Below are 72,089 nucleotides of genomic sequence, written 5' to 3'. Positions count from 1 at the left end.
AACTATTCAACACCATTAAAATATGTCGAAAGAAACAGCAAGGTCAATATCCACTTCATCCCACATTAAGTCCTGATTATACAGCACTGGAGTATACATAGCTACATTGCATAGCTGCATGGTTTCAATTCTTAATGATTCCAGCAATTATTGGGTTTTCTTAAATCACAAAAGTACTGCATGTACATTAATTTTGGGAATCATAATTGCTTGGGTTTATAGATCATCCATTGATCTCAGTTCTTTTTCTTGAAAGAGACACAAAAATGTATTTCAGTGTATGCAAACTAGAATTTCATTTGTCCCACTCCTCATCCAAAAGTCTGTAAATGGAAAGGAATTATAATAGAAACAGATTGTAATTAATTAATGCTATTCAAATAGAATTGACATATATATTTATTCAATTTATCTTTTTATTCTGTATACTTACCAATTGTTAAATGTCCACATCATTATTTCAATAATTCTAAAGCTAATTCTCAGACCAGCAGGCTCCCTCTTCAATGGTTTATAGCCTTTGTTCAACAATACAACATTGCACCCAGAATTCAATTTTGGCGGGCAGTTGTTGGGTTCCTGTTGTTTATATTTGTTGGAACATTGAGCCCAACATTAAAATTTCTCTTGAACCCAATCAAATTATACAAGGGAACTGCCTATATACTGCTTACAAAACTGTTTAGGAAAACTGTCTTGTCCTCAAGCATGTGCAGCTAAGATATAACTGTTAGGGACACTAATTACTGCTTAACGTAGGTCGCGGGTTTACAGGGCTTTTAAAAGTGTTCGAAAACATACCATGAAAATTGCCTATATGATTTCTCCACCTTTGATTTCCATTCTCTGAAAATTTTATAAAATTCGTCTGCACCGTTTTTGTGTAATTGAATTCCAAAGATGTCATTGTTGTAGTAACATTTTCAACGGTATTCCATTGAATTGTATAGGAAAAACGTCGTTTTTGGCTTGTATTCAGACAAGGTTTTGATTAAAAAAATATCAATAACTTTTAAATCGTTCAGACAAATTTGTTTATCCTTTGGTATTTAAAAATAGAATTGATTTGAAATAAATCTATATGAAAAAATTAATATGTCTTCGGGTTCATTTTTTCGTAATTTAATTGTAGATAATTGCTTTTATATTGAAAAATGTGGCATTTTTAATAACGTCATAAAATATCGCGACGTCACGCTTGACGTTGTGAATATCGATCCTGTATACAGAGCAAAAATAAAATTATACGGATTTTAAGAATCAGTCCTTTAGTTTCTTTTATATATATATATATATATATATATATATATATATATATATATATATAAATATATATATTTATATATATAATTATAAAAGAAAAAGAAAATGAAGTTTCCAAATTTCATTTAACACAAGCGCTTTCTGGATTTCATAATCCGTCTTCAGGTGTACATAAATTGAACTGATTGTTTTGCTTAGTAACGTTAACTATGACGTCATGACGTCATGAGAGTCTTTGCAGGGAAGGAAGTAATCTATGACGTCATAGTATGGCTACGTTACGTAAAAGTTAGGGAAAATCAAATTGGACAATAATGGACAATAAATCACATATTTTTCAGTCTCAATAAACAAAGCAAACAGAAATTCTAATTGATGATATATAAAATTAGGTAATTTCTCAATGTTAATGTTTGTTCAGTTTTGGTGAAAAAAGATTTATGAAGTAGTTTTCTTTTGCTAATCTCATTGCAGTGGAATCGTTCCTAAGTTTATAAAAGGGGAACACACAATAGTTTCCTTGTGAGCAAATATCGAAATGTTCACTGCATGGCGTGTTTCTGAGGCTCGGATTGTTAATTTGTTGGCGATGTACGCGCATGCGGGCGGTTAATTGGGTCCCGGTCTGGCCGATGTATTCCTCTCCGCAGTTGTTACACGTAATACAATAAAGGAGGTTTTTGCTCTTACAGGTCATATTTTCATTCACAAGAAATGTTTTTCCACACTTGAAAATAATAGAGGATCCTGTTCGTAGGTTAGGACAGGTACCGCATCTCGGATCACCGCATCTTGTTACGGAATATTGTTCTGGAGTGGTGTTGAATTTAGCTCTGGTCAATAGTCTTTTTAAATTTGGCGGTTGTCTTTGGCTGCGAATCAAATCCGATTTTGGTATAAGTTGATGAAGATCATTATCCCTTTCAATGATGGTAAAATTCTTTCTTGCCTCTTGAAATATATTAATGTGTTTCGGATTGAATGTTGTTACAAAAGGGATTAAGAATGGATCTTTGTCCTTTTTTCTGGTTGTTCTTAAAATATGCTGCGGAATTTTCTTGGATTCTTCTATGGCAGAAAGGATAAGATTTTCTGGATAATGTTGTGCTAGAAGAAATGTTTTTAGTTCGGTCAACCTTTTATTTCTAGTTTCTGTATCTTTCACAATCATACAAATCCTTCTGGCTAAGTTGTAAGGGATATTTCTTTTGGTGTGAGTAGGATGACACGAAGTGAAGTTTAGATATTGGTGCGTATCCGTGGTTTTATAAAAAATATCCGTTAAAATAAGTGAGTTTTGCTTTGTGACCATGACGTCAAGGAAAGGAATAGAGGAATCACTGTGCTCCATTGTGAATTGAAGATTTGGGTTTATTGAATTTAGTAGCGTGTAGAGTGTTTGTAAATCCTCTTCTGATTTGTTCCAAAATAGGAAACAGTCATCTAAAAATCGTTTCCAATAATCCCTTAAATGTTTTCCAATTTCTTGGCCTAATTCATCGGAAACTTTTTGATACAATGTTTCTTCAAAGAATCCCATAACAAGGATGCTGTATGTTGGTGCCATTTTAGTCCCCATGGCGGTTCCTTTGATCTGTTTATAAAAATCTCCATCAAAATGAAATGTGTTGTTTTCCAGTATAAATCTAACTGAGTCTAGGATAAATTCTGAAGAAATGTTTCTTGGAATTAACTCTGGGTACTTTTCAATCCAATATTTTATGGCTTCTAGTCCAAGATCATGTGGAATATTAGTATATAAACTCTTCACATCAAAGGTTACAAGTAGTGTATCTGGCTCCACGTTTTCGGGAATTTTGTTTAAAAAATCCATGCTATCTCGTATGTAGCTCGGGACTTTTTCACACAAATCCTTCAAGAGTATATCTATAAAATTACTCAGTCTATGAGTGGGACACGCAGGACCAGCCACAATTGGTCGAAGTTTCAGATCTGTTGGTTCTTCAGTAGCAATGTATGTTCCGTTCTGTTCCTCTATGGCCGTTTTAATATCACTGCTTTTATGTATTTTAGGTAGTCCATAAAAGTTGCTTGTTTTCATTTCAAAGTTTATTAAATAGTCAAGCTCATCCTTTTTTAATAAATTTTGATGTTTTTTGCATAATTGTTTGAGCTGCCTCATGATTGTTTTGTCAGGATTATCAGGCAATTTGATGTAGAAATTATCATCACTCAGTTGTTGAAGAACTAGGGATTTATAGAAAGGTTTGTCCATACAAACTATTGCTCCTCCTTTGTCCGCTTCTTTGAAGATAATTTCCGTTTCTTTTTGTAATTCCTGTAGAGCGTTTTTATGTTTTACACTCAAATTGTTTTTCACAGGATTTTTGTTTAGCAAAGATGATTTTGTGGACTTCAGAACATCTATATAGTCATCTAAATCCTTGTTACGTCCTTTTTGTATTGTCGTCCCTTTTTTATTTCTCACAATACAATCGTCATCTTTATTTACCCGTCCAAAAAATTCTCTTAAACGCAGTTTTCTACAGAATTCATCTATATCCTTTTCTAGGTTTTGATTGTCGGGGTTGGGTGTTGGTGTAAATTTAAAGCCCTTTTCTAACAATTCTTTTTCCTCTTGAGTAAACGTTTTACTTGAAATATTAATGATTTTTGGGTCCACTTTTTTTACGCCCAGCTTTTCCATCGATATTTCTGAATTTTGCCCTTCCACAAAAAAGGCTTACCTTGGTTTTTCTTTTTGTTGCTGTTGTTATTGTTGTTGTTCTTGGGTTTGTAGTTTGCCTTATTGTTGTGGGGAAATTCTTGCTGAAATCTCGGTTCCTGTAGTCCTTGGTCCCTTTGATTTTGATTGAAATTAGAATTCTGATGGTAACTTTTGACATCAGATGTTGGGGACGGTCTCCATTTTTGCTTGAAAAATTTTCCATGTTGAATGGTGTTATTACTTACGCTTTCGGCATAAGTTTTACAGTATGTCTGTTCCTGACTCTGGTTTGATTTCAATGGTTTGCTTTTTTTCGGTTTCTGGTTTCTGTCCAAGTCAACGGTTCCATAGTTTTCTTCATAATGATCATAAAATGCCTTTTTCTTGGTCCAAATTTGTGTAGACTTTTCTTCTTCCTCGTGCGTATCTTTTTTCCACTTTTCCAGTAATTGGTTTTGGTCACAAAGCAAAACTCACTTATTTTAACGGATATTTTTTATAAAACCACGGATACGCACCAATATCTAAACTTCACTTCGTGTCATCCTACTCACACCAAAAGAAATATCCCTTACAACTTAGCCAGAAGGATTTGTATGATTGTGAAAGATACAGAAACTAGAAATAAAAGGTTGACCGAACTAAAAACATTTCTTCTAGCACAACATTATCCAGAAAATCTTATCCTTTCTGCCATAGAAGAACCCAAGAAAATTCCGCAGTATATTTTAAGAACAACCAGAAAAAAGGACAAAGATCCATTCTTAATCCCTTTTGTAACAACATTCAATCCGAAACACATTAATATATTTCAAGAGGCAAGAAAGAATTTTACCATCATTGAAAGGGATAATGATCTTCATCAACTTATACCAAAATCGGATTTGATTCGCAGCCAAAGACAACCGCCAAATTTAAAAAGACTATTGACCAGAGCTAAATTCAACACCACTCCAGAACAATATTCCGTAACAAGATGCGGTGATCCGAGATGCGGTACCTGTCCTAACCTACGAACAGGATCCTCTATTATTTTCAAGTGTGGAAAAACATTTCTTGTGAATGAAAATATGACCTGTAAGAGCAAAAACCTCCTTTATTGTATTACGTGTAACAACTGCGGAGAGGAATACATCGGCCAGACCGGGACCCAATTAACCGCCCGCATGCGCGTACATCGCCAACAAATTAACAATCCGAGCCTCAGAAACACGCCATGCAGTGAACATTTCGATATTTGCTCACAAGGAAACTATTGTGTGTTCCCCTTTTATAAACTTAGGAACGATTCCACTGCAATGAGATTAGCAAAAGAAAACTACTTCATAAATCTTTTTTCACCAAAACTGAACAAACATTAACATTGAGAAATTACCTAATTTTATATATCATCAATTAGAATTTCTGTTTGCTTTGTTTATTGAGACTGAAAAATATGTGATTTATTGTCCATTATTGTCCAATTTGATTTTCCCTAACTTTTACGTAACGTAGCCATACTATGACGTCATAGATTACTTCCTTCCCTGCAAAGACTCTCATGACGTCATGACGTCATAGTTAACGTTACTAAGCAAAACAATCAGTTCAATTTATGTACACCTGAAGACGGATTATGAAATCCAGAAAGCGCTTGTGTTAAATGAAATTTGGAAACTTCATTTTCTTTTTCTTTTATAATTATTTTCACCTGTGTGACATCGACTGTGAACTATTTTCAACTATATATATATATATATATATTATTTTTTTTTTGATGTGTTTATTTCTTACCGTTTCTTTTTTTTTTATTCATGCGCGGATTCTCGCCGGAATTTGCAAAATAAAAGTGATCTTGTAGCCCTATTCCCCTCTGGAAAAGTAAGACTCCCCATCCCCGTTGAAATCGCAAATCTGTGATCTAAGTTTGTTTGAAAAGTCGTAGGTATGAAGATAATTTAGAAGTCAAGGACTACTGACACCCCAAACCCCCACCCCTGAAATATGTTTTTCACGCTTTGTATATATCCTTTTTCTTTAGAAAATTCAGCAAGGCTATCAAATCAACAATAACTTCTTCTGAATTAATGTCCGCCAAATATCCTTCCAAGTATAAGTATTAATGCATTACGTGTTTATATTGAAAATGTTTTTAAGTTTACAACGAGGCAGTGAATAGCTAAAATAAATCACAACTTGATTTTATTTTATGCTTACACGTATAAGGATAGAAAAAAGCGTTTTTATTTCGTTCTTAGACTTTCAATGTATACATATAACATTCATTCTACTGAATGAACATGGAAAGCAACGCGGCGAATAAATTATGTACATGTAACTAACAACAACGCGTGCTGTTACTTAAACAGGCAATCGGAGTATCGAGCCCCCCCCCCCTTTCTGTTTTTCTAAGGGGTTTAACAATTTTGGATTTTTGTATTGCAAGTTAGTAATACCGTTACCCTTTTATCTCTTTACGCTGTTTTTAAATACATGATTTTTGTTTTCGACTGATACATAAAACACCGTGTATATCCCAACATGCCAGTACTATGTTGTGCGCGGGGTGTATGCTTCCGAAGCGAGGAAAAGTGGGTCAATGTATGTTCTTCGTCCATTTTCTCAACTTACTGATATTTTTCGCCACAAAGCATATGCCTACGGAAGAAAGCATTAACTAAGGAGTATATGGATACCTATGAAACCACTGGACACCTTCTACTTTTATCAAACACCTCAACACAATTCCGAGGATCGGAGCAAGATTGACGCTACACTGTGTTTGTGATCAAATATCAGAACAAAGCTTTGCTTTATCATCACTTTTATATTATTGTTAAATACATGTTTACAATATAAACGTTAGTACAAAATGTCTGTAAATAAAACAGTTCGTATATAAAGATATTGACGAAAAATCAATGTTGTGTCCGGGGTGTATGCAACATGTTGTACACGGGGTGTATACCCCTCTTTTTACTCCATAGTATCATTGTCTGAAATATCATTAAGAAGCATACACCCCGCGTACAACATAGTATACACCCCGCATGTAGGGATATACACGGTGTAAAAAGAGACGGCCTGCAATTTGTTTTTATTCTCGACGTCTGCCTCACTTAATCTTCACTTGCATTATCACTATCTAAAGCGTGGAGAATCATGGAATAAGCAGACATCGATAAATTTGAAACACGTTCTTCTTCCTTTTCAGATTTCCATTTTTATTAAATTAATTCTTTATGTGCCTCTGATTAGTAAATATTTCGATTAAATCAACATGCACATATAGGGTGTAGCACATACCGTTTCATAATTGAGTTCGACTTTCCATAGGCGAGCAGAGGTTTGACGCTGTTTACGGAGATAAAATTAATGAAAACAAAGACATGCATCCCATATATGGTTGTGTAGATACATGTAACAATAGTAATAAACAGTTTGTTATTGCATTTCCACTGAAAGTGTACACTAAAATGAGTGCGTTTCTGAGGAGGGGGAATCGAGTGTAATTCGGAGTGTTTTATAATTATACACATTTAATACATGTATTCAATATTTATAAATCATACATGATACAAGGGTTAAAATTTATTTCCGAATCAAGTACACGTGCTTTCAGAATAGACCCGAGAATATACGTTTGAAAACACATAATGTGATTGATAACACATAATGAAACGCTATCTAACACTTTCAATGATGGTCATTCGAATCAAAATAGGCCTTCATCATTTTTTATAACTTCAGCATGTTCTTTGTATACGGTTACACTAAACAACCAATTTCAATAAAAGGTATAGCTAGATAATGTACTGAATTTTTCCCTTTCTCACCGTGACGTCATAATCAGATGTGCACAAGAAAGTCGCCCAAATCATATAAATTGCGTACCCAGTTTTAATGACGACAGCAAACCCGCGACCTACGTTAAAAACTGCTAAGGAAAACTGTTTACTCTCAAAGCCCTAGCAGTTACTGAAGAGCAGTAAAAACCAAACTGCATGAAACTGTTTGAAAACTGCTAAAAATTTGTAAAACTGCTAAAGAACTGCCTAATAACTGCCTATATAGGCAGTTCACTTTTCCATGGGAAATTACCGTAAAGAAAATAGATATGCATATTTTAAAGTGAATTTGTGATTCTTTGATAACCAATCAACTTATTAACATTTAAGGTAAACCATATGTGGAGACCAGTCTTTATATCCATAATTTACTTAGTCACATCTGAAGTGCTATTAAAATGACTAATATTCAAAAGAATTTCATTCTTACCCTTATTTATTTTCATTCTCTTTTAGGACAGGACAGAGTTTTAATGAAGAAGTTTGATATTTTAAAGATGTGTTGCTTGTTTAGGCAAGAATCATTACCGCAGCTTCCAATTCCATTGTCAAGAACATCACATATAGAAAAGCCGAAGAACTTCTATACCCAGTGAAATAGCAGTTTTATGTTTTGATTGACTGAGTTAACAAATTTGTTTTGCTCTTCATCAGTAACTGTATAAATTATATATTTTACAAGTTTGCTATTGGTATATGGTTTACAGGTATATTTATACCTCTGCTCCAAAGGAGAGGGGGGTATACTGTTTTACCCTTGTGTGCCTGTCTGTGTGTCTGTTGGTAACAAATTTTCGTCGCAGTTTTCTCACCAATTCCTCTTCTTGGATGCTTGAAATGTTAACACAATCTTCTCTGAGGCATGCCATATAGTGGGATACATTTTTAGCTCTACTGGTCAGAGACCAGAAGAGCTTATGCGATAGTAAGGTGTCCGTCGTCCGTCCGTCTGTCTGTCTGTCCGTCTGTAAACAATTTTTCAAAACGCTACTCCTCCTACAGCTTTGGTCTGATTTTAATATAATTTGGCACACAAGTAGACTACACTAAGATACATAAAATAGTGCATCGGTTTTTGATTTCGATGAACGGTTTTGCCATGGTTACTAAAAATAGAATTTTCTGTGAAATTCCTTTAAAATGCTTCTTCTTCTACAGTTTTGATCTGATTTCAATGTTACTTGGCACACAGGTAGACTACACTAAGATACATAAAATAGTGCATCAATTTTTTTATTTCGATGAACGGTATTTCCTTGTTACTAAAAATAGAATTTTCTGTGAAATTCCTCTAAAACGCTACTCCTTCTACAGTTTTGGTCTGATTTCAATATTACTTGGCACACAAGTAGACGACACTAAGATACATAAAATAGTGCATCGGTTTTTTATTTCCGTGAACGGTATTTCCTTGGTTACTAAAAATAGAATTTTCTGTGAAATTCCTTTAAAACGCTACTCCTTCTACAGTCTTGGTCTGATTTCAATATTACTTGGCACACAAGTAGATGACACTAAGATACATAAAATAGTGCATCGGTTTTTGATTTCGATGAACGGTGTTGCCATGGTTACTAAAAATAGAATATTCTGTGAAATTCCTTTAAAACGCTACTCCTTCTACAGTCTTGGTCTGATTTCAGTATTACTCGGCACACAAGAAGACGACACTAAGATACATAAAATAGTGCATCGGTGTTTTATTTCAATGAACGGTATTTCCTTGGTTACTAAAAATAGAATTTTCTGTGAAATTCCTCTAAAACGCTACTCCTTCTACAGTTTTGGTCTGATTTCAATATTATTTGGCACACAAGTAGACGACACTAAGATACATAAAATAGTGCATCGGTTTTTGATTTCGACGAACGGTGTTGCCATGGTTACTAAAAATAGAATTTTCTGTGAAATTCCTCTAAAACGCTACTCCTTCTACAGTTTTGGTCTGATTTCAATATTAATTGGCACACAAGTAGACTACACTAAGATACATAAAATAGTGCATCGGTTTTTGATTTCGATGAACAGTGTTGCCATGGTTACTAAAAATAGAATTTTCTGTGAAATTTCTTTAAAAGCTACTACAGTTTTGGTCTGATTGCAATGGCTTCTTTTCTCATCCTTTGTTTTAAGTACAAACCAGTAGAGCTACAGTCTCGACAGAGACTTCTGGTTATTCAAATTCGATGTCAATTTCCTGCATCCATCGGTTTCATACATAACAAATTTTCTCATTAACTATATATAGCAGATGTTTGAAATTGTACTACACTCTTTGTTTAAGCATGCCATATGGTGGAATTAATTTTTATATGAATCTGATGTCAACTTCATATTTTTCTGTGGATCTGCCTGTAAGTGTATATTAATATGATAGTGCTTATTTACATCAGAGTGGGGGTATTACTAGTGAGCATTGGCTCACAGATTTCTTGTTTGATCAGTATCTGATGAAATTTAATTGTTATGACATACAAATGGACTCTATCAGAGCTGATCCAGTGTGTCTGCTTAATGTAGATAAACTCATAAACCCTGTAAATTTTGAGTTCAGTCAAATTAAATGCACTCCAGATCGCTTTACTTGTAATTCTTATTTGAACCATAGTTTACATATTGGTATATGAGTACCAATCTAATTAAAATTAGATGTTAGATCCGCGCACATACTCTCTACACTAACATCTAACAACAACCCATTGAGGGTCACGTCAGAGGTCAAATTCTATCAACCAATCAAATCGTTGCTGGCAAAACTATCGTATATTGTTGGAGCGAGTAAGTTTAGAGTTGTTCCGAATTTGACCTCTGACGTGACCCTCAATGGGATGTTGTTAGATGTTAGTGTAGCGAGTATGCGAGCGGATCTAACATCTAATTTTAATTAGATTGTATGAGTACTTGATGTTATTAAACGATGAAAACGAAGTCAAATGAGCTTATGCTATAGCCTCGGCTTTGGCGTTAGCATCGGCGTCCCAGGTTAAAGTTTTAGGAGCAAGTCCATTCCCAAGTAACTATTAGCCCTTCCTGGACCAAACTTGCATGGATGATGCATCTAGAGATGGACACTACCAGACTTCCTTCGGATGCTGGATCTGACCTACATTTTCCACATGAGTGATCAGGTTAAAGTTTTTGGAGCATGGTCATTCTCTATTGAACTTCTAGACTTATTTAAGCAGAACATGCTTGAATTTTGTTGTCAGAATAATTACAAAGTGTTAAGAAAATATGATGTGAGATTTGCATTACTTAAACCAATAACATTCCTCGAGGTTAGCTTCGTAATCTTTGATTACCTATGTTTTAACTTTGCATTTCTAGTATACCCTCAGTAGAGCATTCATGTCCTATGGACATATTTCTTGTTATCTTGATGACTCTCATTGACTGGACCCAATTGCTGCAGATACTGGTTAATCCCGAAATGATAAAGCGGTATGATTAGATTGAATACAAGTATTTTGGTTTAGTTTAGTAACAATGCTCGCAAATTAAGCTTTTTAATTGCATGTAACTGTGGCGATCAGCCAGGCTCGATAACCCATGGCCAGATTGCTCAGTTGGTAGAGCACCTAACAAGAGTTTCAGGGGGCCCGGGTTGAATCCCGGTCTGGTCCGCAGCATTTTCTCCTCTACCTTTACATTTGGAGCCATGCCCTGGAATTGACGTGAAAGACCTGCTAAGATGAGTCTGGGTTTGGGTCTTTGGAGAGTAAAAGACTTTAAAGTAGGGAGGAATGTGGCTCGGTCTAGTCCGCTGCATTTTCTTCTCTACTTTACAGATTTGGTGTCGTTGACCACTCCTAGGCTTGCAGGTGAAATTCCTGCCAGAGGCTACAAAGAACTTGGGTTATGTCAAGGGTGAAGACCTTTTAAGAAAGAAGGAATGTAACAGACTGGACCTTGGATAACACTTGAACCATGACTGGGTTAGGTAGTTTAGAAACTTGTTTATTTTGAACCGTGACTGGGTTAGGTAGTTTGTAGACTTGGTTAGGTTGAACCGTGACTGAGTAAGGTAGTTAAGAGACTTGGTTATGTTGAACCGTGACTGGGTTAGGTAGTTTAAAGACTTGGTGATGTTGAACCGTGACTGGGTTAGGTTGTTTAGTGACTTGGTCATGTCGAACCGTGACTGGGTTAGGTAGTTTATAGACTTGGTTATGTTGAACCGTCACTGGGTTAGGTAGTTTACAGACTTAGTGATGTTGAACCGTGACTGGGTTAGGTAGTTTATAGACTTGTTTATGTAGAACCGTGACTGGGTTATGTAGTTTAGAGACTTGTTTATGTAGAACCGTGACTGGGGTATGTAGTTTAGAGACTTGTTTATGTAGAACCGTGACTGGGATATGTAGTTAAGAGACTTGTTTATATTGAACTGTGACTAGGTTATGTAGTTTAGAGACTTCTTTATGTAGAACCGTGACTGGGTAATGTAGTTTAGAGAATTCTTTATGTAGAACCATGACTGGGTTATGTAGTTTAGAGACTTGTTTATGTAGAACCGTGACTGGGTTATGTAGTTTAGAGACTTCTTTATGTAGAGCCTTGACTGGGTTATGTAGTTTAGAGACTTGTTTATGTAAAACTGTGACTGGGTTAGGTAGTTAAGAGACTTGTTTATATTGAACCGTGACTAGTTTATGTAGTTTAGAGACTTCTTTATGTAGAACTGTGACTGGGTTATGTTGTTTAGAGACTTGTTTATGTAGAACCGTGACTGGGATAGGTACTTTAGAGGCTTGTTTATGTAGAACCGTGACTGGGTTAGGTAGTTAAGAGACTTGTTTATATTAAACCGTGACTAGGTTATGTAGTTTAGAGACTTCTTTATGTAGAACCGTGACTGGGTTATGTGGTTTAGAGACTTGTTTACCGTGACTGGGTTATGTAGTTTAGAGACTTGTTTATGTAGAACCGTGACTAGGTTATGTAGTTTACAGACTTGTTTATGTAAAACCGTGACTGGGTTATGTAGTTTAGAGACTTGTTTATGTAGAACCGTGACTGGGTTATGTAGTTTAGAGACTTCTTTATGTAGAACCGTGACTGGGTTATGTAGTTTAGAGACTTGTTTATGTAGAACCGTGACTGGGTTATGTAGTTAAGAGACTTCTTTATGTAGAACCGTGACTGGGTTATGTAGTTTAGAGACTTCTTTATGTAGAACCGTGACTGGGTTAGGTAGTTAAGAGACTTGTTTATGTAGAACCGTGACTAGGTTCTGTAGTTTAGAGACTTCTTTATGTAGAGCCATGACTTTATGTAGTTTAGAGACTTGTTTATGTAGAACCATAACTGGATTATGTGGTTTAGAGACTTCTTTATGTAGAACCGTGACTGGGTTATGTAGTTTAGAGACTTGTTTATGTAGAACAGAGTCTGGGTTATGTAGTTTAGAGACTTGTTTATGTAGAACCGTGACTGGGTGATGTAGTTTAGAGACTTGTTTATGTAGAACCGTGACTAGGTTCTGTAGTTTAGAGACTTCTTTTTGTAGAGCCGTGACTTGGTTATGTAGTTTAGAGACTTGTTTATGTAGAACCGTGACTGGGTTATGTAGTTTAGAGACTTCTTTATGTAGAACCGTGACAGGGTTATGTAATTTAGAGACTTTGTCATGTAAAACCATGACTGGGTTATGTAGTTTAGAGACTTCTTTATGTAGAGCCGTGACTGGGTTATGTAGTTTAGAGACTTGTTTATGTAGAACCGTGACTGGGTTATGTAGTTAAGAGACTTCTTTATGTAGAACCGTGACTGGGTTATGTAGTTTAGAGACTTGTTTATGTAGAACCGTGACTGGGTTAGGTAGTTAAGAGACTTGTTTATGTAGAACCGTGACTAGGTTCTGTAGTTTAGAGACTTCTTTATGTAGAGCCGTGACTGGGTTATGTAGTTTAGAGACTTGTTTATGTAGAACCGTGACTGGGTTATGTAGTTTAGAGACTTGTTTATGTAGAACCGTGACTGGGTTATGTAGTTTAGAGACTTTGTCATGTAGAACCATGACTGGGTTATGTAGTTTAGAGACTTGTTTATGTAGAACAGAGTCTGGGTTATGTAGTTTAGAGACTTGTTTATGTAGAACCGTGACTGGGTTATGTAGTTTAGAGACTTTGTAATGTAAGAGACTTCTTTATGTAGAGCCGTGACTGGGTTATGTAGTTTAGAGACTTGTTTATGTAGAACCGTGACTGGGTTATGTAGTTTAGAGACTTCTTTATGTAGAACCGTGACTGGGTTATGTAGTTTAGAGACTTTGTCATGTAGAACCATGACTGGGTTATGTAGTTTAGAGACTTGTTTATGTATAACAGAATCTGGGTTATGTAGTTTAGAGACTTGTTTATGTAGAACCGTGACTGGGTTATGTAGTTTAGAGACTTGTTTATATAGAACCGTGACTGGGATAGGTACTTTAGAGACTTGTTTATGTAGAACCGTGACTGGGTTATGTAGTTTAGAGACTTGTTTATATTGAACCGTGACTAGTTTATGTAGTTTAGAGACTTCTTTATGTAGAACTGTGACTGGGTTATGTTGTTTAGAGACTTGTTTATGTAGAACCGTGACTGGGATAGGTACTTTAGAGGCTTGTTTATGTAGAACCGTGACTGGGTTAGGTTGTTAAGAGACTTATTTATGTGGAACTGTTACTGGATTTAGGTAGCTTAGAGACTTGTTTATTTTCAACCATGACTGTGTTATGTTGAATAGTGACTGGGATATGTAGTTCAGTGGCTGGGTTACACTGTTCGGTGACTGGGATCTGTTAAACCATGACTGGATTACTAGGTTTCCCTGTGTATCGGATTTTAGTTTCCGATGATTTTTTTTTCATGAGATATGTGAGTAATGGCACAGTTGAAGATTTTATTAGGTTATGTTGAACACCTATATCATCATATATTGCTCGTTGAACGTTATTTTACTTCTAGGACCTAATTCCTTTTATCCAGGTTCACATTTAGAGACTAATTACCTAGCTTTTTATGGGCTGGATTCCTTATAACAATCTTCTTTTTGTCTCGGTAGATTAACATACTTAATCAATTTAATTAATATTCTGCAGTACGTGCACATGCTAAGTACTGAAGTAGGTCACTAGTTCTACCTTGGCATGCTTGTGTATAGAACTGTAGAAGTGATACTATTAGGTCATGAAATTTATTATGTTTACTATTAAATACCACAAACTTAGTGAAATCGTACTTTCGCTTGGATGTCATAATATTAGGTCTCCGATTAAAAATCGAATTAGTTGCCACACATAAAGTATATTGCATCGGGATCGAATATGTGTTCTATTACAAAAAACCATACCGGAAATAATATTCCCGGAATCCAGGACTAGGTTATGTTATAGACTCTACCGGCTTGGACCATTGGAATGAAGGTTAGAATATTTTTATTACTTAAAATTTACACTACTGATTACATGACAGTGACATACATTGATGTTATTAGAAATACACAGACACACCGATATATTATCTGTTTTACAGTTCAGACGCTCTCTGTTTGCCTTGTAAATCCCTACAGCTTTATATTTTATTTTTTAAATTTGAGGATGTAATTTCAACAGCCCTACTATCTATCATAGTATTCATACTCTATAATTCAAACTGCACTTAATGTTTCAGAATATATTCAACTAATTATATATTGACAGTGTGACTGTAAGGGTGAGGGCAGATACTTATTTAGTTTTAATTTAGATTGTGCTTGTCAAGCCGCATTTGACATTTGGTGCATCCATGCTCAGTGTTCACACTGAGAGTTTATTCAAATGTTTAATACGAATGAATTCACTGCTCGTTAAATTACTTCCCATTAGCTCCATGGGAACATGAGTAAGGATAGCTAATTCAAATTCAATAGACATGAATTTTGAATGTAGCTTAAACATTATAAAGAAGCTAAGCACTGTGGGTCCAAAGTATACTGCGGAAAAATTGTGTGTAGCAATGTGCAAGTCACAATCTTCTTTTGCCAAGGTGTTATCATAAGAGCTCGCATTATGGGCAGGGATTTGTGCTGCTGTCTGGACTCGCTATAAATAGATGTTCTCAAAAAGTCTTAATTATTTAATATCATACTTTACTGACAAAAAGGACAAATATTGCTCAGTTAAATTGCAAAAGAAATTTGTTTAAAAAAATTGTAATAATAGAAAGTTTGCTTTTTTGTTTGATAAGACTGCTGTAATGGTTTAATGTTTGTTTATTTGCCTTAATCATACATTTTTCAGTCATTTCATGGTGCCACCACTTGGGATGGTATTAGCTGCAAATATAGACTTGTACTCAGCACTTATTGCCTTTAAGAAGTATGAGATCCATTTTGTGCTAACACCTACCGTGACACAGAATCTTGGTTTATGCAGTCTCATAGGAGTAACCTGTCTAAAGCATTTAGCAATGGGATTGGAACCTGCGACGTAAGGTTCAGCTTCTTATTGACCCATACCGAAAAAAGTTATAACTTAGTTATAACTTTTGTAACTAAAAAAAGTTACAAAAAAGTTATAACTAAGTTATCGGAGTTTGGAATGGCATGTTTTAAGTGAGGTATAATTTAGTTATAACTTAGTTACAAAAAAGTTATAACTTTTGTATAACTTTTCACCCTTTATTCAACATAAATACAGCAAGTACATAAAAGTTACAAAAAAGTTATAACTACAAAAAGTTATACTTATTAAAAGTTACACAAAAAGTTATAAAAAAGTTACAAAGTTATACTTTAGTTATACCCAAATAAACAGTGGAAAAGTTACAAAAAAGTTATACCCAAAAAAAGTTATGAAAAAGTTACAAAAAAGTTATACCCGGAAAAAGTTATACCCAGGAAAAGTTATAACTAAAAAAAGTTATACCTTTTATAAAGTTATGAAAAAGTTACAAAAAAGTTATACCCATTGAAAAGTTATAACTAAAAAAAGTTATACCTATTATAAAGTTATGAAAAAGTTACAAAAAAGTTATACCCCAAGAAAGTTATAAAAAAGTTATAGAAAAGTTATACCTAAAAAAGTTATAACTATAAAAAGTTATACCTATTAATAAAAACTTTTGTAAGAGTTCCAGTGAAATTATACACTGTATGTTAACCCGTTGTGGATTTACTCAGTTATAAGCTTTTAAAAAGCTTCTCATTAAAATTAAAAAAAAAAAAGATTTTTGAAATTTATACAAAAAAGATTATTTAAAATATATTAAAGGCAATAACAATTTTACTTAACAAACACGATAAAGATAACTTGGTTTATTGTCAAATACAAATAAATGAATGCACATGCAATTGTTTTCAAAATTCAAGTCTACCTTATTTTTCATCATGTCATCTTCAACAGATTGAAATTTCTCTGGTTGTTTTAAAGAATACATTTTTAGCATATAGCAATTATGGTCTTTGTAAAATTACCTAGCACACTGCATTCTACTCTTCCTAATTGTATAAACAGACATCACTTTTTAAATATTAACACCCTATCTATTTATGATCTAGCTCAGTAGCTGTATTTCAAAAAAAAGAAAGGTTCTAAACAGTGATTTCAGTTACAGTTCCTAGCTGCATACCATCCTCCTTGCACACATATCCTTGCAGGTGTACAGTTGTAGTTTTTATCTTTATTATTCGAAGATAGACTGCACTAGAAGTAGGCTGAGTTAGCTGACAGACTTAACCATCCCTTGACGTGCCGCACTGGTAGTAGACCAAGTTAGTTGAAGGACTTGGCCATCGTTTGACAGGCCGCACTGGTAGTAGACCAAGTTAGTTGAAGAACTTGGCCATCGTTTGACAGGCCGCACTGGTAGTCGGTAACATTAGTTGACGGACTTAACCATCCCTTAGTTGGTCAAGTTAGTTGACGGACTTAACCGTCCTCTGACAAGCGGCACTGGTAGTAAGACAAGCTAGTTGACGAACTTGGCCATCTCTTGACATGCCACACTGGTAGTAGGTTAAGTTAGTTGATGGACTTAACCATCCCTTGAAAAGCTGCTCTGGTAGTAAGCCAATCTAGTTGATGGACTTGGTCGTTCAATGACAGGCCACACTGGTAATAGGCCAAGTAAGTTGACAAAGGACTTGACAGGCTGCACTGGTAGTCAGCCGAGCTAGTTGATGGACTTGGTCATTTCTTGACAGGCTGCACTGGTAGTCAGCCGAGCTAGTTGATGGACTTGGTCATCTCTTGACAGGCTGCACTGGTAGTCAGCCGAGCTAGTTGATGGACTTGGTCATCTCTTGACAGGCCGCACTGGTAGTCAGCCGTGCTGGCCGAGGGACTTGGCTGGTGGTCTGCCTCCATCATTTTAGCTGGTCAGACGTCTTGGCTGGCGGGCAGTGTGACTGGTAGTCGGCTAAGTTTTCGTTGAAATATGCTTGCAATTTTAACCTTTTCTTCAATTCTGCAAAAAATTGTAAAGGTTAAAAATTTAGATTATAGATATTTAGATAGTATATTTCCAGCACTCATTTGCATATCAAATTGAAAACACTCTTCCATTTCAATTCATTCAAATTCATTAATTCATTCATAACATGGAAAATACAAGAATAATTTAAGATCTATACTTACAGGAATTAGTTTTAGATTGAAAGATTTATTGAATTTTGAAATGAAAAAAAAAATTACTTTACCTTAAACATGTAATATTTTGAAGAATTTCATGTACTCCAGGTCAGGAAAGATTCAGCTCATGGAAACATCATGTACCAATATTCTGCTTTATATATATAAAAAAAAATTAATGTTATATTACTCATTTCATTGCATTAATTAACGTTGCAGGTAGATCATGTTATGATCATGCTGATGTGTATAAGGCTTCAAAATATTTTAACAGTTCAGGGAATCTATAAACAATTTTGGGAATAAATATGACAAAGGACAACATATTTTATTAATATACTAAATGCTGAAAAATATATTTTGCGTTTCAAATACTTTCAATTTGTATACTTCACTCTTTTACATTGAACATTCGACATACCAATCAAAACAAACAAGAAATCTAAGATTCACACGCCTAGAATTTTGTTCATTCCCAATATTTCTTCTTTTTGGAATGTTATTCCAGAGGTACTAAGTATACTTTACCAACATCAATAAAATGTAAGCATAAATATCGCCTTACCAACTGGTTTTATCTCCTTTTTTCTATCAACACTTTCAACATCCAAACATTCAAATCGTCCATGGAAAAATCCGCGCTCAGTTGTTGGCCAATCATAGAACTTAAAAACGTCACGTGATCAAAAAAAAAATAAATAATTCATAATTTTTTTTATTTTAAATACAAATAAACCTTATTGTGTAATTTTAAACTTAAATTAAAAATATAAATACAAGTTGGTGTTTAAATTTTTAATTTATCTTAGTACCAACAAAACGGACATCGGAGGCCGCCATATTTTTGTTGCCGCCATTTTGAATTTAATATTTGTTTATTTGTGAAAATAACTATTATAGCTGGGTTATTTAATTATGCAAACAATAAAATCTACACATACTAGTCTCCTGCTTAAATCTTAATATAACTGGCAATCTTTATTCACAACATCGTAATATCTGTTCAAGATGAACATGCACATACTCTATGCTGTTGTTTATCTTTTTAGCCACCCATAGTACGACTGATTTTCTTCAGATTTCAAACAAACTGTGTAGAATTGAACCATTCAGAGATTGTGTAATACCCAAGCTGAAATATTTACGATGTGTTGGCCACAAAGGTCACCTAGTACAAACACCTGTCTCACAGAAAACAATAGGGAAATTTACACAGTTTAGCACACGAAGAATCCGTGCAAAATTCACATGACTTCATGAGATTACATTTCATACTGTTTATATCTCTTGCAGTACATTTACAGTATCTTTCCCCAGAATAATGAAATATATAGAAGTGCATTATTATAATTTACAAGACAAACATTATGTATCATCAGGGTCTCAATAAATACGTATTTTCCAAGAGAGAGAAGGAGAGAGAAAGAGAGAGAGAGAGAGAAATTAATTATTCTCAACTTTAGCTGAAACTTACATGACAAATATCAATTTATATAGACAATAATATTTATTACACACACATGAAATGTGTACACACCACCCTCAAACACCAGAGAGAGAGAGAAAAGAGAGAGAGAGAGTGAGAGATATTCTCATTTATAGATGTAATTTACAAGATTTTATTTCACATCCCTTCTGTTGAACTTGACATGGCTGTGGACAGGTATATTTATTATGAATGAGAAGTTGATCACTGGGAATAAACAATAATATTGTTCAGGAATTGACAAAGTTTTCTGCTGCAGTGTTTGAAAAAAAAAAAAAAAACATTTTGAACATGATCAAAATTCATTCAAATTAACATTTAGTTATAATGTTATTAAAAAAAAAAGTCGGTGTCAAGTAGTATCCATTAAATAACCCCCCAAACTTGTAAATTTATACTGGTTATGCTTGAAAATGGCTAAGTTCAGAAAAGTTACATTTTAGTTACACATGAAAATGACAAAGTCCAGAAAAGTTATGTTTTAGTTATACATGAAAATGGCTAAGTCCGAAAAGTTACATTTTAGTTATACATGAAAATGACAAAGTCCAGAAAAGTTATGTTTTAGTTACACGTGGAAATGGCTAAGTCCAAAAAGTTACATTTTAGTTATACATGAAAATGACAAAGTCCAAAAAAGTTACATTTTAGTTATAACTTTTTTGTACCTCACAGGCTAGGTATAACTAAGTTATACTTTAGTTATAACTTAGTTATAACTTTTTTCGGTATGGGTGATACTTTGATTTATAATATTTATTTGAGAATTTCACTCATTCACATACTTAGAGATGTTGATATATATTGTTGAATAGCATCAATTTAGACCTTTACTTAGCTAAGTAAACATGTACTGTGAGGTTTTTAAGGTCTCATTCATTTTATATGCCAGATGCGTGTTAAGGAACATTACTGCATAAATGTTTTTGTCTTAAATTTGAAGCTCTTTTCTAATATAGAGATATGTTAGTGTTAAACCTCTTCAAATTAGGGTAGACCTTTACTTTATTCCCAGCAATGTGAGTGTGTTGTGTGAACTTGTGTTAGCGAGACAGTGTGTTGTATGAATTTGTGTTAGCAAGGCAGTGTGATTTGTGAACTTAATTGTGTTAGCCTGACAGTGGGTTGTGTGAATTCTTGTTAGCTTGACGATGTGTTGTGTAAACTCGTGTTAGCGGGACAGCGTGTTGTGTGAAATCGTGTATAAAGTGTAAATGTGACAGTGTGTTGTGTAAACTCGTGTAAGCTAGACAGAGTGTTGATTGAACTGGTATTAGCGAGACTTCGTGTTGTGTAAACTTGTGTTAGTGAGACTGCGTGTTGTGTAAACTCGTGTTAGCGAGACTGCGTGTTGTGAAAACTCATGTTAGCGAGACAGCGTGTTGTGTGAACTCTTATTAACGAGACAGCATGTTGTGTGAATTTGTGTTAGCGTGACAGTGTGTTGTGTGAACTTGTTATCCTGAAAAGAACTATATGCGGTATATTGCATATATTTGCCCCCACAAAAGTCAAATTTTTTGAAAACTTCCTGAAATGTGTTGATTTTAATAAATTGTATGAGAAATATAAATTAACAGAAAATATTATAGTGTCAAAGCAGTGTATTCACAATATTTGTTTTTATGACGTCACAAACTAGTCCGATTTATATTCTTTTTCAGAAAGAGGACAAAATGGACAAAATTTCAACAAATTTTGCTTTAAAATTTATAGAGCGCAAGTTTGTTCGGGAACAATATTAACATATTTCATTGATATTATCATTCCACACATTATATCAAAATATTGATCCTGAACACACATGCGCTCGGTGACTTTTACTCAAAATATCGACGAAATATGTACACTTTTCTGTAAACTTCATGAAAAAGTGAAATTTACGTCATGTTTGTGACGTCATTACGTACATATGGCGTCATTACTTATGAAAATATTCAGTGCTTTGAAGTAAGCATATACTCCCCTGGTTAAGAACTTAATAAAAAATATCTCCATCAAAGTTTGATTTTGGGGGCATATATTAGTTATTACCGAATAAAGGTCTTTGTCGTGTGAACTGGTGTTAGAGAGATAGTGTGTTGTGTGAACTCGTGTTAGCGAGATTGTATATTGTGTGAACTCGTGTTAGCCAGACTGCGTGTTATGTGAACTCGTGTTAGCGATATTGCATGTTTTTAACTCTACTGGTCAGAGACCAGAAGAGCTTATGCGATAGTAATGCGTCCGTCGTCCGTCCGTCTGTCTGTCTGTCTGTCTGTCTAGCTGTCTGTCTGTCTGTCTGTCTGTCTGTCCGTCTGTCTGTAAACAATTTTTCAAAATGCTACTCCTCCTACAGTTTTGGCTTGATTTCAATATAACTTGGCACACAAGTAGACTACACTAAGATACATAATTCTGTGTATCAGTTTTTGATTTCGATAAATGGTGTTGCCATGGTTACTAAAAATAGAAATTTTTGTGAAATTCTTTCAAAATGTTACTCCTCCTACAGTTTTGGTCTGATTTCAATATAACTTAGCACACAAGAAAACTACACAAGGATACATAATTTTGTGTATCGGATTTTGATTTGGCTGAAAGGTGTTACCGTGGTTACTAAAAATAGAAATTTATATGAAATTCTTTCAAAATGCTCCTACAGTTTTGGTCTGATTTCAATATAACTCGGCAAACAAGTACTTTACACTAAGATAGATAATTCTGTGTACCGGTTTTTGATTTCAATTGAACGATCTTTCCGTGGTTACTAAAAATAGAAATCTGTGAAAATCTTTCAAAATGCTACTCCTCCTACAGTTTTGGTCTGATTTCAATATAACTTGGCAAACTAGTAGTCTACACTAAGATACATGATTCTCTGTATCGGTTTTTGATTTCGATGAATGGTGTTGCAGTGGTTACTAAAAATAGAAATTTTTAAGAAATTCTTTCAAAATGCTACTCCTCCTACAGTTTTGGTATGATTTCAATATAACTTGGCAAGCAAGTAGTTTACACTGAGATACATAATTCTGGGTATCGCATTTTGATTTCAATGAACCGTGTTGCCATGGTTACTAAAAATAGAAATTTCTATGAAATTCTTTCAAAATGCTACTCCTCCTATAGTTTAGTCTGATTTCAATATAACTTGGCACATAAGTAGACTACACTAAGATACATAATTATGTATATTAGTTTTTCACTTCAATGAATAGTGTTGCCATGGTTACTAAAAATAGAGATTTCTGTTAAATACTCTCAAAATGCTACTCCAAATACAGTTTTAGTCTGATTATAATATAAAGTGGCATGCAAGTAGACTATAATAAGAACATAAAGAGACTTAATCAAGGATCATTATTATATTTATTGCTGTTGAAAAGTTTCAGTTTCAATTTCCAATTGCTTCAGTGTCGACAGAGACTTCTGGTTTGAATTTGTGTTAGCGTGACAGTGTGTTGTGTGAACTCGTGTTAGCGTGACAGTGTGTTGTGTGAAATGGTATTAGGATGACAGTGTGTTTTGTGAAATGGTAATAGGATGACAGTGTGTTATCGCAACAGCGTTTGGTGCGAACTTGTGTTAGTGAATAGTGAGACAGCCTGTTTTGTGAATTCGTGTTAGCAAGACAGTGTGTTGTGTGAACTCGAGTTAGCCCGACAGTGTGTTGCGTGAAATGGTATTAGAATGACAGTGTGTTGTGTGAAATGGAATTAGGATGACAGTGTGTTATCGCAACAGCATTTGGTGCGAACTTGTGTTAGTGAATAGTGAGACAGCCTGTTTTGTGACTTTGTGTTAGCATGACAGTGTATTGTGTAAACTCGTGTTAGCGTGACAGTGTATTGTGTAAACTCGTGTTAGTGAGACTGCGTGTTGTGTAAACTCATGTTAGCGTGACAGTGTGTTGTGTGAATTCATCTAAGGGTGACAGTGTGTTGCGTGTACTTGTGTTAGCTAGACAGTGTGTTGTATGAACTCGTATTAGCGAGACTGCGTGTTGTGTAAAACTTGTGTTAGCGAGACAGCGTGTTGTGTGAACTTGTTTTAGCGAGACAGCGTGTTTGTGAATTCGTGTTAGCATGATAGTGTGTTGTGTGAACTCGTGTTAGCCTGATATTTTGTTGTGTGAAATTGTATTAGCGTGACAGTGTGTTGTGTGTTAGTGTGACAGCGTGTTGTGCGAACTTGTGTTAGTGCGAAAGTGTTTTCAGTGATGTGATGGCGAGCTGTGTGATAGCCTATTGGCGTCTGTTGTGTCGGTAAGATGGCACGCTTTTATGAAAGTGCTATTGAGCTTTAGCAAGTGGCCCTATCTGGACACGCCTTATTATAATTGATCAGTTCTCAGATATACAGTGAATTACCGGTATTATTGTCACCATGAAATCAGCATTTACAGTTGCAATTACCTAGTTATAGTAATCATAAGATATTGGTTTGCCAGTTTTAAAATTATGGTGTTCCAATGATGTGAAGTTGCAGTGTGTTAGCATGTTAATTTCAACAGACTGCCACTCCAATGCAGCTTTAAACAACACGCTGCTGTGTTAACACAAAACAAAATATCATGCAAACACAACTCTAAACAATCTGTTGAGTGTTAGCTTCACTGCATGTTGGATTCAGTGTGCTGGCATATTATCACTGACGTACATGCTACATGTAGCACATTGTCACCTCGTGCTAGTATGTTGTCATAAATACTCTAGCACATTATCCTAAACCCACTAGTGCATGATTACTTTGCACTTGTATGTTGTCTTATAAGGGGATAGCATAAATGACTGCCTTAATTGGTGTAAACTTCTTTTAATTGATGAAAGAGTACATTAAAATTTACAAAATATACACAGAATATGTGACAATATCTTATCTCTCAATTTGATAATCTAATTTATAATCTCATGAATTGCACTTTTTATTAGTAGAATTATAAATTTAAAAATTTCAGTTTCTTTTGGATAGGTGTGACTCATCTGAATACTGAATTTTGATACCAAGCATAACCATGATTTGCCAGAAGATCATCTGTTTGGATGTAACATGGAATAAACAGCATAGTGAAAATAAGTCAAGTTTTGGTTTGTGAAGACAATTTTTAAACACACTGTGTATCATTTTTAAATTTTGATTTGACAAAATAAATCCACAAATATGAACATATCAATTGCTGTCAGTTTTTCAAGTGAAATAGTTTTTGTAACAGAAATACATGTACCAGTAATTACATTGGAATAAATGTTATTTTTAAATATAATAATATTTTGTTTGTGTAGCATGTTGACCTCTTTATTAAGGTCTTCCCTTTCAAAGTTTAGACTTACTTATTCTAATAATTAAGATAGATCCTCTGTCTTCAGCAGGAATATAAGATCTTGTAATACATGTATGTGTATTTTTTTTACAGTATAATGTAAAAACAATTGTTATTTTGGCACATACAACTAATTAAAGGCATAAACATGTGTATGATTCCAAGGAATTCAGTACATAGGGCATGTACATGTAGTTTTCTAAAACAAGATTGAAGAGATGTCCAGTCGCATTTCAATATCAACTGCAAAACTGTGCCTGTTGCATACTTATTAGCCCATCTGAGCTAAAGGAACCAGTAATTTTTTTAAAAACATAATTTTATCCATTATCATTATTGTCTAAAATTTCACAATATCATTTTCCAGAACCAAAGTGAAACTTGGCACAGAGCATCCTTAGTGTAGGGGATTCAAATTGTTCTTATGCAGGGCAATACCTTAAAAGAGATTTGTTTCTTTAATGCTGTAAATGTATTATATTAAGCTTGTACAATATTTGGTGGAAATTGACTTTTGAATAAGTTAGCGTAGATATTCTTATTTATGTTTATGTACAAGACTTTTAGCTTTGTACTTGATTTAGTGATTGCTGCATTCCGCCAAAGCCGCTAAAAAAGAAAACACAGCCATATGTAATATGTTTACACTATGTTTACAATATACCTTTCAGAGAATTTTACACTCCTATTGAGGTACCACCAGTTGCTAGTGGAAAGCTGCAAAAGTATTGTTCTACTTAACTGATTGCAACTAATGAAGATTGTTCATCATTATTGTAAATACATTTGGATTTTTTGAATTATTATATAATTTGTTTATTTTATTTACCTAGTTATATTGTAAATTAAATGATTTTAAAGCCATTTTTAAGATGGTAATGTAGCAAAACACTTATGTTTCTGTAGTATGACACGTTTCACAAACATGATATATCTGATATCAAAAGTCATAATATTGGAAGTTAAACTGTTGTGGATACGATTTCAAGAATGCTGTTAGAGAGAGTACCCTTTAGACCTCATGCTCACACCAAATTAAAGAATTCAAGTAAGGGTTTCTGAGACAAATCGAAAAAGAGAATGTTAGCAAAGTTGACAATCTAGACAGAAACATTTAATCTTTTGCTTATCGCTAGGAAGGAAGACCCACTCGTTGCTTTGCAAAGAGCTTTGCTCTAGTTATTCTTTTTTTTTCTTCTGCTTCCTAGACCGCAACTTTGAGGCCTTATATCTCGCTCATTTCTCAACGGATTTCGCTCAAATTTTCAGACGTTATGGACGTTGATAAACTCTATCAGAATGCTGTCTTAAATTTCAAAAAGTCACTTCCGGTTTTGGGTTTTTTCCCTTTAAAGGAAAATTTATAGGCTTTCGTTTCCAGACAAAGGCTCAGAGACGATTAAAGCTGGAGCAGAAATTCTACTGAATTCAGATAATAGAAGGATTGAAGTTGTGCATATCGGTTTTTGTTTTTCGATTTCTCTATTCAAAATGGCGCTATATAGGGGTCAAAAACTAGAACGCTTAAAAGAACCAAAAATTACTCATATTTTTCTTTTTATCTTCTAAACTAAAAATATTTTGTTAAAATATATAGAACATAATTTGTGCAGAATTAGAAGATCTTTCAAATGATATGTCGAAAAAAAGGCTGACTCCTAATTTAAGTGACTTAGAAGGGCCAAAAGTTTTTTCCAGATATCTCAAAAAGTATTGAGAATTTGTTATACATCAAAGAAGCAAAGTTGTTTAAAATATCAAGCTTTATCTAATGAGGTCATCAAAATACGTCCGGCGACGTCACTTCCGGTTTAACCGGAAGTAGTCAGAAAATGCATATTTTTGCCTTTTTTAACAGGTTTTTGGGTAACATGTGTCACTAGAAGCTTAAATATTAATTTTCCGTCCGTCGTCGTCACTTCCGGTCAAACCGGAAGTTCCAAAGAATGGCTTAATTTTGCAATACTTAACATAGATTTGGAGGATTAACCCATTTTTTGATTTCATTACTCTTTTTTTTTTAAATGAAAGTTTCTTCCGGTCAAACAGGACGGAAGACCTACTCGTTGCTTTGCAACGAGCTCGGCTCTAGTTTTTTTTACTTTTCAAGTGGGGACTTAGAAATTCTGACAAGTATTTAAATCAAAAAAAAAAAACATAATAATGCATCTTATGTAAGCATCCTCGTGTATTGAAGATTTAAATTTATTTAATTCAAATCATTGTCCTTTGGGGGTAGGGAGGGAAACATTGGGGAATCAGATTCAACTTATTATGAAGTTATATATAGGAAGAAATTTAAAAAAAAATCTTTTTACCAAGAACAGCAAAGTCATATACTGTATTAATATGAAGGCATTCTTAAGTAGTATTAAAATACAATACCCCCTCCCCCTGTAACAGTAAAAATTTTGAGTTCTAATCTGATTTAGTAGTAGTAGTAGTAGTAGTATTTTTGGTATCATGTCATCATACATAAAATAAATACACATAATTATGCATGGTCTTATAAAAGATGGAAGTTGGTAATCAGGATTTTATAAATAAATAATTTAACATGACTAGATAGATACCAGGATAACCCATTAAAGCTCGAGAGCTTATTTCTAATGGGGTCCTATCTTAAATAACTTTAAAGAATAAACAAAAATACACATTATGAGTATTCCATCATTATTGCACTATAATACTTAAAGCACAAAATTCTTTTAGCATAAACATCTAAACTGAGTTTAAGTATGACAACATTGACATTATTAATAAAATATTAAATATATTTTATAAACTAGTACTGAAACAAACCACTTTCATGTTCTAAAATGCCTTTTTGTGAGATAAAACTCTTGTTTTGTGCTTGTTCTAAGCCGATTTGGCCCTTGAGACTCTTGTCTTTTCATCAGAAGTATATTTATTAAATACATGTATGTTAAAGATTTAGATTTGGATTTAGTAACACTAAATTAAGACTAGTTTTGATAATAAGTTTTAAAATAAGGACAGCTTGATCCTTTAATAAATTTTTTGATTGAAATGCAATTTTTCACAATTTTTTCCTCCAATTTTGTGACTACATGAGATTTTTTTACTCTAATATTTTGTTGCAAAAAATTAAAAGAAAGTTACCCAGATACATCTTTCTGACCGTTATGTCAATAATATAATGGTTTATATTTTGGGACATCCTTTACGTATGTTTTTACTATCAAAAACTGCCGATGCTGGAACAACATAAAACTGCATTATACATTGCATTACAGATAGCCTTGTTGTAGCAATTAAAGTATGCAAGGATACTAGTATTTAATTCTTCAAATGTTAATTTGATTTTCAATTCTTGAAAAGGATAATCGATCTAAGTCATTTATTCATACAATTATTTAATAAAAAAGATACAGAAATCAATAAGACACAGATTTTTATGTAAATGATGCTGGCTTCACTTTATACATAATTAGAATATCTTTTATGTAGTTATGTACAGATAATATGATTCTATATTAATCTAATGAATAATAAGAGATATATTTTTTTCTTTTTTCTTGATATTTAAATGGAAACGACAACAGTTATAGTCTTGAGAATGCATTAGCATTTGAAATAAATGATGACTTTATTAAATTCTGCATTTCTTGTGTCAAACTAATCTAAATGCTAAAAAAATTGTTTCCTAGTTCAAATGTTTCAGCATAAAATCTAGGATGTGTTCTTGCCCAACTTCTATTGCAATATCAATAGCCTGGTTTACGTTCGCGCCATGTTCTACAAGATATTCAACAACTGAAAGCTGTCTATTCTCCACAGCACAACAAAGTGGACTATCCCTTGAAGAATTTAGTAAATTAACATTTGCTTCATGATCAACTAGAAATTTAATTACTTCAATATGACCTTGACCAGAGGCACAATGGATGGGAGGATCACAAATGTCACTAACCTGGTTAACATTAACCTTATTAATAAGAAATTCTACCACATCTAAATGACCACCTTTACAAGCGGAAGATAAACAACTAGCACCAACGTTGATATCGGCATCATTTTGTAGCAGAAACTTTACGGTCTTCAGATGTCCAGATTTAGATGCGTAACATAGTGGAGACTGTTCGTTGCGGTCACATAGATTAACATCAGCACCACGTTTGATTAGTTCTTCCACAACTTCAAGGTAACCTTCGCCTGAAGCAACACATAAAGACGATGTGTCAATACTACCACAAATATCAGCACCATGATCTAAAAGGTACCTAATAATGTGTAAGTGTCCTTTCATTGCGGCAAAGTAAAGCGGATTCTCTTTAGAAGAACTGAGCAAATTAACATCAGCTCCATGTTCAACTAGATATTCTACAATAGCGAGATGACCTGAGGTAGCAGCACTATGAAGTGCAGGATCACATTCGTCACAAACTTCATTGACATCTACCTTATCGATTAGATACTTAACAATAGTACTCTGACCATTTTCACAGGCGGCAGATAGACACCTGACATCAATTTTCAATTCAGGATCACTGTTAATGAAATGTTTTAGAATTTCTAGGTTGCCTAGATAGGATGAAAAATGCAACGGGGACAGGTTATCTTCGTTCCAGACTGCGCCGTTTTTCATAAGATACCTCACAAGATGCACATTTCCTGACATCATTGCTGCCTTAAATGGAGACATCCCATCTACCGTACACAAATTAATGTCAGCGCCTTCTTTGATTAAGGTCTCAGCTACGTCGTATTGACCAAGCAAACATGAACAATTCAGGCACGAAAAGTTGTCCTTATCACACAAATTAACGTTTGCTCCTTCTTTAAGCAGAATCTTGACAATGTCCGTACAACCAGCACCAGAAGCTGTCATTAACGGCCACTGATTCTGATTATCAAGGTAATTAATACTCTCATGTTTAACGCAACTCAATATAAATTTGACCATATCCAAACTGCGGCTAGAACACGCGAGACGTAAACAAAAGGAATGTGATTCTAGATCATTACCAAATATCACTCCCAGAATGTCCTGACTGTTTTCATCAGTGAAACAAGCCTTTTCTTCGACGGGCTGACTTTTTTCCCTGACAATTTTTATGAGACCAGACAGTAAACCAACGTGGTTATATGCAATAATCCAGTCTACAACACGTACACGAGGTTTGTTCAAAAGCGAAAGACTGAAATCTATTGCAGAAAATTTTTTTGCTTCGAAAATGTTGTCACATATTTGGTCCAATTCATGAAAAAGTTTCTTCGTTTTCTTATTTAAATGTTCATTAGTCTCCACCTCAAAAAACAATTGTTTAAACTCATCATAACTGGATTTTTTCAAAGTTTTGTAAAATACCGAAACAAATGCTTCGTTTTGTGAAAATTGCCCAATTCTGCTGAACACTTCATACAGATTGAATCGTTTTATGTCACAAATGATGCGGTCTACCAACACGGAAAAGTGATTGCCAAAGACAGGAATAAGATTTTCACAACATGTTGACCCCTCATCAACGAATGTTAAAAGGTTGTAAATAGAGGTAGAGGTACAATGTTCAATAAAAAAGTCTTGAAAACATCTTCCAAAGTGAACTGCCACTATTTCGAACAAGCTGTCATGAATGAGAGAATATTTACCATCTGTGTTCTGCATCAGATAAGATCCCACCAATACCTGCAGTGCATCTTCAAGTTCTGAATTAGACGTTGACCTGTTTAATCGACAACATTCATAGACTTCTTTCAGACACTTTCTATCTAAAGATTTCGGAGAGACACAATTATCTTTGATGACACAATACACCAAGCCTGCATAATGTAATTTGTTGAGCTTTCGCATTTTATCAAGATCTGAAAATATACACTGGTATGGATGAAGGAAGAAATTTTCACCCTCAGACTGATACTTTTCATAAGTCGAAAATAATCTACATAGCAGTGGAAACATCGGCAATTTTCTAGGTATATTAAAATCTTCAAAGTATTTTTTCTGTAAGTGATTTTCTAATATATTTTTCATGCTTTCATCACTGAGCTCATTTTCTTCGTCATCTAAATCGATGACATGATTGATATCTGTTACAAAACTATTTAAAGATTTCGACTCCTTAAACACAACAGACCTGCAACTCATGAGTAGTTTAGATCCCGACTCTAATAAGCTTAGCACATTTTCAGACTGTCTGCTTAGATTGTTATACAAGCTCATATCTAGACCATATACACCTAGGATATCATCTATAACGAATAATTGCTTGAAATACAGCTTTCCATATAGGGGGATCTCCTCAATTGCTGAGACTGGAATGATCTCATATCCCTCGTGTGCAAGCTCCAGAGCAATATGACGAATAAGAAAAGTTTTTCCTCTACCACCACTGCCCGACACTGTCACAAAAGGCAAGGACCTGAGTTTATCACGAACTGACTGATAAGCAGGTACTTTTGCGAAAAGCTTGTCCTCCTCTCTCCACTTTTGTATTTTTTTCTGAAATTGTTCTGAAATAGAAACAAAATATACTTTTTTTTTACAAATTTCTGTTATTAACAAATTAATAAAGCGAATGAAAAATGATAGCTACGTCGTATTTTTGACAGATTTTCTTCGATGACTGACTTTTTTTTTGCATTTTAAAAAAATATTTTGGACGATTAAGAATTGAAAACACATACTCATATAAACACACTCTCATCAAAAATAACCTACACATCTTCTCACACAAACACAAATGCACCCCCCCCACACACACACAAACACTCACACACACAACAGCATTCAAATATATTTAATAATCTTTGCCCTATAAATGTAAACAACGTCATTTGCAGGCGTGAAAGCAAAATGACGCATAAAAGAAATAATAATCAACTCTTTTTTTCCCTTTAATTCTAAAAACTTTAAGCTCAATGCTCAACCATGCTTATGGTTTAAGAGAACTGAATATGTACCTCTTATGTGTTTTTGAATATGATCCTCTACGCGTTTTTGTACATTTTGAAGTTTTTCAGTCAAAACTACCAAACTCCGTTTAACAGAGGACCGTGCTGCGTGATCTAAGTCTTTGTCTTGTAAGGAATTTATTTCTCCATCCAGTTGACCTCCAGCAAGTCTTTGTATGACCTTAAATACAAAACCCATTAAAACCTTCATTTTATTAGGGATCATTGTATTTTCGCCTATGATTATAAACTCCTTTAACAACAAAAGTTATTGAACACCAATGCCCCCCCCCCTACAAATGTAATTGTGATTTAAATTCAAGCCACGTGGTTTAGGTTGATCCGTTCAAAGGTTATACGATAGAATCGGTTTTATTTTCTTTTTAATTGGCAAAAAACAGGAAATTGCTAAAGTCTTTTTCTTTTGAAAAATGTGTTTCTATACCTTTCTGAGGGGGGGAGGGGGTTTAAAAAGTTTTGTTTTTGTGATAATTTACGGCAAAAATGGAGCCTTATAGCGACATTTATCCAAAATCGCCTGATACTATGGTTGAAAAAAAAATGAATAATATCATCTTCACTAACCAACCTTTGTTTGCCTTATTATATGGCTCTTGTTATTAATGCGCATAGCAGATCTTTCCAAGCACAACTTACCATTTTTTTTTTAATAAATAGCAACATTTGCACCAAATATACAGGTTTACATTTTACTTCAAATACAGGTCAATTTATGATCGATATAAGATAGTTAAAGAGTCGCCAAAAATGCTATGAAAAAAATACAAAGATAAAAAACTATAAAAGCGTTTTCGGCATTTTTAATTGTTGTTTAATAGAAATTTTGCATAATAAAATGTAGTTTGTTTCTGGTTCAGAACACCAGAGCTTCAATGTAAATAAAATAATCTGAATCTACTGACCATTAGAGATGTTTCTGAATATGAATCGAATCCGAATCTGAAAATGAATCTGAATCGGTGAGATCCCGATCCCGATTCGAAAACTAATAAAAACATTATAAAAAGAATATTTCTTAATTCTTAATTTAAAAATGCCCGTGTATATGTACTAATAAGGAAAATAAATAGTGGATGGTGTTTATATTTTTGTCACTAGATTTTTATTGTTATAAATTGGATAAGTCAAATTCTGTAGACTGAATAACAAAAAGGGACTCCTTTCAATTTATGGGTAAACCTGTTCGAAAATAACCTTATTGTATTTTTCATTAGCTTACTTTATTTGTTTCTCGCAAGAATTGTGTTTTGAACCTTATATTGAGTAAATGCATCTTATATATTTAGACGTATTTTTTTCAACAACGCTATCTTGTGACCATGCACTTTCTCGCACCCCTTTTTTTTTTATCGAAAGCAGATCAATTGATCATCGTCATGCATTCGAAAAATCTGACAGTTTTCCCTTATACAGTGTTTATACATGCTCTTGATTCTGTCAATCCACGTGCTACAAGCCCAGCTTCTTGTCTCTATTTGTCCCGCCCTGCACGTGATTTTTTCAACAGCACCTTTTGATAAACCAGTACATTTATGTAGAAAATAAAGTACATTAACTATTTGTAATTTCATCTCTGACAAAGACATTTGAAATGTAAATATTGTGAAGTTTACAAATTAAAATTAATAGAAAGGGTGGGGAACTGCCCCTACGTCTTCCCCAGTTCTTATAGACCTTTTATCATATAATTAATTTCGACGTCTTCAAATGACCAAGAGAGCAAAATTTCAAAGTAGCCCCTCTCTTTGTTTATGTTGTTCATTAAATTGTATGCAATAAAGTAAAAAAAAAGTTAACCCCTCTCCCCTTCCTTGGGAATCACATACCCCTCGCTCGTTCGCTAGCGCGAACATGTCACCGCCCATATATCAGAATATCTCACGATACCCAAATTCGGTCGAAGAGAATTAAAACCCCTTAAACATGCCTATGGGAGTTTATTGATTTGCCCCCCCCCCCCCCCCTTCGTCGCCTTCCTTAGCAAAATCCCTGATTTGCCGTTGACATTTCAAATACTAGTAGTACACTCCTTAGCCCACGAGAAAAAAAGAAATCTAGCGAACATGGTAAACTCTTATTTTAAATTAATTTGTAACATTCATATAGTAATACAAATAAAACCATATACCTATTTCTTGCAGGATATTTGTTGATGGGGGGATGCGGAGGGGCTACACACACATTAATTAATGTTTTATACATGTTACAAGTATTAATTGATATATCAAAGACAAAACATCAGTAATCATACTCTCAGTGTATAATTTAGAGTTATATCTATTTTCAAATCGGGATCGGAATCTCTCCGATTCAGATTCGTGTCAGATTCATTTTCAGATTCGGATTCGATTCATATTCAGAAACATCTCTATTTAAATGGACAAAACATTTTTTACATATTCGCATTAACCTGTTCTTGCCAGGGAATCCACCTAACCATTGCATTCACCGTTAATACAACAAGGGAATTTCAACAGACGCAAATCGCCTTGCATTATGACTTAGACACAAGATGTGTTTGTGAAACACTGATGCCCCCGTATTGCATCATGGTGAAGATGAAACTTTTCTTCAATGCACATTTTATATATTTGTATTCAAAGTAGATTCTCCTAACTTGAAATACAATTGTGAAATATGAAAGCCCTATCAACCATTTGTTTCCAAGTTATCGTCAGGTTAAAGTTTTTTTTTCAAAAGTAGGCCCTAGAGAAATCTACAAGATCAAGGTCAGAAGGTCGAGGTTATTGGTATTTAATAAGAGGTCTTGTCACAAGAATTACATATGTGAAGTATGCATATGAAAGCCCTGGTCCTTACCATTCAAAACCTATTGCCAATGTCAATGTTTTTTCATAAGCCCCGAATTCTCTAAAGTCAAGGTCATTGGTATCCAATAAAGGTCTTGCCACAAAAAATACACATGTATAGTTTGAAAGCCCTAGCTCTCACCATTCAAAACTTATTGCCAAGGTTAAAGTTTTTCATAAGTACGGAAATCTTCAAGGTCAACGTCAAAAGGTTAAGGTTATTGGTATCCAATAAACAATCTTGTCACAAAGAATACATATGTGAAGTATGAAAGTCATAACCTTAACCCTTCAATAGTTATGACCAAGGTTAAAAAATTTTAAAAAGTAGGTGAAACACCAAGGTCAACGTCAAAAGGTCAAAGGTTTTGTTATCAAATGAAAGGGCTTGTCAAAAGGATTAAATGAAATAAGTATGAAAGCACTAGCTCTAAGACTTTAAAAGATATGGTCAATATTTGTTTTCCAAAGAAGGTTAAACTCCAAAGTCAAAGGGTCAAAGTTATTATTATCCAATGAAGGTCTTTTAACAAGGATTACATATGTGAAGTACGAAAGCTCTAGCCCTAACCGTTCAAATGTTACTGCCAAGGTTAAGTATGTAAATCTCCAAAATCGAGGTCAAAAGGTCAATTTTTAGATATCCAATAAAAGTCTTATCACAAAGAATACATATGTGAAGTATAAATGTCCTGGTTACTTCTGTTCAAAAGATATGACCAAAGTAAAAGTTTGGAATTTTTGTGTAAAAGTGGGTCAAACTCCAAGGCATCAAATTTGGTTGTACCCAAAGAAAGGTCTTGTCACAAGGAATACACATACATGTATTAAATATGAAAGTCATAGCTCCACTAGATCAAAAGTTATGGACAAGGCTTAAGTGTTTGCTGAAAATAAGACAATTAGATGGACAGACAGAAAGTCAAAGAGACAGATAGACAGCTAATGAAACGGACGGATACACAAAAACTATATAACCCCAAAACTTCGTTTTCGACTACATAAAAACAAGCAAATTCAAAGAATTTTGGTGTCTTTGTGGGTAACATGTCATTTTTATGACATATTGTGTCCAATATGAACGCCCTATCAAATGTTATTTAAAATTATGAATAAAGCTGATTATAAAAAAATTAAGGTCACTCGTGAAGGTCAGAAGTCATAGCATCCTCGGAAATATCTTGTTACAAGTAATGCATTTGTTAATGTTTTTCATAAGTACGGAAATCTCCAAGGCCAAGGTCAAAAGATCAAACTTGTTTGTATCCAATGAAAGGGCTCTCCACAAAAATCCAAATGTGAAATACGAAAGTCCTAGTCCTTACCTTTCAAAAGTTATGGCTAAAGTAAAAGTTAAGAATTTTAGTGTAAAAGTGGGTCAAACACCAAGGGCAAGGTCAAAAGGTCAAATTTGGTGGTACCCGAAGAAAGGTCTTGTTACAAGGAATACACATGTGAAATATGAAAGTCATAGCTTCTCTCAATCAAAAGTTATGGGCAAGGTTAAAGTTTTTGTAATGGACGGACAGACCGACAGACGAATGAGATTTAATGTCCCCTCGCTTTCGCGAAAGCGGGGGACAATTAGAATTCCACGTTTATATAACATATAAATGGTTTGTCGCTGTGAGCAAGGAGATAATCGAACAAAAATAAACAATAAAAATTGCTTTACGAAAAGGATGAAAACATGTTCTTTGTGCCTTTCCAATCGCCATTAGATTATTTTCAAGCTTAAAATTCATGTAGTTCCTGTAGTTACCCATAATGCAATTTCCATTCAGCCGATTTGTCAGTTAAAGTCATGTTGTTGTCTCATTTGCTTAGCTGACGCAAAAAAATATAGTCCTAGTCCCCATGCAACTATATTCATCAAGAGGCCCACGTGCCTTATAGGTCAACTTTCAAACAATTAAATTTGGTTCGTGTTTTAAACCAGAGGCCATGAAATTCGCAATTCACAATTTTGAAAAAGGCAGCACCATTGCTTCTCATAATTACTAACTTAAGATGCTTACTCTATTTACTAATACCCAGAGGCGATTAGAGTAACAAAGAGAAAATGCACTTCCACTTTATACCTAGTATGTGCACCTCACCACAAAGGAACCACTGACCCAGGGGACACATATTTCAAAATTTTGCAAATTTTATCATAAAATGATTGATCAATGATTGCTTAATACCAAAGAGCAGATTTCAAATTATTAATATATTTTCAGACTATGTACCCCCCCCCCCTCTGACCCAGGGGGCATAAAAAACCACTTTGCTAGATGCACCTTTTTTCATCATAAATACATATACTTGGATCATTGGCATAAAACCCAGAAGCAAAGGAAAATATTTTCAAAGAATTAATGTATTTTTACTATATAATCAATAATGCCCCGCCCTAACACCAGAACCCCTGACCCTGAGGTCATAAAATTCACAATTTTGGAAGAGGCACTCTTGCTTATCATAACTACACATGTATGTAGTTAGTTAGTTTATCTAATACCCAGAAGCAGAGAAGAAGATTTTCAAAGAATAATGCACTTTCACTATTTAATCAATAGAGCCCTGCTCTAACACCAGAACCCTGACCCTGGGGCCAAAAAATTCACAGTTTTATAGGAGGCACTCTTGCTCATCATAATTATGTACTTTGTAAGTTTATTTAATACCCAGAAGCACAAAAGAAGATTTTCAAAGAATAATGCACTTTCACTATTCAATCAATAGAGCCCTGCTCTAAAACCAGAACCCCTGACCCAGGGGCCATAAAATTCACAATTTTGAAAAAGGCACTCTTGCTCATCATAACTATGTGCTTAGTTAGTTTATTTATACCCAGAAGCAGAGAAGAAGATTCTCAAAGAATAAATGCATATGTTCACTATACCGGTATAATCTATAGAGCCCCGCCCTAACACCAGAACCCCTGACCCTGGGGCCATAAAGTTCACAAAGCTCGAAGAGGCACTCTTGCTAATCCTAACTATGTATTTAGTTAGTTTATTTAATAGCCAGGAGCAGAGAAGAAGATTTTCAAAGAAATATGCATTTTCACTATATAATCTATATAGCCCCGCCCTAGCACTAGAAACCCTGACCCTGGGGCCATGAATTCCACAATTTGGTAGAGGACTAAATACTCCTTACATTCATGCCAACAGTTTGCCTGCTTGATGTCCAGGAGTAAAGAAGAAGATTTTTTAAGATTTTGGCCCCACCCCTTCACCCATAGATGCTGTATACCAGACGGATGACGGACGACGACGGACGAAAACGGATAGCAATAGGTCACCTGAGTAACTCAGGTGACCTAAAAAAATGAAACGCATATTCAAATAAAACATGATAATCTAAGTTTTCAGTTTAATAAACCTAAATTTTAAAAAAGTGATTTTAGAGTCGTTGTGATAAAAATCAAACACGTCCTATGTTCCAAATTGACAAGTTAAATTGATGTCATTGTCGTCGCTTCCAAATTCTAGAGGCATACGTCTTAACCAATCCATAAGTCATTTGCAACTTCTCAGCGCTAGTGGATTTCCAGTGTACGGATGATGTTCACGAATACCAGCTCCTCTCAGTCTCTTACGAACAAATGTGCATTTTGTGCTGTTTCAGCAGTCAGTATAAGAGGGTTGATTGCACAGGTGCTGAAAGAGGATCTGACGGTAGTGTCTGGGTGTGGTAACCCACTTACAACCAGTCCTTAGTCTGTCATCCGTGTTCCTTGCTGGTGGGGACGTGCTGCAAAGCCGATTGATGTACACCAAATGCAGTTGCAATTTCCTGTTGTGTAGCTCCTGTTAGTATTATTGTTAGAGCCTTGTTGCGTTCATCTTTGTTTAGGCGTGGCATTGCAACACACACATTGGAATCAAAATATAAATTTGAGCCGGGTTTTAATATAAGTATTTATTGTTTTTCTAAATCAAAAAGTTCATGGAAAATAGACCCCGATTTACAAGAAATCATGTAAAACACAATTTTCATAAACATGATTTATCGAGGGAAATAACTCCACAAAAGGGGTTTAAAACCCATGTTCTACTTTAAAAAGGTCACATGTATCCAATGATAAAAAAGATAGTTGTTCCATATACTTTTTCAAAATTTCTTTAATGAGTAAATAAAATCCGTTTCTTTTTTGTTGAATATATATATACATGTATTTGACTGTCCAAAAAGAAAATTTAATGCATGCATGACTGCAGAAAAATAATATTAAGAATATATTCCTATCTAATAAATTGATTGAAATCAAGAGAGATTGAAGTACGTTTCTACAGTTATAACAGTGTGGTGAAAATTAAAACAAAAAAAAATAACTTATCTGTTTAGCATGTCTTCACTTGCTACTCACTTCTCACTACTCACTACTAGCCACATTTCCGTGAGTAACTTATCTTGCAGTACTCTCCCTAACTCTCAACAGAGCTACTGACAGATCTACATTGAACTCCTTGGGTTTTATAATTTGCAGAACACCGAAAAATAAAAGGTTCCGAAAAATAAATAGGGGAGAATGTGTATAAAAGATTTTTGGAAAGTTCTTAACCAATAAATAAAAGAAATCGTTATTATACTTCAAATGGTTCCTATATGAAGTTCTGAAGGTAAAATAATTATCCTTTATAGTCCACGCATAGCAAAGCTATTACCCGGGGGTACAGTTTTTGCTATCCACCCTCGGAAAATTTTCATATAATTGTTCGCGCCAATTTTGATTTCCAGCGATAAATCTTTAAACTGATGATGTCATAATGACTTTAGTAGCATTGTGACTCATCAGGATTTCATATTATTCTTGCAGAATTATCTTACTCCAACATAATTAAAACCTCAGAAATTATTTTATATACCAGTATAATAAAACGCTTGACAGGAACTACTACCCTCGTGCAAGCCCTCGGGGAATAGTTCTCTGGCGCGGGTTTGATAAAAGAGCTATCCCACTCACACCCAGTGGATAAGTGTATAATATTTATGACTCTGCACATTCATTTTGTTCTAGGCATTTTTTCACCGACAGCAATATGTATTGATGGACGACAATTTATGCAGTAAAGGTAAGTACACATTGTCGTCAACGACACAAATGACGTGTTTTGCTTATTTCCAAGTATATATTACAGACCTTTATATACAGAAAAGGACATTCTGACATATTAAATCAAAAGTATTTAAATACAATATGGTGAAGGGGATGGGGATAACGAACAGTATTCAATATCAAAGTCTATCAAACAATACAAACCGTTCACGGTAGCTCAGTCGGTAGAGCGCTCGCTCCGTGATCGGGAGGTCGTGAGTTCGTACCTCGGCCGCGACTGACCTGGTCGTTAAAGTGGGAAGCAACTGTTCCTTCGCCATGCCCTCGGGACTTTGAAGGGAAAGTTGCGGGTCCTTCGGATGAGACCTTAAAAACCGAGGCCCCGTGTCAGCGGCAGGCGTTGGCACAATAAAGATCCCTCACTGCTCAATGGCCCTGAATGCCGAGTAAAGGTCAAAATTTGAAGCCCTTCACCGGCATACGGTGACGTTTCCATATGAGTGAAAAGTTCTCGAAAGGGACGTTAAACAATATACATCAATCAATCAATCAAACAATACAAAATAGGAGCAGAGCAAACACGGACCTCCAAAACATCAGCTGAGGTGTGATCAGGAGCCAGGAGGAGTAAGCATCCCATGCCGACCGATCACACCCGCCGTGTCTTAATCGGGAAATAACGAAAAATCCGTCGTAAATTCAGATTGTATAAACAATGAACTAACGGTAAGTATAAAAACGTCTGTCAGCATTTGACTCAATGATAAATTGTATTTGCTGACAAGGTCATAGTATCGACCACAGAACTTACGAAATGAAGACTTTAACGAGACTTCTTGAATATATGGTCGCACTGTACTTTTGAAGTATTTTTCATTCACTACTGTCAATGTCGTAGTGAAGAGTAAAGAAAGAAGCTTGGTTGAACATTTATTGGAACCCTCAGTGTATCTTGGTAAGAATTCTTATGAAGTTTCCGAATCCAATATGTATAGGGCAGTTCAAATTCATTTTGGTTCTTTGAGATATGTAAAATATTCAAACTGGCAGACGATTTTGAAGAATTTCTTCCTTAGAAAGGGAATTATGATTATAAGTTGGATTTTACCACATGTAGAATTAAATACAATTGATATAATGAGCCTTACAAACGGAGACAATGTTGTTACCTGCTGTGTCAGCAGGAACCAGTACGTAGTTATCATGTAATCTATCTGTTTCTTTTTCATTTCTGGATTACCGGTATTTAGAATACAGAAGGATAGATGGTTTTCATATTGCTCCTCAATCTTTTATTACGCGATTTTAACATGGAGACGGTACATTTAACGTCTATTTTGACAGTGTTGCTCAGAGAAGTTCGGATTCAATGTTGTGTAGTGTCTGATCACAGTGTAGATTAAAAAGTTGAAGTTTTAATATGCTACATGGTGTATATTTAAAGTGAAGATCACGGATAAAATTAGATAAAATGTTATGTCGAATCAAAGTTTACGATACAGAAATTAGAATAATGTTTTCATTTTGACAGTGACATTTCTTTAATTTGCGTGGAAAGAATCTTTGCTATAAGAATTATCACTAAGATAATAAAAAACAAGATGTGAACACTGATGCCCCCGTATGGCAATAATGCAAAGATTAAAGTTTTCTTAACTGGAAACTCAATACAATACAATTCTGAAATATAAAAGTAGGCCAGGTTAAAGTTTTTCTATAAGTACAGAAATCTCCAAAGTAAAGGTCAAAAGATTAAGGTAATTGGTATCCAATGAAAGGTCTTACCACAAAAAATACATATGTGAAGTATGGAAGCCCAAGCCTTAATCCTTCAAGATTTATTACCAAGGTTAAAAATCTTTAAAAATAGGTCAAACTCCATTGTCAAATGGAAGGTCTTGCCACAAGGATTAAATATGTAAAAATAAAAGTATGATAGCACTAGTCCTAACCATTGTAAAAATAGGGTCAAGATTTGCTTTTTAAAAGTAGGTCAAACTCCTAGGTCAAAAGGTCAAAGTTCTGTATCCAATGTATAATTTCGCAAAAATTACACACGTGGAAAAGTTATGGCCTAGGTTAAAGTTTTTTCTGACATCGTCAAGGTTAAAACATAAAAGTTTTTGTTATCCAATGAAAGGGCTGTTAACAAAGAATACAAACGTGGAGTACAGATGTCCTTGTATCTACTGTTCAAAAGATATGGCCAAAGTAAAAGTTTGGACATTTTGTGTAAAAGCAGGCCAAACTCCAAGGTCAAAAGGTCAAGTTTTTTGGTAGCCAAGGAAAGGTCTTGATACAAGAAATACACATGTGCAACAAGAAAGTCGTAGATCCACTGAATCAAAAGTTAAGGGCAAGGTTGAAGTTTTTGGGGACAAACAAACAGACACGACAAATACTATATACCCTCGACACTTCGTTTAGGGGGCATAAAATATATTAATTTGAAGATACCTCTAACGTAAAATATCTCGTCTACAAGGAGATTATTGAACTTAGCCTGCAGAAAACCCGTATCTTCAGACATTTAAAAGTAATATTCAAATTGTGACTTGATTATTTAGAGTAAAATTTTCATTATTGATAACCGTTCACGGAAGCTCAGTCGGTAGAGCGCTCGCTCCGTGATCGGGAGGTCGTGAGTTCGTATTTCGGCCGTGACTGACCCAGTCGATAAAATGGGTAGCAACTGTTCTTTGCCATGCCCTCGGCACTTTGAAGTGAAAGTTGAGGGTCCTTCGGATGAGACCTTAAAAACCGAGGCCCCATGTCAGCGGCAGGCGTTGGCATGATAAAGATCCCTCACTGCTCACTGGTCCTGAGTGCCGAGTAAAGGTCAAAATTTGAAGCCCTTCCCCATCATACGGTGACGTCTCCATATGACTGAAAAATTCTCGAGAGGGACGTTAAACAATATACAATTAATCATTATTGATATTTATAAAATCATGATAAACAAAACCTTTCTGAGGAAATTTTTTTCATTCAAATTTACTCTTTTATAAAAATGATTTGGTATTCATTGGGCTCGAACTCTACCAATCAATCAATATACAACCAAACTCTAGCAATAAAATCATTAGCAGCATTCCTATTGATGCTAGCACGCTAACCACTAGACTACACAACTCACGTAATGAAATACGACTTTAAAATTATTTAAATCATGTTTGTTATACGAGCCTCGACTTAGTGGAGTGTAAACCAGTGGACTCCAAGTATTTCTAGAAAAGATGCGATTGTTATGTCATTAAAGTATGTTTTTAATGTAAAGTGGGTCTTTGCTCCATAATTTTGGTAAACAAAAAATGTTTATACATATATATATATATATATATATATATATATATATATATATATATATATATATATATATATATATATATATATATATACCGTATAAGTAGAAATTTTAGCGAGGATTTAATTTCGGCATTATTAGCGAGGCTGTTGAGATCGCTCAAATTGAATATCGCTAAAAATAAATTGAGTGTTATTTGTACTACCTTCTTTAGGGAGTATTTTAAAATCGCTAAAATTACTTCTCGCTAAAAATAAAATACAAGTTTTTAAGGAGAAATCGCTAAATTTGCGTTTCACTAAAATTTCCACTTATATGGTATATATATTTATTTCTTTCTGTTTCTATATCAATATTTCTTCACTTAGGGCAGTTATATTAGTTTAAGAGTTGTTGTAAAATGTGCTTTATAAATAATAATTAATTTCATTACAACGTGTATTGGTAACAATCCTCTGTTAAAACTAATGTCCAAATAACTGTATCTCACTTCTATTCTCAATGACCGTGTAGTGTAGGACAGCGCCGCGAGAATTCCATCGGCATCGAAAGCAAGTTTTTTGACTTGCCTAGAAAACCGAGCGGTCTAGCGCGCTGTTCCTGTACTGCTAGGGGACAGATTCCGAGGGTCGAGAGCTCAACCCTTGGGCTTGGGCGGAAGTGGGTATCCATGTAAATGTGAATTTCTTTGTGCTTTCTATATCAATATTTCTTCACTTTCTCTTTTGATTTTTTTTATTTCATAATTTAAAATCAATTTCTATCGCCCGGTTGAAAATTCAAGTTGTTTCTAAAATAGTTTGTAGTGAGCATGCAAAAGCCATTCTTCCTGACTACCAAATGACTTTAATATTGTGTAAATTTGTATTATAAAAAGGTTCTTCCAGCTTTGTAACGTGAATGTAGAGAGAAGAGAAAATTAAATAAAATGTTCGAAAAATCTTTACCCCGTAAATTTAAGACTGACAAGAAAAAATATTTCCTCACCTCCTTCAATTCTTTCCACTTCTTTTCAAATTCGGTATTGCTAATTGACTGTGGTCCATGACAAATTGAGTTACGACAAATCCGGACTCGTTCCAGGTCATCAGATGGATTTATATCCATGGGATCTGGAGTTCCTCCCCAATCTTGCCTTGGTTTTCTAACTTTTGTCGTTTTTCTTATTATTTTGTACAGCAATGATATGTCAAAACTAGTCGATGCTACTGGCCCATATCCTGTAAAACAAAGGCTAATTAGCAAATATATATGACCATGCCTTGATCCTAAAGGTGTATTGAATTTGGAGCTGCATTTATTAGAAAATCTGCTTATAATTGTTTTTTATTGGTTATATTGAACTGTGTTTATCATCCGATTTTATTGCTTCTATTTCTAGATGAAAAAAGTTTAAAACTAGTTAAATGTCATTTTTCTTTAAATAATTAAATCCAGTAATTTGTCACCGTTTGTATTATTTGAAAACGGAATGTGTTTTATTTTTATTTAAGAGTACTACAATAAAACATTTGAACCTATTTTTGGTATCACGTTAGATCTTAAACATAAAAAAATACTCTCTCAATACAATGTAACATATTAAAATTCTCACCAGGAAATAATGTCGATATTTGTTCAGTGTTGGAATTCTTTAACAGTTTCTTTTCATGACTATTCAAATGATTTTCAAGTTGATCTGCTGGAATAACGGTATCAAACCACATCCTTACTGCCTTTTCTGCGATACCAATGCCTAGGAAATATCGAAGACAATTTTCCTCTTCTTTGGAAACAATTGACTCACCCTCTGTTGTAAACATAAAAAACATTTAATTAAGAGTATCATTTTCATTGCTGGGGACATTAATAATAAATTGCAGGAAAATGTATAATGAATATTTTTATTAATGTTCATGTATAAGACAAAAAGGCAAAACCTTAAATTCATTAAATCCTTATTCAAAGTTGTGAAATTCAAATTCAAACATTCCACTATTTAGATGAATTCTTAAAAATATTATTATAAGTTTGAGTAAAATATTTTGAAATCTTATAAATTTAATGATTTTTTAAAAGGAATTTACGGAACCTTAAAGAAGTTTTAATTCTAAAAATATACACACCAGTTTCGTACTCTGAGTTTTCTGATTGTGAATCTTCTGATTCGGATGAGTTGTTGCTAGAATCCAATTGTGTAGAATCTACTTCTGTATCAGTATCATGCTGAGGTGACTCTTTGTCTGACATTGTTTTTTTTGTATGTCTACTACAATTTACATCCTGAAAAATTTGTCACCCCTTTAAACAAATAATTATTTTAAAAAAACTTAAAAGACTAATTGATAACAAGCTGCCTACATAGCTATGGATCACAAAGTAAGGACCTGATTACATTAGCCAGTTGTTTTTCCTTAGTAACAGATCTTTTCTTTCTTTACTCAAAGAAAGATTATGTATCTGTATTGTGAACCAAACATAGCATTTCATTTTTATTCAAGATAAAATTGCGCTTTATATCAAATTACCTAGTTTTCAATTAATCATGAGAAATTGTTGTATTAAGGATGTACAACACACCTACCCCTAAAAAATCCTGTCGTTTAATTTTCGCTATTTTTGTATATTTAGTACATGACTATATCAGTAGTATAAGGGGTGTAGCCGGGTGGGTCAACTGAGTGCACGTTTGGGGCTGGGGGGATAGGGGGTTCAACAGAGTGCACTTTTGGGGCTGGGGGGATAGGGGTTCAAAACAGTGCACTTTTGGGACTGGGGGGATAGGGGGTTCAAGAGAGTGCACCTTTGGGACTGGGGGGATAGGGAGTTCAACACAGTGCACTTTTGGGGCTGGGGGGATAGGGGGTTCAACAGAGTGCAGATTAGGCGGGTCTGTGGGGGATAGGGGGTTCAACTCAGTACAGTCCTTGGGGGATAAGTGGGTCAATTCATTACATAGTCCCCTAAATACGGGTGTGTTTACACTGTGTTAACATTATACTATATACGCTGCTACTACTACCTGTTGCATCATCTTTTTTATACCTGTTGCATCATCTTTTTATACCTGTTGCATCATCTTTTTATACCTGTTGCATCATCTTTTTATACCTGTTGGATCTGTAAGGACCGTGTGCAAAAAAAATTAGGGTCGTGTGCAAAAAATAGGTTGGACTTACTTTTTGATCGTACTGTGTACGTTTCTGTACACTGTCTAGGCAGCGATCTACCTATGCATTGTGACGTCATAAGCTTGCCAGGGACGTCATGTTAGCCCTTCACAAGCCGCGATGGCTGCTTATTTTGACACAACAATACAGACTTTCACAGCGCTGGAGACTTCATGTAAACAACTATTTCAGTACCAAAACTTCTGAACAGGTGAATCCTGGATCAGCCTAGAAGATATTTCACTGGATTATTTATAGTATGAATAATTCTATACTGAGTAACCGGGTTACCTGGTAAGTTTTAACAAACTTTTCTTCATACATTTTCTATGAAGGTCATATTTGTATTTATCCATTATTACAGTGTTATATACCTAATGTTTATTACATTTATATAAACACTGCACTTATTTACCCTAAAATACTCTAGGAAACTAAGAGATTCTCAAAATGCTGATAAATCTTTTTGCTTGATTTATGATTATATTGTCTCAGATTCCTTTTATCGGATCAGTATTCTAAATATTCTTATGGGGAGACTCATAGCATATCTTATAAAATCCAAATTCTGATACATGCCTTTACAATAAATAAAGTGATATTCTCAGTTGTTATTTCTAATATATCTCTATGAATCTTTTATCACAGTGACCAAAAGAATGATATGGAGATAATCACTCAGATCATATTATGCCAATAAATCTTTTCTCTTAGATAGATCTTTTTTAATGAAATAAACAGAATCTTTTAGTTTTCTTTGTCACTCATACTTTTACATTCTGGTGCAACAGTGGCCCAGTGAAAGTGGGAAAAACTCAGTCTGAGAATCTCTGTAAATTTATAACATGTGTGTCCTCCCCCTTTTTAAAACCTTCATGTATATACAACGCATTCCAAAATCAAAACAGAAAATCTTTTTTTCTGTTTTAAGCATTTTGCCCTTAGGTATTGACAAAACTCAACAAATAACACAGTTTACAAGATATTTATTGGTGCAAATACTAAAAGTTTAAAGAACGCAAATCATCGTTTACATAGCTAGTTTTATGGAGTAAATTTCCTCCCAAAAACTATCACTGAAAACAGTTTTCACTACCACATTACAATTTGAAAAAGACAAACATCTACAGGGTAAATTTCCTCTCAAAAATGACTCTGAAACAGTTAACATTCAGTAGTCAATTTAAAAGCGACTATCCATGATTAAACAAAATTTTACGGAGTAAATTTCCTCCCAAAGAATATCACTGATAAAGTATTCACTACAACAATTACAATTTGAAAATAGCAAAAATCTAAGAGAGTAAATTTCCTCTCTAAATGCACATTGGTGCATTGTACATTCATATTTCAATGCCAAATCAACCATCGTTTACATTGCTAGATTTTACGGAGTAAATTTCCTCCCAAAGCTTTTCACTAATACAGTGTTCACTACTAACATTGCAAATAAGTTCCTCTCAAAAAAAATCTACAGAGTAAATTTCCTCTCTAAATTCACGTCAGTGCATTGTACATTCAGTATTTCAAAGCCAAAGAAACCATCGTTAACATAGCTGGATTTTACGGAGTAAATTTCCTCCCAAAGAATATCACTGATACATTGTTCACCATTACATTTTAAAGTAGAAAAAAATTCTACGGAGTAAATTTCCTCTCAAAATGCACGTCGCTGCATTGTACATTCAGTATTTCAAATCAACCATCGTTTACACAGCTAGATTTTACGGAGTAAATTTCCTCCCAAAGAGAATCACTGATATAGTGTTCACAACTACATAACAATTTGAAAATAGCAAAAATCTAGAAGAGGAAATTTCCTCTCAAAAAGACATTCATACAGTAAACATATAGTAGTCAATTCAGAAGCCACAACCATTTATAAAGCAAAACTTTACGGAGTAAATTTCCTCCCAAAGAATTTCACTGATACAGTGTTCACTACTAACATTACAGTTTGTTATTAACAAAAATCTACAGAGTAAATTTCCTCTCTAAATTCACGTCGGTGTATTGTACATTCAGTATTTCAAAGCCAAATCAACTATCGTGATCATAGCTAGATTTTACGGAGTAAATTTCCTCCCAAAGAATATCACTGATACAGTGTTCTCTACTATCATTATAGTTTGTTTATAACACAATTTACAAAGCTAGATTTTAAATTTCCTCTCTAAATTCACCACTACATTTCAAAATAGAAAAAAAAATCGGTACGTTGCATTGTACATTCAGTATTTCAAAGTCAAAGAAACCATCGTTTACACAGCTAGATTTTACGGAGTAAATTTCCTCCCAAAGAATATAACTGATATAGTGTACACAACTACATTACAATTTGAAATAGCAAAAATCTAGAGAGCAAATTTACTCTCAAAATGACATTCATACAGTAAACATACAGTAGTCAATTCAAAAGCAAATAGCCTTTATATAACAAAACTTTACGGGGTAAATTTCCTCCCAAAGAATTTCACTGATACAGTGTTCACTACTAACATTACAGTTTGGTAATTAAAAAAATCTACAGAGTAAATTTCCTCTCTGTAAATTCACATTGGTGCATTGTACATTCAGCATTTAAAAGCAAATCAACCATCGTTTACATAGCTTGTAGATTTTACGGAGTAAATTTCCTCCAAAAGAATATCACTGATATAATGTTTACTACTACAATTACAATTTGAAAAAAAAATCTACAGAGTAAGTGTCCTATCAAAATGACATTGATACAGTGTATATTTCCTCTCTTTAAAAATGATAGCACTGATACACATGTACAGTTTTCAACATATCTATAAAACGTTAACATTTTCAAGTTAACAAAAGCAGAGTAAATTTCCTAAAAATCCATTGATATAATATTTGAAAGCCAAAGCAACCATCGTTTACATAGCTTTACGTTTACGGAGTAAATTTTCTCCTAAAGAATATCACTGATACAGTGCTACCTACTAACATTTACAGTTTGAAAATAGCAAAAGTCTACAGGGTAAATTTTTTCTCTAAATTCACACTGGTTCATTGCAAATTCGGTATTTCAAAGCCAGAGCAACCATCTTTAATATACTAGATTTTACAGTCATTATTCTCAGTAAGAAAATAAACATTATATATAGAAAACAGCAGAACATCAGAGGGTTAATTTCCTCTAAAAATAAAACAATATACACTTTTTACAGGAAAAAAACATACATGTTACATCTTCTTGAAAAAAGACTTTCGAGGGACATTTTTATCTCAATATACTAATGATGTAATACATTATTTTTAAATCTATAAATAAACAACATATAATCCATACAAACGCATACAGTTTTTTGACTGATTTCAAGCCGTATTCAACGAGCGCAGGGGGTTCAATGTGCATGCAGTAGCATGTTGACGTCACAAACAATATTCAAAGTACGTTGAAAACTGTATTGTCCAGTCTATATCCGAGAAGGAAAAAGGAAAAGGGGGCAAGTCCCTCTCTTGATTATTGTCGAACAATTTGATTTCAAACACATCTATCACATTTACTTTCTTTGACCGAAGCTCCACTTCTATGCTTTCCTTATGGCTTATGCAATTGAACACTTGCTGAATGCATTTCCAACATGTCCAAAAGAAATCTGGCCGCCATATTCTGAACAAATCCATAGTTGACCTATTGATAAAATTTTTAGACTCGTAAATCATCTCATATATATAATTGTTTTTAAACTTTCAATTTTTCAAAACCCATGGGCATTTATTTCTTCAGGCATGCCGGGTTACATGTTGTGCACCATAGTCGAGCAGTGGTGCTTGCACAATTTTTGTAAAATCAAAAAATAGTCTTTCCGTTGGTTTTTCGTATGGAAATTTCATTTATCTAAAGAACACGTACATATACCCCCAGTCTACACACATATTTAGACAAACTAAGACAAGATAAATTTTATTTGAGGATGATGTCAATTTTCTTATATAAAACAAGATCATATACTATTGCATTAATCACGATTTTGCATTCAGATTAGTTCAGACAGGACATATGCAATTAAGACACTAATTACTAACGCCTTAAATTGAATTTTAAAAGGGGAGTTCAGAGAAAAAATGAAAGCAACTTCCTTGACCAAGGATCGAAATTCTCATGAACTGTAGTTAAGAGTAGAATTCATTTGAAGACACTACCTTAATTACACTTATCGTAACATATACATAATTATATAATTGTAAATATACCTTTATTGTTCAATGTTTGGTCTTGGTTTCAATATTTCTCCATTCATCAGAAAACAGTCACTTTTATATCCAGTCGTCACTTAAACCACTCCTGAAATAATTGCGTTCACAGAATGTGGGGCAGTCTAACTTGGTTTTCTTTCCTTAACTTGCTTCGTGTTCTCTGCGACTTTGAAGTAGATGAACCACTGGGCACAATGCAAATATCCGATGCCGCAAATTTCAAAACTGCCATACACACAAATCATTATGTAGGATATAAAACGGGAAACGGAAAAATAAACTGTTTTAACACAGAAACAAATCCATTGTTTTCAAGATAAATGAATTAGGTTGTTGTGAGAGAAAATTGAGATGGTCTGCTTCTCATCATTTCACCATTTTCTTTTCCGCTGTATGAATCCCCGCTGTTACACTTGTTATCAACCCTTTGTATTGGATAGAGCTGCGGCCATGTCATAATAATCTGACCTAAATTAAGCTGTAATTTCAACATTTTCTCACCATCAAAATCTAAGCCTGTCAAGAGCACAAGTTGCCATACTATTGTTTACAATTTGTTTATATTTAACATTATACTCTGCTGCGAGTGCATTAACATTATCTACTCGTGTCGTAGTATTTATCATTTTTTGTAAATATGCGGTTTCAAAGATCATGAAGATGTGAAAAAAATCACGGACAATTATTCCTTTTCGATGATATATCAACACTAACACAATGAGATTAAAAAAGAGAAAAATAAGCTTTATAAAAAAAACTTTTTTTGACAATAGAACTCCAATATTGTAAATGATTTGCTTTCTTTATGCCAGTGTCTTTCGATCCTATTGTAATTTATTATTTACAGATTATTTGATGTCAGACTGCCAAAATTGTGAAGAATGATAGTAAAAATTTGAAATATATATTATTTTATGTAGCGTAATTACAGTTACACAATCGTCTATTCCTTCTTTTTTTAATTTAAACATGCCTTTTTTTTTTAACTTTTAACACTAATACTGTATAATTTGTATATTTACAAATTTAAAGAAATATACATGTATAAAAAAGATTTTAACTACAGGGGAACTTGGATAAGGCCGAGATTGTCTTTTCTTTTACACTGGCTGATATTGAATTTTTTTTATCAAGTTGAATTCCAGAGTGTTTTAGCATTACTCTCTTTGAAATATTTAGTAATTAAAAAATGCACAGATAGACTAAATTATTTTTGAGAAATTAAAAGAAAATAACTGTTTTTAGCAAAACTTTTCGACAACAGATCTTACATGTCTTGTCGAAAGGGTTCGGGAGAATTGCTATTATTAGGTACATGAAGTTGCCAAAATAAAAAAAAAAGACATTCTATCTTAGTTCAAAATATAGTGTCTACAAAATTACTTTCTTTATTCCATGTTATGCGAAACAATCCCACACAGTTAAGTACGTATGGTTATCAGATCTTCCACCCATTAATTCTCGATTAGGAGCAATATGTGCTCAGCATGTATTCTTTAGGTCTATGGAGGTATCACATTGCCCATCCTGCAGAAGTCGATCGCCATTACTTTCAGTCACTCAATTAAATGAAAAAAAATACACTTTATTGCCTAGATATCAAGAAAAATTATGCTTAAATAAAAGAATGCATTTTTTTTAAATTTTAAATATGATGTACATATAAATTTGAATTTTTAAGTCCAGAACATAATTTTATCAGTATTGCTTTTTCCTTATTAATTATTTTATTTTTGTTATATATTTTTAAAAGTTGATTTTAGCAATATAGATAGATATCCTTTCTAAGAAAGGAAACATGCCAAGAAAACCTTAGCATTCTATCCGGAGAGCGAACTCAATAAAAGCCGAATTAACGTTAATCTGTGAAACTTCCCCGAGAAATCTTGGCGAGGCAATTAATGTCTTAAGTTAATTGGGTTTAAAACAAAAGTACAAAACAAGTTATTAAGAAGCCTTTGCACCCATTCTTTTTTTTACGGGGGGGGGGTCATATTAATCAAATACTGAAAAAAGTAAATTAAAGAAAAAGAAAGTTATAAAAATTATTAATTGTAGTAAACTAAATCGTTAGTAGAAATAAGCTGTCTTTCAATTTTTATTTACGTTTTTCCATATAATTTTATTTCCCTTAGTATAAATTAACTTCGGGTACGATGAACTTGTAATTCTGGAAGTACTGCGCGTCGAATTATGGGGAAAAGGGTACGAAATTCCCGGAAGTCGGAATCATTTCCTGATTAAACAAGAGGGAGGAGGAGTACTAATTGGGTAAAGGTATCACACCTGTAATTGACCAATCAAAATGAACTTAGTCAAATATAGGTCCATACATATCAAATTGATTTTCTTTTCTTTTGAGACGTTTTTCTATTCTCTTCCAAGCCATTTTTACAAATTTGGTACCTGTGTCTAGTAAATTTTATGTACTTTATGAACAAATAAAGGTTTTTGAAAGGACCTTTTTTTCCGGGCATGGGAGGCTACTACCTGTGATGCACTCGGAATGTTTATAAACACATTAAAAAACGCGTGGATTTGAGGTAGCCCTGTTTGCAAATGGAAAAAGAAAATGCCGTGTAGGTACCGTTTTGTGTGTAAGGATGTGTCAGCTATTGTGACAGGTAATGTTTAACATCTCCTGCTAAATATTTTTTTCAAGTAAACAATTACCTGATTCTTTTTTTACGATTTTTTTGTGAAAACATTTACCGTTGTGATACCTAGACACAACCTGATTGGCTATGTTAGTATTTTCATTTTAATGTAAAAGTATCACTGATAGAAATAAATGGAGGAATGTATCAAGTTTATTTTTCTTTAATCAAAAAAGCTGAAAACCTAGGATCCACCCCCGAAATCGAAATCTGCTGCCGTAAACTGTCTTGCCAGCGTTTTGGGAATATGGGTGATTTGCATCAATTACACTTTTATTGACTTCATCGGTGTGCATCAATCGGACAAGATTTCTTTGCATGTAAATGTTTACTGTTCATATTTTTGTTATATCCTGAAAAATAAACATTTTCAATAATGTATTAATTAATATACTGTCACATGAAATAATTATACATGCATATGCGATACATGTAGTAGTAGAGAATATGTAAAACATGTAAATAGTAAAATGGAATAAACTTCAATGGATTTACTCTATTGACAATTTCTCAGAGGTCAGCTTGCGCTTTCAGGTTTGATAGATAATATATCTAGATGCTTACAAAATTTAAGAATAACAGTCTTAGTAATTAAGATCAGATGTATAACACCCAATACACCATTATCGAATACAAGTAAATAATAAAATACAGTTAGGAATAGAAAATACAGGCATATAAAAAGGAAGGCGATATATATTTTTTCTATTTTAAATGATTTACATTATTTGAGTTTTTAAAATTTAAAGTTCAAAACATGTTTTATCAGTATTGCTTTTGCGTTAGCTTTTTCTAAAGTCTATTTTTCTATTTTTTTGACCTCATGGTGTTAGTGTCGATAGATCAACTAAAAAGAATAAAAGTCCATGATTTTTATCACATCTTTGAAACCTCAATCTCGGTTACTGCTGCATGAGAAGATAATGTTTATGCAATTGCAGCAAAGTATATGTTACATAACAAAATGTAAATAGGGCGACCTGCGATTTTGTCGGGCTTAGATTTTGATGGTGAAAAAATGTGAACTTACAGCTTGATTTAGGTCAGAATATTATGACATGGCCGCAGCTCTATCCAATACAAGGGGTTGATTACAAATGTAACAGCGGGGATTCACGCATCGGAAAAGAAAATGATGAAATGATAAGAAACAGACCATCTCAATTTTCTCTCACAACAACCTATTGACGCTAATTCATTCATTTATCTTGAAAACAATGAATTTGTTTTCAACTTCTGTGTGAAAACAGTTTATTTTTCCGTTTCCCGTTATTTACCCCAAATGATGATTTGTGTGTAAGGCAGTTTTGAAATTGGCGGCATCGGATATTTGCATTGTGCCCAGTGGCTTATCCACTTCAAAGTCGCAGAGAACGCGAAGCAAGTTAGGAAAAGAAAACCAAGTTAGCCTGCCCCTCAATAAGTGATCGCAATTATTTCAGGAGTGGTTTAAGTGACGACTGGATATAAAAGTGACTGTTTTCTGATGAATGGAGAAATAACGAAACAAAGACCAAACATTGAATAATAAAGGTAAATTTACAATTATATATGTATATGTTACGATAAGTGTAATTAAGGTAGTGTCTGGCATATGAATTCTATCCTTATCTACAGTTACATGAGGATTTCGATCCTTGGTCAAGGTGGTTGCTTTATTGTGTGAAATGCCAAACACTTTAGCGATCATTTTATTTGTAGTAAAACTACCTGCATGTACATGTTATCATTTACCTCTCTGAACTCCCCTTTTGGCGTTAGTAATTAGTGTTTTAATTGCAAATGTACTGCCTGAACTAATCTGAATTCAAAATCGTGTTTAATGCAAAAGTATATGATCTGGATTTATATGAGAAAATTGACATCATCCTCAAATAAAATTTATCTTGTCTCAGTTTGTCTAAATGTGTGTGTAGACTGGGGGTATATATACGTGTTCTTTAGATGAATGAAATTTCCATACGAAAAACCAACGGAAAGACTATTTTTCGATTTTACAAAAACTGTGCAAGCACCACTGCTCGACTGTAGTGCGCAACATGTAATCCGGCATGCCTAAAGAAATAAATGCCCATGGGTTTTGAAAAATTGAAAGTTTAAAAATAATTATATGAGATGATTTACGAGTCTAAAAATTTCATCAATAGGTCAACTATGGATTTGTTCAAAATATGGCGGCCAGATTTCCTTTGGACATGTTGGAAATGCATTCAGCTAGTGTTCAATGGCATCAGCCATAAGGAAAGCATAGAAGTGGAGCTTCGGTCAAAGAAAGTAAACGTGATGGATGTGTTTAAAATCAAATTGTTCGACAATAATCAAGAGAGGGACTTGCCTCCTTCTTCATTTTTTCCTTCTCGGATATAGACTGGACAATACAATTTTCAACGTTCTTTGAGATATTGTTTGTGACGTCAACATGCTACTGCATGCGCATTGAACCCCCTGCGCTCGTTGAATACGGCTTGAAATCCGTCAAAAAACTGTATGCGTTTGTATAGATTATATGTTGTTTTTTTATAGATTGAATAATAATGTATTACATCATTAGTATATTGAGATAAAAATGTCCCTCGAAAGTCTTCTTTGTAACATGTATGTTTCTTTCCTGTAAAAAGTGTATATTGTATCAATTTATTTTTAGAGGAAATTAACCCTCTGATGTTCTGCTGTTTTCTATATATAATGTTATTTTCTTACTGCGAATAATGACTGTAAAATCTAGTATGTTAATGATGGTTGCTTCGGCTTTGAAATACTGAATGTGCAATGAACCAATGTGAATTTAGAGAGGAAATTTACCCTGTAGATTTTTTCTATTTTCAAACTGTAAATGTTAGTAGGTAGCACTGTATCACTGATACTCTTTGGGAGGAAATTGATTCCGTAAACATGGTAAAATCAAATACGGCTCGGTTTCAAATACTGAATGTACAATGCACCAATGTCATTTTTTGAGAGGAAATTTACTCTGAAGATTTTGTTAACTTGAAAATGTTAACGTTTTATAGATATGTTGAAAACTGTACATGTGTATCAGTGCTATACTTTGGGGGGGGGGGGGGGGATTTACTCCGTAAAGTTAAGCTGTTTAAAAGACCCAATATACACTGTATCAATGTCATTTTTGATAAGACACTTACTCTTTTGCTAATTTCAAATTGTAATTGTAGTAGTAAACACTGTATGAGTGATATTCTTTGGGAGGAAATTTACTCCGTAAAATCTACAAGCTATGTAAACGATGGTTGCGTTGGCTTTCAATGAATGTACATTGCACAAATGTGAATTTAGAGAGGAAATTTACTCTGTAGATTTTTATTACCAAACTGTAATGTTAGTAGTGAACACTGTATCAGTGAAATTCTTTGGGAGGAAATTTACCCCGTAAAGTTTTGTTATATAAAGGCTATTTGCTTTTGAATTGACTACTGTATGTTTACTGTATGAATGCCATTTTGAGAGGAAATTTACTCTCTAGATTTTTGCTATTTTCATATTGTAATGTAGTTGTGAACACTATGTCAGTGATAGTCTTTGGGAGGAAATTTACTCCGTAAAATCTAGCTGTGTAAACGATGGTTGCTTTGGCTTTGAAATACTGAATGTACAATGCATCGACGTGCATTTTGAGAGGAAATTTACTCTGTAGAGTTTTTTCTATTTTAAAATGTAGTGGTGAACATCGTATCAGTGATATTCTTTGGGAGGAAATTTACTCCGTAAAATCTAGGTATGTAAACGATGGTTTCTTTTGCTTTGAAATACTGAATGTGCAATCAACCAATGTGAATTTAGAGAGGAAATTTACCCTGTAGATTTGTGCTATTTTCAAATTGTATTTGTAGTGGTGAACATCGTATCAGTGATAGTCTTTGGGAGGAAATTTACTCCGTAAAATCTAGCTATGTAAACGATGGTTTCTTTGGCTTTGAAATACTGAATGTACAATGCACTAATGTGAATTTAGGGAGGAAATTTACTCTGTAGAGTTTTTTCTACTTTGAAATGTAGTGGTGAACACTGCATTAGTGATATTCTTTAGGAGGAAATTTACTCTGTAAAATCTAGCTATGTTAACGATGGTTTCTTTGGCATTAAAATACTGAATATGCAATGAACCAATGCTAATTTAGAAAGGAAATTTACCCTGTAGATTTTCGCTATTTTCAAAGTGTAATTGTAGTGGTGAACACTGTATCAGTGATATTCTTTGGGAGGAAATTTACTCCGTAAAATCTAGGTATGTGAACGATGGTTGCTTTGGCTTTGAAATACTGAATGTACAATGCACCAATGTGAATTTAGAGAGGAAATTTACTCTGTAGATTTTGTGCTATTTTCAAATTGTAATTGTTGTATTGAATACTGTATCAGTGATATTCTTTGGGAGGAAATTTACCCCGTAAAATCTTGTAATATCAAGGATAGTCGCTTTTGAATTGACTACTGTATGTTAACTGTATCAGTGTGATTTTTTAGAGGAAATTTACCCTGTATATTTTTGCCTTTTTCAAATTGTAATGTAGTAGTAATAACTGTTTTAGTGATAGTTTTTGGGAGGAAATTTACTCCGTAAAATCTAGCTGTGTAAACGATGTTTTGCATTCTTTAAACTTTTGATATTCACCAATAAATATCTTGTAAACTGTGTTATTTGTTGAGTTTTGTCAATACCTAAGGGCAAAATGCTTAAAACAGAAAAAAAGATTTTCTGTTTTGATTTTGGAATGCGTTATATGTATTTTTTGTGGCAAGTCCTTTCATTCGGTACTAATAACCATGAACTTTTGACCTTGACTTTGGAGATTTCAGTACTTATGAAAAAACTTCAATCCTGGCCATAACTTTTAAACGCTTAGTGCTAGTGATATTTCATATATGTAATCCTTTTGACAAGACCTTTCATTTAATATAAAGAATTATGACCTTTTGACCTAGGAGTTAGACCTACTTTTTAAACTCGGTAACCTTGGCCATAACTTTTGAAGGGTTAGAGCTAAGGCTTCCATGCTTTGCATATGTATTCTTCTTTGCAAGACCTTATAATGGATACTAATTGCCTTGACCTTGGAGATTACTTATGAAAAAAAACTTTAAACCCTGGCCTACTTTCATATTTCACAATTGTATTTCCAATGAGAATACCCTACTTTGTACACAAATATATTAAATTTGCATGTAAGAAATGTTTGACCTTTGCTATGTTGCCATTTGGGGGCATCAGTGTTGCACAAACACATCCTTTTTGAATTTTGTTTCTCAACGAAAATGAAGACAAATTCTTCATTTTATAGTAGCAATATCTAAAATATAAGTTCATTTTTTTTTCAGTTGTAAAAGTTTTATTATCAACTTTTGTTTGATATTATACAGATATAGATCCACAGATACAGTTGTGTATATCGACTTCAAAGAAAGGGGCAATACTCTTTTTATGAAGTCGATATATCTATTGATTGATTGACTGAAAGGCCTATGTTTGTTTGTTTTTTTAACTGAAATAAATAAAACAAAATGACTTGTATAAGCCATACGTTTCATCTTTCTTCTTTTTATCTGAAAAAGAAGTTTTAAGGGGTATATAGGAATTATCTATGAAATATCTGTTCGTTTCGATTGCTGTCTGGTTGCCTGTGCATACGGATCTGATCCATATCTTTCTTAAGGTGAAACTTTTTAATCTACTTTTTCCTACAAAAATTGCTTAAGATCCTATAAAAGTTGCCCATGACCTAAGGATGTGGCATGACCTTAACCAAAGGTCATTAGGACACGTTCAAGGTTACTCCTACAAGTAAGAGCCTCGGTTAACGTCCTTACTCTCCCTATATACCGTTACGCGGCGCCAAGTCAAAAGTATCTCGCCGTGAATCTCTAGCATGCTGGAGTAGTTCAAGGTCACTAAGAGAAAAATTTCATAATTTGTGTCCGGCCCATATCTTTTTTATGTGTAAACTTTTTGAGTTCCCATTTACGATTACTTATGAATTGAGGTTATTTTCTTCCCCATGCAAAAAACTTGAATTTACCACTGCCATGACCTTGACTCATAGTAATTTGTGCAAGTTCAAGGTCACTAAAAGAAAAGTGCATGATTTATTTCTGGTCAATATCTTTCGTATGGATATTTTGTGGGTTCTTCTTTGATACAAAGATTGCTAGAGTTTGACTTGACCATTATTCAAGGTTATATGTGTAAGTTCAAGGTCACTGTAGGAAGAAAAATGAGTTCATATTCGATCAATATCTTTCAGAGATGAGTTTCTATTTTATTTGGGCAAGTTCAAGGTCTTGTCCATATTTTCACTCGAAATAATTTAATTCCTTTATCAATCACAAATATCCATACATAGCGCATGTTCAAATGTCAAAGTAAGGCATCAACTGACAAAGTCAGTGTTTTTTTTTTGGAATTAAAAGCCTTTAACTCAATGTTTAAACAAATTGTGAACACCAATACTAATATTAGTAACTTGGCACTTTCTTTGAAAAAACTTTCGGAGGTATTGTCCCTTTTGAACAATTCTAGTTTAACACAATTTAAAGAAAACTAGAGGTACTGAGTGCAACGAGCTCATTGCCCCAGCCTCCCATGTCACTGTTTAGCTCCTGGAGTCCCAAGTGTCAGATAAAAAGTAAAATTTCAGGTGCACAATGAAATTATGTAATGCAAAATCTGTGAAAGTATCATTAAATATTATTCAGTGGTATAGGAGGAGATAGTTGCGGATATAAAAGAGATGGGTACCTTCAATATTATGGAAAAAATGGCAGTGTCATTGTTTTGTTCTGGAAAACTCAAAATATATGTCCGATCAAAAAGTAAAATAAAAGGTCACAATTACAGTATATAAAAAAGATTCTGTGAAAGTCTCATTAAATTTCATTCAGTGGTAAAAGAGGAGTTGCGGATAAGAGATAGGTACCCCATAGCGTAACAGACGGACGGACTACCCGATTACTATATATTATCCAGCTTTTCATGCGGGTGTATAATAATAAGCTGTTTACTTTAATTGAGTTTCCTGTTTTAATTCAGTGAGCTGGATTCTCGAGTGAACCTGCTATTTACAGGTGTCATAACAGTATTTCACTAGAGTTTACGTCACATCATGGCTGACGCAAAATAATTCCTGAATCTCCACTTCCGATTCTAGCATTTTGATAAGAGAATGGAGCTGATTTTTTATTGAGATGAAAAACAACACGTAAACTTTCTATATTGACCAGATTTATTAAAATTTAGGGCATGGTGATTTTTTTGTATACTTTATTTGAGAGAGGAGTGATTAGGCTTTAGACTTGATTTTCAGGCACCTGCTCGACTTCGACCGAAACAAACTTTCGTGATTTGCTGGATGGCTATGTACGGAAGCCCATTTAGTACCTATAAAAATATTTTTGAAATTTGATATAACGAATTGTCGAATTTGTTATAAGAAATTTTATTCATTATAACAATTTCTTTGAATTTGTTATAACGATTTTAATCTGTTATAACAAATTAGTTGATTTCATTCTAACGAATTCTTCAATTTGTAATAACGATTTAAATTCGTTAAAACGAATTCAAAATTTGTCATAAATTAAATTCGTTTAGACAAATTCTAAAGATTGTTATAACAAATTAAATTCGTTTAATCAAATTCAATAATCAGGGTCTATAGAAAAATACATATGAATTCGATATAATGATTTGTCGAAATCGTTTTAATGAATTTAATTCGTTATAACAAACTATGGAATTCGTTTAAACGAATTCAATGTGTTATAACAAGTTTTAGAATCTGTTATAGCCAGTTTAATTCGTTTTATCAAATTCTTGAATTCGTTGTAACAAAATCAACAAATTTGTTATAACAGATTAAATTCATTATAACGAATTCAAAGAAATTGCTATAACGAATAAATAATTCGACAATTCGTTACATCAGATTCAAAAATATTTTTCGATGGGCTTCCGTAGCTATGTACTTTTTTGGTAATAAAATCTTTTTAAAGATCTAAAATTAAACTTCTCAGAAGTTTGTTTTAAATTAATTACATCTTTTCAAACTTGCGTAATTTTGGTAAGAATATACAGTATAGCTGAATTTAATACTGTTGTGCAATCTAAAGGAAGCCCACAGATAGAAAGTGGTAGATATATTCTACGTATTGAGCCCGATGTTTATTCGTGTAACAGGAAAGGAGAAAATGTATGGCTGGACTGGGAATCGAATCCGGGACCCCTGCATCTCCAGTCAGGTGGTCTACCAACTGAGCTATTAAGGCCGATATCCACAGCCCAAATCATTACATTCCTCCCTCCTTAAATTGTCTTCGCCCTCGAAGACAGGACGAAGACACAACCCAAGTTCTTATTGCCCCTGGAAGGACTTTCACCTGCAATTCCAGGGGTGGTCAACGGCACCAAATCTGTAACAGGAAAGGAGAAAATGTATGGCTGGACCGGGAATCGAACCCGAGACCCCTGTATCTCTAGTCAGGTGCACTATCTACTGAGCTATCCAGGCCGATATCCACGGCCCAAACCATTACATTCCTCCCTCCTTAAATTGTCTTCGCCCTCGAAGACACAACCCAAGTTCTTATTGCCCCTGGCAGGACTCTCACCTGCAATTCCAGGGGTGGTCAACAACACCAAATCTGTAACAGGAAAGGAGAAAATGTATGGCTGAACCGGGAATCGAACCCTGGACCCATGCATCTCCAGTCAGGTGCTCTACCAACTAAGCTATTCAAGCCGATATCCACAGCCCAAACCATTACATTCGTATAGTATAGTAGGGCTGAAAACTTGAGGGCTCTATCTTGGAAACTAGAGATGGTTCCATCACCAATATTTCACAGAAGTCGTAACTGAACCCTAGTACCCCACCCTCAAAGTGCAAACTGCGTTCTAAAATCTCATTGACGTATTTCTTCCAATTTTATCCGGGCAAGCTAATTCATAAAAATAATTCCGGTCTTGAAACATAAATACCTTTTGATGTTAGCCAGACCCCCGGGCAATGTACTTTTATTCAGAAATACATATAATAGAATTATACGGTTTATTTTCCAATTTCTCCGGGCTAGCTAAATGGGTTCCAGGTCTTGTAACATAAATTCCCTTTGACAGTAGGAGGGCCCCTCCAATACCCCTCCCCTGTAAAAATATGAAGGTCTAAATATGGGATCTTCGATGTTAACCAGACCCCCGGGCAATGTACACTTATTAGGAAATACATATAATAGAATTATGAGGTTTTTTTTTTATTTTCTTCGGGCTAGCTAAATGGATTCCCGGTCTTGTAACATAAATTTCCTTTGACAGTAGGAGGGTCCTCCCAATACCCCTCCCCTTTGAAAATATGAAGGTCTAAATATGGGATCTTCGATGTTAGCCAGACCCCAGGGCAATGTACTCTTATTCAGAAATACATATAATAGAATTATACGGTTTATTTTCCAATTTTCTTCGGGCTAGCTAAATGGGTTCCCGGTCTTGTAACATAAATTCCCTTTAACAGTGCAAGGGTCCCTCCCATACCCCTCCCCTGTAAAAATATGAAGGTCTAAATATGGGATCTTCGATGTTAGCCAGACCCCAGGGCAATGTACTCTTATTCAGAAATACATATAATAGAATTATACGTTTTTTTCCAATTTTCTTCGGGCTAGCTAAATGGATTCCCGGTCTTGTAACATAAATTCCTTTTAACAGTGGAAGGGTCCCTCCCATACCCCTCCCCTGTAAAAATATGAAGGTCTAAATATGGGATCTTCGATGTTAACCAGACTCCCGGGCAATGTATTCTTATTCAGAAATACATAAAATAGAATTATACGGTTTATTTTCCAATTTCTCCGGGCTAGCTAAATGGGTTCCAGGTCTTGTAACACAAATTCCCTTTGATGGTAGGAGGGCACATCCAATACCCCTCCCCTGTAAAAATATGAAGGTCTAAATATGGGATCTTCGATGTAAGCCAGACCCCCGGGCAATGTACCCTTATTAGGAAATACATATAATAGAATTATAAGGGTTTTTTTTAAATTTTCTTCGGGCTAGCTAAATGGGTTCCCGGTCTTGTAACATAAATTCCCTTTGACAGTAGGAGGGTCCCTCCAATACCCCTCCCCTGTAAAAATATGAAGGTCTAAATATGGGATCTTCGATGTTAGCCAGACCCCCGGGCAATGTACCCTTATTAGGAAATACATATAATAGAATAAAAAGGTTTTTTTTTAATTTTCTTTGGGCTAGCTAAATGGGTTCCCAGTACATATAATAGAATTATAAGGCTTTTTTTCTTGTAACATAAATTCCCTTTAACAGTAGGAGGGTCCTCCCAATACCCCTCCCCTGTAAAAATATGAAGGTCTAATTATGGGATCTTCGATGTTAGCCAGACCCCAGGGCAGTGTACTCTTATTAGGAAATACATATAATAGAATTATACGTTTTTTTTTCCAGTTTTCTCCGGGCTAGCTAAATAGGTTCCCGGTCTTGTAACATAAATTCCTTTTAACAGTGGAAGGGTCCCTCCCATACCCCTCCCCTATAAAAATATGAAGGTCTAAATATGGGATTTTCGATGTTAGCAAGACCCCCGGGCAATGTACCCTTATTAGGAAATACATATAATAAAATTATAAGGTTTTTTTTTTATTTTCTTCGGGCTAGCTAAATGGGTTCCCGGTCTTGTAACATAAATTCCTTTTAACAGTGGAAGGGTCCCTCCAATACCCCTCCCCTGTAAAAATATGAAGGTCTAAATATGGGATCTTCGATGTTAGCCAGACCCCAGGGCAATGTACCCTTATTAGGAAATACATATAATTGAATTATAAGGCTTTTTAAAAAAATTTCTTCGGGCTAGCTAAATGGGTTCCCGGTCTTGTAACATAAATTCCCTTTGATGGTAGGAGGGCACATCCAATACCCCTCCCCTGTAAAAATATGAAGGTCTAAATATGGGATCTTCGATGTAAGCAAGACCCCGGGGCAATGTACACTTATTAGGAAATACATATAATAGAATTATGAGGTTTTTTTTTTATTTTCTTCGGGCTAGCTAAATGGGTTCCGGTCTTGTAACATAAATTCCTTTTAACAGTGGAAGGGTCCCTCCCATACCCCTCCCCTATAAAAATATGAAGGTCTAAATATGGGATCTTCGATGTTAGCAAGCCCCCCGGGCAATGTACCCTTATTAGGAAATACATATAATAGAATTATAAGGGTTTTTTTAAATTTTCTTCGGGCTAGCTAAATGGGTTCCCGGTCTTGTAAGATAAATTCCCTTTGACAGTAGGAGGGTCCTCCCAATACCCCTCCCCTGTAAAAATATGAAGGTCTAAATATGGGATCTTCGATGTTAGCCAGACCCCCGGGCAATGTACCCTTATTAGGAAATACATATAATAGAATTATTAGGCTTTTTTCCAATTTTCTTCGGGCTAGCTAAATGAGTTCCCGGTCTTGTAACATAAATTCCTTTTAACAGTGGAAGGGTCCCTCCTATACCCCTTCCCCTGTAGAAATATGAAGGTCTAAATATGGGATCTTCGATGTTAGTCAGACCCCCGGGCAATGAATCCTTATGAGGAAATACATATAATAGAATTAAAAGGTTTTTTTTTTATTTTTTTCGGGCTAGCTAAATGGATTCCCGGTCTTGTAACATAAATTCCCTTTGACAGTAGGAGGGTCCTCCCAATGCCCCTCCCCTGTAAAAATATGAAGGTCTAAATATGGTATCTTCGATGTTAGCCAGACCCCCGGGCAATGTACCCTTATTAGGAAATACATATAATAGAATTATAAGGTTTTTTTTTAATTTTCTTTGGGCTAGCTAAATGAGTTCCCGGTCTTGTAACATAAATTCCCTTTGACAGTAGGAGGGTCCTCCCAATACCTCTCCCCTGTAAAAATATGAAGGTCTAAATATGGGATCTTCGATGTTAGAGAGACCCCAGGGCAATGTACTCTTATTCAGAAATACATATAATAGCATTATAGGGCTTTTTTCCAATTTTCTTCGGGCTAGCTAAATGGATTTCCGGTCTTGTAACATAAATTCCTTTTAACAGTGGAAGGGTCCCTCCCATACCCCTCCCCTGTAAAAATATGAAGGTCTAAATATGGGATCTTCGATGTTAGCCAGACCCCGGGCAATGTACCCTTATTAGGAAATACATATAATAGAATTATAAGGGTTTTTTTTTTAATTTTCTTCGGGCTAGCTAAATGGGTTCCCGGTCTTGTAACATAAATTCCTTTTAACAGTGGAAGGGTCCCTCCCATACCCCTCCCCTGTAAAAATATGAAGGTCTAAATATGGGATCTTCGATGTTAGCAAGACCCCCGGGCAATGTACCCTTATTAGGAAATACATATAGTAGAATTATAAGGCTTTTTTCCAATTTTCTCCGGGCTAGCTAAATAGGTTTCCGGTCTTGTAACATGAATTCCTTTTAACAGTGGAAGGGTCCTTCCCATACCCATCCCCTGTAAAAATATGAAGTTCTAAATATGGGATCTTCGATGTTAGCCAGCCCCCCGGGCAATGTACCCTTATTAGGAAATACATATAATAGAATTATACGTTTTTTAGCTTTCTCCGGGCTAGCTAAATGGGTTCCCGGTCTTGTAACATAAATTCCTTTTAGCAGTGGAAGGGTCCCTCCCATACCCCTGCCCTGTAGAAATATGAAGGTCTAAATATGGTATCTTCGATGTTAGCCAGACCCCCGGGCAATGTACCCTTATTAGGAAATACATATAATAGAATTATAAGGCTTTTTTTTTTTTAAATTTTCTTTGGGCTAGCTAAATGGGTTCCCGGTCTTGTAACATAAATTCCCTTTGACAGTAGGAGGGTCCTGCCCATGCCTCTCCCCTGTAAAAATATGAAGATCTAAATATAGGATTTTCGATGATAGCCACACCCCAGGGCAATGTACCCTTATTAGGAAATACATATAATAGAATTATAAGGTTTTTTTTTAAATTTTCTTCGGGCTAGCTAAATGGGTTCCCGGTCTTGTAACATAAATTCCTTTTGACAGTGGAAGGGTCCCTCCCATACCCCTCCCCTGTAAAAATATGAAGGTCTAAATATGGGATCTTCGATGTTAACCAGACCCCCGGGCAATGTACCCTTATTAAGAAATACATATAATAGAATTATAAGGTTTTTTTTTTAAATTTTCCTCGGGCTAGCTAAATAGGTTCCCGGTCTTGTAACATAAATTCCTTTTAACAGTGGAAGGGTCCCTCCCATACCCATCTCCTGTAAGAATTTGAAGATGTACAAATAGTTATTATTGTATTCAAGTTTTTTTTATCCAATTTTGACCAGGCTAGCTAAATAGTCATCATTTTGGTCAGGCTAGCTGCATTGGTTTGGGGTCCTCAGTCCTCTTCTTTAAGTGAAAACATTGCTTTTCTTCTTAAACACGGATTATGATGCGTTTTTAAAGTTTTTTGAAAAAAAAATTATTAGGACATTTACGGTAATTTGAATAGCGAACGGCAGACAGCCTGCGGTTCGCCATTCGAATGGCGAATAGCGAATAGCGAATAACCGTCCAACTTCTGATTGCCAAAATTAATTGTGTTTTATTTGTAATAGCTTCTTTAGCTTCATTTTAAATTGCTAAAATTACATCTCGCTAAAAATAAAATACCAGTTTTAAGGACAAATCGCTTAATTTGCGTCTCGCTAAAATTTCCACTTATACAGTATTGGATAAGTTTATTTGCAAATTTAGTTTGAATAAAATACTGCCATTATCATAGTTGTCTTTTGAAAAAAGATTTTTTTTAAAATCTAGATTTATCAATCTCGTCAGCACTCTCACTGATAAAAAAAATATAATGAATGTTTCACATGTATACCAGATAAGTTGAAAATTGATCAAATTTATGGAGTTAATGTGTTTCGAAATTCCAAAAAAGTTCACCCACTGCCAAGCAGATAGACAGCTAGAAAGGCAAACAGATGATGAACATTTTTCATCGCAATTACGTGTACTCTTCTCGTTTTAGAACTGCAAAGCTATAAAACCGTCACGTTAGCTCAGTCGGTAGAGAACTCGCTTCGTGAGTTCGAATCTCGGCCGCGACTGGCCTAAGTTAATAAAAAATAGGTAGCAACTATTCTTTCACCATGCGCGAGGCACTTTGAAATGAAAGTTGCGGGTCATTCAAATGAGACCTGAAAAACCGAGACCCCGTGTCACGGCAGGCGTTAGGACTATAAAAATCCCTCACTGCTCCATTGCCCTGAGTGCCGAGTAAAGGTCAAAAGTCGAAGCCCTTGACGGGTATATGGTGACTTCTCTATATGAGTGAAGAATTCTACGAATGGGACGTAAAACGACATCAATCAATTAACCAATAAAGCTATAAAAGCACAATCTAGGTTCTGTAAGGTCCAACGTACCTCTGATGAAGGATACCGGTAACTTCAGAATCGTATAATTCCAAAGTATTCTACAACTCTTATTATTATTTGACGAAATAATTTATCAAAACATTTGCTCATTTATAATATTTCTTTGTTATAATCATACCTGTTGACAAATAACAAATGACGGAAACACCCAATTATATTCCCTTTTTAAGAACAATTTTGATAGTTATTCATACGTTTTGGCCTTAAATTGTTCACCCCGTTTTATTACCTGTTACAATTTACGATATTTCTATCTTTTCATATAAAATTTCAACTCTAGATTTAAATTTTATGAACTATCCAATAGTATTTTAGTTTTTACGACACATATGCACTAGTTTTGTTCTTGGATGCATTTTTTAGAAGCATAGTCAACAATGTGATATTCTCTCTCAGAAAGCATCGCTTCATTATATGTTATCTAATATGAATTTATTATGTAACATACACAATATCATTTGGTATGTACCTCTTCTTTAATTCTGGAATAAATTATTGATAATTCTATTTAATGTGTCGGTTTTCCTTTCTTTCAATGATGACTTTTATCATAAAGTTTTGCTGTTAGTTTGCTATTAATGTCTTACTCTCTCAAATATATCCAAATATGAAACAGCTGTTTCAGTTTCTTTAATTTCTTTGATTTTGAGTGCAAAAAGGTATATTGAATCTGTCCGAATCTGAATTTTGAAGTCTGTACCAATGCTTTTAAAGACCACACATTTTACATCTTAATAATACATTTCCCTAACATTTGAATAGGAATATTGGTAAATCATTATAAGGTTAACACTAAAGGAAAGTTTAATACAGACTGATAAACATATTAGTTTGTGTTGTTTTATGCTTTGCAGTTTGACGTGTACTCTGTGGACTTGTTTATTGACCAAAGCGTTTTCTTTTCATTAATCACACGTAGAAATATATTAAAATTGTTACAACTTTGTGCTCCCTTTCAATTGATTTGTAGCGAGGAATAAAATTTTAAAGACCATTTTTACCGCACAAATAATGCTAAATTTATGTACCTTAATTAAGATAATTTGAAAATTCTACAATTTTATGTAATTCTAATGTGTCAAAATTCATTCTAAGAAATAGTTTGAGTTCATTATTGAACACTTTAGCTGTCAAATGTTAAGGTTTATACACTGAAGAAAATTTTCAAGGTGTATTTATATGTATAACCTAAAGAAAAATATTGCGTCAAAAAGGATCTCTGATAACATTTCCATATTTTGTTGGAATGGGGAGTGTTGAATCTAACCTGTAAGTTTAATAATGAAATTAAAAGCAGTTATATTATATTTGGATACCTCTTGCTGCAGTAAACTAGTCAATTTGACTAATTACTTGTTCATTGTAAATGGTCTATTACATTCAGTAGAAATAAAGATTTCTCGGAATGTAGAAACAAAAAAATTTTTTTTACTGTACATGTGTGTGTACTTAAAAAAGCAGGCTTCATATTTTAGGGGCTTTGATGCACACTGATGCACTAATTCATGAATACCGCTAAGAAATGATTCATAAGCACAATATACGGCGCGTAAGTGTATAGCGCTAATTTATAATTACGCCAAAAACGCCATACATGTACCCAATGGTTGCGCTAAAATTTGAATGCGCAAATTTATGTACACGTACAGTACATCTATCCGTAGCTGTACATTTTATAGTTGTTTTCGATGAAATATGAATCGTGCATGCATTTTCACATTTAAACACTTGTTCATTAGAACTTTAAGTCTGATAAAAACAAAGACGCCATATCAACTTTTATTGCTTTTATCAACTTTTCTTATTATGCAGCAGTAAACCTTTAAAACCTGCATATAGAGTTTTTTCTCCCTGGTGATTTGATACACGAGGCATTGTCTACTATGAACAATTTCTAAAACGAGACGGGCTATAAACATACAAGTTAATTAAACAAGGATATCAAAAGTCTCGTTCAAAATCAATATTGCGCAAGTTTTATGGTCCATACAATGAACTTGTCACCAAATACAATCAATCACTTAGCCATACTTATTGTTAGTCTAAGACCATTATTTACACACTGGTTATCTACGGATTTTGTCAAAGAGTAAACAGCCGGTGGGACCACTCGACAATGGTTACTCTTTAATTGAGCCTGATTCCAACTCTGATGTTTTAGATGTCCGTGTTTGCTCTCTTCTCGATTGTATCATTTCAGCTGAATTTTGAGCTTGATCATCTCTGTTATGCATTATATTGCTTCTGTAATTTTGTATTCAATTTTAGAACCTATCAAATTTTTATTGTTTGAAATTTCATTGTCATTTTAATAATCTTAATGTACGTACAAGTGAAATTTACTAAAATAAAGTATGGTCTCTTCATTAAAGAAAACAGGCAGCTTGGAATGAAATTTAAAGTAAAAACAAATCAATTTTAGTTCATTTATGTTCAGTAAATTTATTATGCATATTTTCATCTTTCACATAATACATATCAAGCATAATTAATGCATATAGACATATCTCTTAAAATTATTTCCATTTACTTAATATGCATTTCATCTTACTTTTGGCACAGATATATGTAAGATTCACTTTGAAACAAATATTTAAATTAATCAGAAATATTTCGAAACAGATTCTGGTTTTTCAAGATTTACAAATGACATTTTTAGCTCAAAAATTGCTATTGGAGTCGGATGACAATATGTCATTATGTTATGTTAAGGAACTTTAAATGGAGATTGAATTTTTAACTTGTATCCATTACAAACTGTTTCTTCATCATCTATTTCTGTACCGCTGTCACACTGAATGCTATATTGCCCTTAGTATACGTATCCTCCTTTGTCTACATTTCAAAGAAATACATCGCTGCTTTATATCGGTAGAATATGACAAGTGGGAAAACAATCTTATTGAATATTTTCCACCAGGTGTCATTGTAAAATTTTTGTGATGAATATTTAAAAGGAGGATATCTTTCTTGTGCTAAGGAATCAACCATCCAAAATGCTAAGTTATTGATGGAAAACAGGAAAAACATAACGCCCAAGTTCTGCTGGTAGGTTTCTTTGTTTTCATTATGATTAAGTACAATCAAATACGTCGTTTGAAGGAAAGTGTTTAGCATTACAAGAATTGCATTAACTCCTCCAACGTTTTGTCCAATTGAAAAAGCACCAAAACAGCAAAAGAAGTTTGCAAAGGCGCAAATTGAGAAGACGATTGTATCGAAATGCATGTTTGCATGCCATAATCAAGGGTACATTGCAATAATAATTATCAAAAGGAAAAAAAATTGTAAAATTTCAAAACCAAATTCAATATTGCAATAAACATTGTATACTTTCATATTTAATTCACCAGGTTTAGGTTTAACAATCACGACAATTATTGCAAATAAACGAATAGAAAAATGAGGAAACAAAAGATACCTTTAATTGTACATTTGATTTGTTGTTTATTATTTAATTTTGATAGAATATTATGGAAACAATTTCGGTTTGTCGCTACTCCATTCAAGTGAAACCGTCTTATGCAGGCAGAGGTAACGTCGTCAAGTTTCGATGTCAGTAATTCTAAAGCCATGAGAAAATATTCGATCTTAAATGGTGTTGAGAAAGGATCAATTGCATCTGAAATATCGTCATAGAGACCTTTTGGTTTCGCATTTACAGTATTATTTGAACTAGAATTACCGGAATCAGATATATGGAAAATGTTGTAAATTTCCTCTCTTTCTGTATCCAGTAAAATGCATAGATTTACCGCCATTAAAATAGTTAATGCAACACTGGTCAGTTTATATATTTGAAACAAATATGAGTCACTTGAACATCGGAAAAAGGTTTGAATAGTCGTAAACGTACAACACAAAATGATATTTGGTAACGTGCAGGAATTTTCACTATTGAATGCATCAGAAAGAGGCGACTGTAAAAAAGCCCAATACAAGAAAAAATAGTTTTTGCACAGAGAAAATGACCTTTCCCTTACAATCATTTTTAAAGAAATTGGCAATAACCAAATCGTGATAACACAAGTTTCCAGCGGCAGCAATGGTGGTTAGAATTAGACAAAAAGGGTTTAAGTATTCGGTATCGCCATTTACTACTTTCGATAAATCAGATAAAAATCGTGGACATAGTATCGTACTGGAAACAAGACCAAAGGAAAACAATGTCATCAAATATACATAGCACTTGACGTCACTTTTGCTGTCACCAGCTTTAATGAAAAAAGCAATAATAAAAGTCAACCATTAAACTTATTTTAAAATCAAATTAATTATTTTTTTATCCATAAAATAGTTTTTGTTTGTTCAAAAATAAATGTAAGATATTGATAACACTAAAAAACAGCAACTT

The 72,089-nt window shown here is 34.1% G+C and overlaps 2 protein-coding genes across 2 annotated transcripts; both read right to left on the bottom strand.

The window, feature by feature from the left end:
* Positions 1-28,828: 28,828 nt before the first annotated feature.
* Positions 28,829-30,976, bottom strand: LOC134235289 (ankyrin repeat domain-containing protein 50-like). Its single transcript, XM_062717413.1, has one exon. It carries the CDS (start codon positions 30,974-30,976, stop codon positions 28,829-28,831), a length of 2,148 nt encoding a protein of 715 aa, XP_062573397.1.
* A 13,618-nt stretch (positions 30,977-44,594) lies between these two features.
* LOC134235279 (uncharacterized) lies at positions 44,595-45,493 on the bottom strand. The gene is made up of 3 exons (XM_062717405.1): positions 45,367-45,493; positions 44,856-45,050; positions 44,595-44,638 (listed from the first exon to the last, which is right to left on the bottom strand). The coding sequence occupies exons 1-3, from the start codon at positions 45,488-45,490 to the stop codon at positions 44,595-44,597; spliced, it is 363 nt and encodes a 120-aa protein (XP_062573389.1). The 5' UTR covers positions 45,491-45,493.
* Between the last annotated feature and the right edge of the window lie 26,596 nt (positions 45,494-72,089).

This window comes from Saccostrea cucullata, unplaced genomic scaffold (genome assembly GCF_032062105.1).
Source record: "Saccostrea cucullata isolate Sc308-1 unplaced genomic scaffold, CSIRO_AGI_Scuc_v1 ctg3279, whole genome shotgun sequence".
In the NCBI taxonomy this organism is placed as follows: Eukaryota; Metazoa; Mollusca; class Bivalvia; order Ostreida; family Ostreidae; genus Saccostrea; species Saccostrea cuccullata.
This window is presented reverse-complemented; position numbering and strand designations above follow the sequence as displayed.

What these genes read in the sequence shown, in the direction of transcription:
- LOC134235289 (XM_062717413.1), bottom strand. Translation starts at nt 30,976, where the DNA reads ATGCGAAAGCTCAACAAATTACATTATGCAGGCTTGGTGTATTGTGTC.
- LOC134235279 (XM_062717405.1), bottom strand. Translation starts at nt 45,490, where the DNA reads ATGTCAGACAAAGAGTCACCTCAGCATGATACTGATACAGAAGTAGAT. An exon ending in AAACTCAGAGTACGAAACTG is followed by an intron (nt 45,051 to 45,366) that starts GTGTGTATATTT and finishes TGTTTACAACAG; the next exon opens with AGGGTGAGTCAATTGTTTCC. An exon ending in AATATCGACATTATTTCCTG is followed by an intron (nt 44,639 to 44,855) that starts GTGAGAATTTTA and finishes TTTTTCATCTAG; the next exon opens with AAATAGAAGCAATAAAATCG.